Source organism: Aquarana catesbeiana, linkage group LG07, assembly GCF_042186555.1.
Source record: "Aquarana catesbeiana isolate 2022-GZ linkage group LG07, ASM4218655v1, whole genome shotgun sequence".
Taxonomy (NCBI): Eukaryota; Metazoa; Chordata; class Amphibia; order Anura; family Ranidae; genus Aquarana; species Aquarana catesbeiana.
This window is the reverse complement of record NC_133330.1, coordinates 265,661,122-265,733,210: the sequence shown is the minus strand read 5'-3', so window position 1 is coordinate 265,733,210 and position 72,089 is coordinate 265,661,122. Positions and strand designations below refer to the sequence as shown.

Below are 72,089 nucleotides of genomic sequence, written 5' to 3'. Positions count from 1 at the left end.
AAGTAGGTGCGTAAATTGGGGACAGGCTGCTAGGGGCCCCAGTGCATTATTTTGCCCAGGGGCCCATGATGCTGTTAAGACAGACCTGGCAGGAGCATGCCATTTGTACTAAGATAATTAAACAACTCTGGTAGTACAATTATATTTTGTAGTTATTCCGCTATACATTCATTGTTCCACAATGCTTTATGTGTGCCACGCTATACTTTCACAAGTCTATAACTTTACTTCATATGCTATGCTGTATTTTTCCTATTCTACACCACCTCATTTCGTATGCCATGCTGTATGATCCCTGTTCCTAAACAGCTTGTTCTATAAATGCCACGCTGTACATTCCCTGATCTGCACCACCTCCCTCCTTGTGTCATAGTGTACACTTCTGTTCCGCAATGCCTCATTCCATATGCCAAGCTGTACATTTCATGTTCTGTGCTGCCTCACTTTGTATCTCATGCTTTATATTCCCTATTCGACACTGCCTCATTCTTTACACCTTGTTGTACATTATATTCACACCACCCCATTAAGTACACTATGCTGTACAATACATTTTAATTCTGTACCCTGTGCTATGCCTTTTATATATGTGCTGACCCATTCTGTATACCGGGCTGTACATTCTTTATTCCCCACCATTCTTTTGTAGGCACTGTGCTATACATTTTATACGCCACATGGCCCATTTCTATGCCCCGTGCTATTCTGTAAGCTGCGCTGTTCATTTTATATTTCTCATCACCTCATTCCTTACAGTGTACTGTACTTCTCTATTCCACACAGACTCTTTCTATATATTGTGCTGTACATTTTATGCTCGGCTCTAAACACTGTGCTGTACAAAAAATGCCCCCTCTTGTATTGGTGTCAGTAGAACTCTCAATCACACCATTTAAACTTTATTTCTTAGTGTCCCTGACACTAATGAAAGAAGGGGATTTGTTCTTAGGAAAAAGACCCCCCTAAGAATAAGGTCTGTCAAAAAAAATTACTTTTTTGGCAGGCCTAAAACTTTGCTGTATTGAAGATCATTGGCTGCCACTAGTACCTGACATTTCTGGTGGTTCACCTGACGTTTCATCACCGCCATTAGTAGTATAAAAAAAAAAATAATAAAAATTACAGTGTATATACACTTATTGGGATTTTTTTTTTACCAAAGACATGTAGCAAAATACATTTTGGCCTAAATTTATGAAGAGATTTGATTATTATTTTTTTTTTTTTTTAATATGTTTTATAGCAGAAAGCAAAAATTGGCGTTTTTGTTTTTTTTTTTTCAAAATCTTTGGGGTTTTTTTTTTTTATATAATAAAAAATAAAAAAATCCAGTAGTGATCAAATACCACCAAAAAAAGCTATGCTTGTGTGTAAACAATTGTATACATTTTGTTTGGGTACAGCATTGCATGACTATGCAATTAGCAGTTAAAGTAGCACAGAGCTAAATAGCAAAATATGGCCTGGTCATGAAGATGGAAAAAACACCTAGGGCTGAGGTGGATATAAAGCCTCCTAGATACTGCTCTGTTTTGTTTGGCAAGTCTCACAACGATGATCAAATATCATAATGTATCAGTTTCACTTGGCTATGAAGGCGTGTGTAAAAGTATATTTTGCTTTGTAAGGCAAATCTATTCATTTGTGTGGGGAACATACTGTATATATGAGACAGACCAGCGGCTTACATTTTTGATCTGTGACCATCATTATATATTTTAAGAATTAATGAAAATAGAGGTGAGTAATATTCATAGTAATATGTTAGATGGCCTTTATAGCCCTAGAGCCAAATACTTACAAGCAGGGCTTTTTTTCTCGGAGAATAGGTGCAGGAACTCCCCCCGTCTGATTCATCCCTTGTCTCTGCCCCCTACCCAGCTCTGACCACCGTCCCTTGATTCCACCCCCTACCCACCTACCAGTACTGCCCCTTTTAGAGAATAATGAACCAAGTATCATTTTTGTGGTGCTAAATCATTTGTATGGAACATGTTAATGATAAAAAGAAAAGCAGTAAAATAGATCCCCTGCAGTCAGCAACAATAGAATCCCAGCAATAGATCCACACACAACAATAGATTCCCCCAGCAACAATGGACTCCACCCCAACAACAATAGATTCCCTGCAGTAACAGTAAACCACCCAAAACAAAATATCACACCCAGTTACAAAATATCCACCCAAGCAACATTAGATGCCCCCCAGCAGCAACAACAGATCTCCCAGCAGCCAGCATCAATGGATCCTCCAGCAGCCAGTAAAAATAGACCTCTCCCTCAATAGTAGATCCCTTTCAGCAACAATAGATTCCCCATCTGCAACAATAGACCCTCACACAAAATCAGATCCCCACCAATGACAATAGATCCCCCAGCAGCCAATATCAATAGACCCCCAAGCACACCCCACACCCCATGCTATTACATACATTTAGTGCTGGGGGTGCCGGAACTGCGTTCCCCCGCGTTCCCGCTGAAAAAAAGCCCTGCTTACAAGAATTTCACCCAGAGGCATTTCCTAACTGTTTCAGCCATCATACCTTTGGCTATTGGCTACACATACTGTAATACAATTGTGTTACCAAAATGATATAGCCAAATTTTTACTTGTAAACTAGAAACATAAAGGTGATATCGGGGCAATATTTACAGTTCCTTGAAAAAGTATTCATACCCTTGAAATTTTCCACATTTTGTCATGTTATAATCAAAAACATAAATGTATTTTATTGAGATTTTATGCAATAGACCAACACAAAGTGGCGCATACTTGTGAAGTGGAAGGAAATGATATATGGTTTTTGATTTTTTTTTTACAAATAAATGTCTGAAAAGTGTGGAGTGCGTTTGCATTCAGCCCCCCGAGTCAATACTTTGTAGAACCACCTTTCACTGCAATTACAGCTGCAAGTCTTTTTCGGTATGTCTCTACCAGCTTTGCACATCTGGAAAGTGACATTTTTCCCCTTTTCTCTTTGCAAAATAGCTCAAGCTCTGTCAGATGGATGGAGAATGTCTGTGAACAGCAATTTTCAAGTCTTGCCACAGATTCTCAATTGGATTTAGGTCTGGACTTTGACTGGGCCATTCTAACACATGAATATGCTTTGATCGGAACCATTCCATTGTAGCTCTGGCTGTATGTTTAGGGTCGTTGCCCTGCTGGAAGGTGAACCTCTGCCCCAGTCTCAAGTCTTTTGCAGACTCTAACAAGTTTTTTTCTAAGATTTTTTTTTTTTTTTTGTATTTGGCTCCATCCATCTTGCCATCAACGCTGACCAGCTTTCCTGTCTCTGCTGAAGAAAAGCATCCCTACAACATGATTCTGCCACCACCATGTTTCACGGTGGGGATGATGTGTTCAGGGTGATGTGCAGTATTAGTTTTCCCCCACACAAATCATTTTGCTTTTAGGCCAAAAAGTTACATTTTGGTCTCATCTGACCAGAGCACCTTCTTCCACATGTTTGCTGTGTCCCCCACATGGCTTCTCACAAACTGCAAACGGGACTTCCTATGACTTTCTTTCAACAATGGCTTTCTTCTTGCCACTCTTCTATAAAGGCCAGATTTGTGGAGTGCACAACTAATAGTTGTCCTGTGATTCTCCCACCTGAGCTGTGGATCTCTGCAGCTCCTCCAGAGTTACCATGGCCCTCTTGGCTGCTTCTCTCATTAATGCTTTCCATGCCCAGCCTGTTCGTTTAGGTGGCCGGCCATGCTTTGGTAGGTTTTCAGTTGTGCCATACTCTTTCCATTTTCGGATGATGGATTGAACAGTGCTCCGTGAGATGTTCAAAGCTTGGGGTATTTTTTATAACCTAACCCTACTTTAAACTTCATTCCTGACCTCTCTGGTGTGTTCTTTGGCCTTCGTGATGCTGTTTGTTTACTAAAGTTCTCTAACAAACCTCTGAGGGCTTTACAGAACAGTTCTATTTTGTCACTGTGCCTACCGTGCCAAGGTAGCATTGAACCCATAACCTTCTGTTTGCTGCTCCTGTTGCCTTACCTCTGAGCCACACCGCAGTTCTCTATTCAGCCTGCTTTCCAGCTATGCCCAGTTCTGCTTGAAGTACTCAGGGCGATACTCTGATTGTATCTGTCACTCCTGGTTCAGCTAAGGCAGTTTATCCAATCAACTGGGTATAAAACACTGCCTCACTCTGAGGGCTTTGTCAGTTCATTGTCTCTTATTTTGCCAAAGGTTCTTGTGTTCTTGTGTTCCTGTGTTCCAAGACTGACCCCGGCTTCTGACCCTGGCTCTGTTTATCATTTATTCTGACTTCTGGAATCCCTGACTATGGATTTACCTCAACTATCCTTTGGCAAATTCCTGTCAAGCCCCCGTGCACAGATTCACACCCCAGGTAGCTTCTTACCTTGTTACCGTGGGCTGTGTGTATTTGCAAGGGTGAGCATACATCTCTGCACTATGGACTCCAACCAAGGTAAGCCCTTACATATTGAACTGACCAACATAGAGTCCGCAGAGATGTGCAAGATGCTCACATCCCTTGCTCTGCAAGTCCCTAGCTTGGGCCAGACCGTTTTGGCGCTGCAGCAAGAAGTTCAGTTATTTAAAGGCACAGTACGCCCAGCCCCGGAACCAGCATGTTCTGAGCCATTTGTGGTGATGCCAGTGAGGTTTGAGGGTAGCATCATTGTTGTACTTTAAGATGGATTGTGAGTTGTTGTTTGCTCTTAAGCCTAGGACCTATGCCACCGACTATATAAAGTAGGGTTGTCCAGATACCACTTTTTAGGACCGAGTACAAGTACCAATACTTTTTTTCAAGTACTCGCCGATACCGATTACCGATACTTTTTTTTTAAATGTCACGTGACAGTGTTTTTTTTTTTTTTTTTTAACAATGCTTCCTTTTTTTCGGGGGGGGGGGGGGGGTGGGAACGGTGTCTGTGTGTTTTTTTTTTTTTCATTTTATTTTCAATTTTTATTTTTTACAGTAATATTTTTTTTATTCTTTATTGCAATATGTGTTTTTTTTTGTTTTTTTTTAATCAGCCTTGTTGGGGGGCTTTGGTGAGATATCAGGGGTCTTAACCTCTGATATCTCCCCCTTGAGACAGAGAAAGAGACAGAGGATAGAGATTCCCCAGTCCCTTTCTCTGCAGCCTCAGCTGCACTGAGAATGAATGGAGAGAAGACAGCAGCTCCTCTACATTCATAAACTGACACATCATAATCACAGGAGATTACAATGTTTCATTTATGTGAATGGACAGAGTCAGCTGACTCTGTCCATTCACAAAGGAAGGAGGAGGAGGACAGCAGAATAGAGGGGGACAGCAGAACGGAGGGGACAGCGGAGGGGGACAGCAGAATGGAGGGGACAGCGGAGAGGCACAGCAGAATGAAGGGGACAGCGGAGAGGCACAGCAGAACGGAGGGGACAGCGGAGAGGCACAGCTGAACGGAGGGGACAGCGGAGAGGCACAGCTGAACGGAGGGGACAGCGGAGAGGCACAGCAGAACGGAGGGGACAGCGGAGAGGCACAGCAGAACGGAGGGGACAGCGGAGAGGCACAGCAGAACGGAGGGGACAGCGGCGAGGCACAGCAGAACGGAGGGGACAGCGGAGAGGCACAGCAGAACGGAGGGGACAGCGGAGAGGCACAGCAGAACGGAGGGGACAGAGAAGGAGAGGGGACAGCGGAACGGCGGAACGGAGGGGACAGCAGAGAGGCACAGCAGAATGGAGGGGACAGAGAAGGAGAGGGGAACGGCAGAACGGAGGGGGACAGAGGAACGGAGGGGGCATGAAGGAGGATGCAGTGACAGTCAGCGGTGATCGCGTGTGGGGGAGTTACAAGCACCAATCACCGCTGTATGTCACTAAGCAGCTGAAAGCCGCGGGAGGAGAAGCTTGTAACTCCCCCACGCGCCGATCACTGCTGACAGTCCAGGTATCGGGGGAAGCATTGGGAGCATTTGCCCGAGTACAAGTACTTGGGCAAATGCTCGGTATCGGTGCCGATACTAGTATCGGGACAACCCTAATATAAAGGTTTGCGCTTCCATCAACCTGCTCACTGGACAATGCAAAACATAGGCTCATCAGCTTTTACAGGAAAGGAGTCCAGTCTTGGACAGCTGGGAAGCATTCATGTTTGCTCTGGACTCTCACATTCCTGTTTTAAAGAAAACCAGTGTTCCCAAGTCTGCTCTTAGTTCACGTGGCCTACGGGTACCCAGGGACAGGAATACCCTGTACAGATATGACTCCAAGTCATCCCAGTATATGCAAAGCTATGAAGCTCTAACCCCACTAAGCCTAGACTCTCCTGAGGATACACACACACACCTTCCCTGGAAGATGTGGAACCCATGGAGATCGGGGCCATCCGGTCCAAGCTATCTAAATGTGAAAGAGAGCGGAGGAGAGACTATGGCCTTTGTTACTATTGTGGAGTAAGAGGGCACTTTTCTCTCTCTGCCCAACTCGCCCACCTCGGCCAAAGGTTCTTCAAGTGGGTTCTATTAGGATCCATCCTGCTACCCCTGAATCTCTGCCTGCTATCCAGCTTGAAGTTCCTGTGCCCCAGTCTGATGTCTCAGTGCCTGCTACCCAGTCCGATGTTCGGGTACCTGCTGCCCGGTCTGATGTCCCTGTGCCCATGTTCCAGCTTGAAGTTCCGGTGCCTGTGTCCCCAATTGAAGTTTCGGTACCTGTGTCCCCGCCTGTAGTTCCGGTGCCTGTGTCCCCACTTGAAGTTCCGGTGCCTGTGTCCCCACTTGAAGTTCCTGTGCCTGTGTCCCCGCTCGAAGTTCCTGTGCCAGTGTCCCCGCTTGAAGTTCCGGTGCCGGTGTTCCCGCCTGTAGTTCTGGTGCCTGTTTCCCCACTTGAAGTTCTACCACCATTGTCTTTTGTTTTGCCAAAGGTTCCTGTGTTCCTGTGTTCCAAGACAGACCCCGGCTTATGATCCTGGCTCTGTTTATCGTTTATTCTGACTTCTGGAATCCCTGACTATGGCTTTACCTCGACTATATATTGGCAAATTCCTGTCAAGCCCTCGTGCACAGATTCACAGCCCAGGTAGCTTCTTACCTTGTTACCGTGGGCTGTGTGTATTTGCAAGGGTGAGCATACATCTCTGCACTATGGACTCCAACCAAGGTAAGCCCTTACATATTTATACTGAGATTAAATTACACACAGGTGGACTCTATTTACTAATTAGGTGACTTCTGAAGGCAATTGGTTCCACTAGATTTTAGTTAGGGGTATCAGAGTAAAGGGAGCTGAATACAAATGCATGCCACACTTTTCAGATATTTATTTGTAAAAAATTTTGAAAACCATTTATCATTTTCCTTCCACTTCACAATTATGCATCACTTTGTGTTAGTCTATCACATAAAATCCCAATAAAATATATTTATGTTTTTGGTTGTACCATGACAAAATGTGGAAAATTTCAAGGGGTATGAATACTTTTTCAAGGCACTGTGTATAAATGATGTATTACATAGTTTGTACACCAATAGGAGATCTCGTTGAAGCCACCCACATGGCTAGCTGGGTGGGGAGGTGACAAGACTGATTTCTCTCTCGGTCGGAAACCTGACACATGTTCCTTCTGCCACTGCTTTCACGGATGGTTGTATAAATAGGTCCCTTTTTCTTTTATGGTTTTGTGCCTGTTTTGTTGTAAGCCTCTTTTTCAGGGTGGCTTATACTGTATTTTAGATTTTGAATCTTCTTTTTCTTTTTTTTTTTACTCACTTGTAAACTTTTCTAAAAAATGTTTTCATTTTGACAAATAAAGATTGCAAAAAAAAAAAAATTAAAAAAATAGTTTGTACACCAGAAACCGAATTTCATAAAGAAGTATATATGTTTTTTTTTTTGTTTAAAATATTTTTTATTAGTATATAATTTTATTATTTTGTCTATTTAAACAAATTAAAATAAAAAAATATTGCAATCACAGTTCTGTCTAAATTGTGTATAGTATAACATTATTCATAATTACTGTTTAAAAACATTTGAAACTTAGATATTGACTGTATTACAGACCACTTTTGATAACAAAAAGAAACAAATGTAAGAATAGATCAGCTCTCAGACTGATAAAAAAAGAGGTGAAATAAGGGGACAGCAGGCAAGGGTCAACACTTTGTTGTTGGTAGGGGAAAGAGGGAGGTTGAAGGGGGTAAAATAAGAAAGCGGGGGTTGTTATCCCCCCCCCCTATTGCCAGGACCATGTTTTAAGTGAGGTAGCAAAAGTATTTGGATAGAGCATCTTGGAACTCCTGGGAATTTCTAAACACTGTCCACGTGGCTCAAGTAAATGTAAATGGTTCTAAGCAGTTAGATGCACGATAGTGTCTATTTCAACCACCCACTTGGCAATTATTGAGATTACCAATGTCAGAGAATAGCAAATCTACCCACTTAAGGAGGTGACATAACATCTTTTTTATTGGATTTAATAGTACTCCAAAAGCAATTTGGGGAGTATTTAGCACCTTTGTACTGTCACCCTGTTATAGAGTGACAAGATGATGTTTCAAAATCTCTTACTTAGACAACATTCTCAACAGATGCTTGCTATATTACCTGTATGGGCTTGGCTTCTCTTATGCCCCGTACACACGGTCGGATTTTCCGATGGAAAATGTCCGATCGGAGCGTGTTGTCGGAAATTCCGACCGTGTGTGCGCTCCATCGGACATTTTCCATCGGATTTTCCGACACACAAAGTTTGAGAGCAGGATATAAAATTTTCGGACAACAAAATCCGTTGTCGGAAATTCCGATCGTGTGTACACAAATCCGACGAACAAAGTGCCACGCATGCTCAGAATAAATAAAGAGATGAAAGCTATTGGCCACTGACCCATTTATAGTCCTGACGTACGTGTTTTACGTCACCGCGTTTAGAACCATCGGATTTTCCGACAACTTTGTGTGACCGTGTGTATGCAAGACAAGTTTGAGCCAACATCCGTTGGAAAAAATCCTAGGATTTTGTTGTCGGAATGTCCGAACAAAGTCCGACCGTGTGTACGGGGCATAACAATGGCTAAGAAGAGGGTGTGAAAAAAAGTTGAAGCGTGTCTGGGCATCTGTTCCAACATTTGCAAATTTTTGCATTTTTCTCTTGTATTTTATTTGCTATCAACACTCTAATGAGAATAAAAGCCCTTTAGCACCCGTTCATACCGGTGTGACAGGTCCAAAACGCATGACAAGTCGCACACTATTGTCAGCAATGGAACTGTTAAAATTAGTGCGATGCTGACTTTTTGGTGCCGTACTGATTTGAAAAAGTAGTTCCTGCCCTACTTTTAGTGATTTCAGGTGTGACTTGATTAGACATATGCACATGAAGTTGCTCAGATGTCAGCCAAGTCGCACCTAAAGTCGCACTGACATGCAGCTTTGAAATCAAGTGAAGCCACACAAATTGGTGTGAACCAGGGCTTACCATTTCTCTGCATCCATAGGGCCCCCCAAATCCTTTGCCCATCGTTCTGTGTATTTGTTTAGGTTAGGGTGAGGGAATGTAAGCAGATGTTATAAATTTGGGATATGGTGTAGACTGAAGGGAAGTTCTGTACAAGCAGGCCTTCAAGGGGGTAGGGATGTCAGTCGGACTCTATTGGGAATGGATAAGATTTTCTGAAATAGAGGCTGGTAAGAGAGAATAGCAACCAGAAGGTCAGAAGGAATGAGTATCCTCAAATATTTCAAGAAGCTGTTACAGATTTTAAATGTAAAGTTATTTTGGAGCGTCACTTTCTGATGGAAGGTGGAGGATACAAAACAAATCATTTTAATGAATAATGATGAATGAATAATGTTGCAATTATGGTAATTCAACTCTATAGCAAGAGTTAACACAATTGTTTGTTTGTGTTATTGGTAATGGTCTTTTAAGGTTTGCAGATACTTATAAAAAGGAGATAAATCTAAGCATATTTAAAGCTGAATTCCAGTCAAACTTTTAAAGTATAACTAAAGGCAACATTGTTTTTCTTTTGGTTTTGCATAGGGTGGGGAAGGATTAGATTGCCTGTCCGGTTTTTATTGCTGTCTATGCCCCCTTTAGGGAGAGTTATCCTTTCTATTTGTCCCATTTACCATTATCACCAAAAGTAGAAGTTACATTTAAAGAAAATCTAAAATTTTGGGATGTCACCAGAACAGGAATAGAGGTGATAACCGGCACTTCCCTAAGCCTAGCACACACAGGCCAAATGTCGGCCAGTTCAATAGAAACTGGCCAACATTCGGCCCGTATGTACAGCAGCTGGTCCGACAGACCCCAAAACTGCCAACCACCTCCCGTTCAATGCTCTCAGCCATTGGCTAAGAGCTAAGAGCGTGTTCTGGTGGGGTGGGGGGGGAGGTGTGTACCTCTGTCACAACATAACAGCTCAACAGGGAAGCTCGCTGTACTAACATTGGATTGTTAGTAAAGCGGCTCCAACCTGATCTGTCAGGTTTTTTTTTTTTTTGTTTAACCTGCTGGGTTAAACAAAAAACCTAGTAGTGTGTATGAGGTTTTACTTTAGTGGGGTTGCCTCTCACTTTCTGTTTGGCTTTAGGACAGGAAGTGAAGTCGTGTCTCTTTAATGGGACACAGCTGGCAAAAAAAATAAACTGACAGGAATTATAAACCCCCCCCTTTACTCTATATAAAATCAAATAAAATGTTTGCCCTTTCTTCTACTTTAAATGCACAGATTGAATATTACAGTAGTTTTACTTGCCAAAGGTTTTGTATTTCTGTCCATCCATTTCTAAGACTTACACAGCTGTGCAACAAAGTCCTGCAAAGCCCTGCCTGGAAGGACAGGGGGGTGGATAATCCTCTTCTGCAGGTGAGTATTATTCACAAGTTTCCCATTGCCCCGATCTTGTGAGTGGACAGTGAAAGGAGATTCAGCAGACCCACCGCCACCACCTTTATTGAATATGTGATTGCACTAACTTGTGTCTTTTATAGCTACTTAAAAGGGCTCTATTAGAATACCTGTTCATTGCAAAACAAAACGAAAAAAAAAAAAAATACTAAGCAAAATTCTAAATACATTCAGCCTAAACTAAAGACTAAAAAAAAGAAATATGGCACAAATGGATCCATGTGTTATCTAGAGGCCTCGAATAAACTGCATATGGAACAAAAATCTTAAGGAAAAAGGGTGCACTAAAATAGCCACGTCCAAAATATTCTAGAGACAAAAAAAGGAAGTACTAAATATTACCAAAAGGGTGGACTTTATAGGCTAAGAAAACAATGGAGAGGAAGAATAGTATAAATAATCAAGTTTATTAGAATTTACATAACATAGAATGATCAAAAAAGATAAAAAACGTAGCATATATGCATCTGTGTTTATGTGCAGTGAGCCCTTGTACGTCTACGCGTTTCTATAAAGTCCTCCCTTTTGCTAATATTTGGAACAAAAATCTTATCTTACTATAATGTATAGGCCCTCAAGCTAAAGGCACTTTCATTTATAACCTAGTTCATATCTCAGTTTGGGAACTACTGCATACAATTATAGACTGGCATGGTCAGGAAAAAGTACTCTATAGGAAAGACTTAATGATTCCCAGAACATTAGCTTCCTACATCAATATGATTTCCCAGATTAATACATAGATCAAATCAGCTTTGTCTTTGGACAAATCATTAACATTTTCTCCCAAGCTAATAACTAAATTTATCAAGAAGTCCACAATACTGGCAATAACTACACCTCAAATTTTTGGAACAATTTCTAAAATACATTAAAGTCTATAGCTAAATCACACCTGCCTAGAGTACACACCATGGATGCCTTCTCTTCTATATATCCTGAGCACAGACCCACGTGTATCACTAGTTCATCATTCATCATCTATCAAACGTCAGATACCTAACGAGCAAAATAGTAGTTTAGAAAAAGGAAAGTGTTGTACTGCCATTAATCAATATTTAAAGTGCATATAGTGATAAATAATCCATTAACGACACATAATCTAATAGAAAAATCAATTAATGTGACAATTCATAATATCAGTGCGATCATGCATGAAAAGATAAAGTGCCAAAAGACACAGGACAGTCCAATGTATGATCCTTAAGGTGATATTAAAAGCGTGCAATTAAAAATCCTTCATGCTGCAAGTGATCACCACGAAGTGCTCACCTCCAAGATGAGCAAAATCCACATCTTACTAGAAGAACTAGACCCTATTTAGGTCTGTAATCCCCGTAGTGAGCTCACCCCTCACTCTGGGTATGAATTATCTTTGCTTTTCCAGCTGTCCTCTGATGTTATTGTTTAGAGGTAAAATTTTAACTCCTCATTATGGATACTCAAACTGGCTAACATGGAGCATGGCAACAAAAAGAAGAAACACTCATTGCTCATTTCCTCAGTGGGCAGGGGAAATAGCAGTGATGTCAGCATGCCGCCGGGGAGTAGGATGATTGTATACTAAATGCCTGTATAAGCCTGTGGATCTGTGAGTAGAATTTTAAATAAAACATTTTTCTCCTACTTGGATGTTGCACAATGAGCTTCTTGCCATGCTCCATGTTACCAGGTTTGAGTATCCATAATGAGGAGTTTGAATGTTACCTCTAAACAATAACATCAGAGGACGGCTGGAAAAGCAAAGATATTTTATACCGAAAGTGAGGGGTGAGCTCACTACGGCGATTAGAGACCTGAATAGGGTCTAGTATTTCTGGTAAGAAGCTAATTTTGCTAATCTTGGAGGGGAGCACTTAGTGGTGGTCACTTGCCCGTTGAGGATTTTCAAATGCACACTTTGAATATCAAATTAAGGATCATACTTTGGACTGTCTTATGTCTTTTGACACTTTATCTTTTCGTGCATAATGGCACTGATATTATGAATTGTCATGTTAATTAATTTTTTATGAGATCATGGGGGTTATTTACGAAAGGCAAATCCACTTTGCACAGCAAGTGCAAACTACAAGTGCACTTGAAATTTCACTGAAAGTGCACTTGGACGTGCAGTCGCTGTAAATGTGGGGGGTAGATCTGAAATGAGGATAAGCTCTGCTGATTTTATCATCCAATCATGTGCAAGCTAAAATGCTGTTTTTTATTTTCCTTGCATATCCCCTTCGGATCAACAGCGACTGCACTTTCAGTGCAATTTCAAGTGCACTTTGCACTTGTAGTTTGCACTTGCAGTGCAAAGTGGATTTGCCTTTCGTAAATAACCCCCTATGTGTCATTAATGAATTATTTATCACTATATGCACTTTAATATATGATTAATGACAGTGAAACACTTTCCTTTTTCTAATTTACTATTTAATATTGGTGTGTGCAATATTGTGAGTGCAGCTGTCAAGGTGCAGGGTGTTTTATAATTTGGTTTTGCACCGAGCACAGATATTTCTTCTTTCTCAAAGCAAAATAATAGTGCTTCAAAGTTTTGGTGCTTGAAAAACACTATAATTTAATTTGGGTTACAGTAATATGGTTTTTCAGATGATCGTGTTGCTAATGTATATATTCCTATACACAGCTACATAGGATTACAGTATTGTAATTAGCCCAAGTTTGTTTGGAAGCTGAACCATATACAGCACATATAAAATTATATAAAAAGTGGTTTCACAACTGCATTTACGTGTCCATTGCTGAAATGTTTGTATTACACTGCAAATCTTTCCATCTGATCTATTAAGCCATACAACAGACTGACACGGAGAACACTGCCTTCAGAGCCACATAATTGCCACAGCCAGGATCATCACAAATAGGAAGGAAACCTAGGAGAAAAATGAATACCATCAAAGAAGTTCTGATACCTCATAAGATAATTTTTATTTATGCATCTTATGGAGACTTATGTAAAAATATATGAATTTCAGTTGTATATTTAGCTGTTTCGTGAACCTCTTCTGAAGACGTAAGCTGGCCATAGAAATTAAATAATTGCCATCCAATTTGCTCAGTTTATTTTAGGAAATTGAGATGACAATCCTTACCTCTGTGCACACCAGCAGACTAAAAGGCCAACCACTGTCCTTTGGACAGGAAGTGAGGGGAAACCTCTCCAACAGGGACACAAATCTCAATAAAAACATCAAAAAATGCTAACACTTACTCTACTAAAAAAAATGTTTATTGCTGTTTACCCGACAGGGGAATTTTCCCGTCACTTGGCAATGGTCACTTAGGTACCATGACAGGGAAATCTTCACAGTGATGGAATTACAGAATTCTATAAGAACAATTTGTAAGAAAACTCAGATGCAGGGAATGTTTTAAGCACTTCAGCCCCGGAAGATTTGGCTGCTCAATGACCAGAGCACTTTTCACAATTTGGCATTGCGCTGCTTTAACTCGAAGGCCATAAAATGCCAAGATAGCAAGCCCCCCCCCCCCCCCAAATGACCCCATTTTGGAAAGTAGACACCACAAGCTATTTGCTGAGAGGCAGGTTAAGTCCATGGAATATTTTATATTTTGCCACAAGTTGTGGGAAAACTACAAACCTTTTTTTTGCACAAAGTTTACACTAAATTATATATTGCTCAAACTTGCCATGGGCATATGTGAAATTGCACCCAAAAATAGATGGCTGCTGCTCATGAGTACGGGGATACCACATGTGCGAGACTTTTTGGGAGCCTAGCAGCGTACAGAAACCACCGCCTTCAGACTTTCTAAGGGCGTAAAATGGTGATGTCACTTCCTCACTACCTATCACAGTTTCGGAGGCCATGAAATGTCAAGATAGCACAACCCCCCCCAAATGACCCCATTTTGGAAAGAAGACACTTCAAGTTATTTGCTGAGAGGGATGTTGAGTCCAGGGAATACTTTACATTTTGCCACAAGTTTCGGGAAAATTATTTTTTTTGTTTGAGCAATATATAATTTAGTGACAACTTTGTGCAAAAAAAAAAAAGTTTGTCATTTTCCCAAAACTTGTGGCAAAATATAAAATATTCCATGGACTCAACATGCCCATCATCAAATAGCTTGGGGTGTCTAATTTTCAAAAAGGGGTAATTTGGGGAGGGGGGGGTTGAACTGTTCTGGTATTTTATGCACAACATTTAGAAGCTTATGTCACACATCACCCACTCTTCTAACCACTTGAAGACAAAGCCCTTTCTGCCATTTTTTGTTTACATGAAAAAAATTTTTTTTTTGCTAGAAATTACTTTGAACCCCCAAACATTATATATATTTTTAAAGCAAAGGCCCTACAGATTAAAATGGTGGGTGTTGCATTTTTTTTTTACACAGGGGGGGGGGAACGGGGGTGCTTTTTTAAATTTTATTTTATATATTATTTATTTTTATTTTTTTATTATATTTTTAAACTGTTCCTTTCATTTTTTTTTAGTTATTTTTGTTGTTATCTCAGGGAATGTAAATATCCCCATGATAGCAATAGGTAGTGACAGGTACTCTTTTTTGAAAAAATTGGAGTCTATTAGACCCTAGATCTCTCCTCTGCCCTCAAAGCATCTGACCACACCAAAATCGGTGTGATAAAATGCTTTCCCAATCTCCCAATGGCGCTGTTTATATCTGGCGAAACCTAAGTCATAAAATGCTTGTAGCCTCCGGTTTCTTAGGCCATAGAAATGATTGGAGCCATTTTGGTCTCCGATCAGTTCTATGGTCAGCTGGCAGAACCACCGGCTGCATTCTTGGGTTCCCTGTGACAGGAGAGCCCGAGAAAACCATGGAAGATGGTGGGAGGGGGGACGTTCCCTCCCACTGCTTGTAAAAGCAATCTAGAGGCTAATTAGCCTCTAGGATTGCTTTTACATGAAAGTCAACCGCTGGCTGAAAAGAATGCTACCAAGATAATACCTAAACCTGCAGGTATCATTCTGGTATAACCACTCAAAGTCCAGCAACATACCAGTACGTTGCTGGTCCTTGTTGGGCATATATAGCAATGTTAGTTTTTACATGCAGCCAGTGGTTTGCATGAAAAAAAGAGATTGATCGATGGGTATGCCCACCATTAGAACACCGCCCTTCATCCACCCACTTCTAATGATGGGCATACATGCACCATTTTTTTTTTAACTGTGGTGGTGAAATCACCTCCTCCTTTTAATATCGTGAGAGCAAACGCTGTTGCTGTCAAGATACATAAATTAGTGCTGCAGCTGAATGGTGTACCTGAAAAGCAAACAATGGTAACGATAAAACATTAACTCAATAAATAAACTTGATTTTTTAACGCAATCTGTGCCTAAAATATACATGCCGAAGCATGGTGGCAATCCGCCCCTAATGTTAGGGGCAAATCGCTCCTCCACCTCTGCCCCCATATATGCTCTTTTTTTTAAAGAGCATATATGCTCTTTTTTTTAACTGTGGTGGTGAAATCGCCTCCTACAGCACTGGAGTCACGGCTTTATATGTCGTGGGAGCAAATGCTGTTGCTGTCAGAATAAATAAACCCGTGCTGCAGCTGAATGGCATACCTGCTAAGCAAATGATGGTTAACAATAAAACAAAGTAACATTACACTGTAAACCATAAGACATACCATACCTGCAAAGCAAATACAATAAAACATTACAGTTCTAAAATACAGTAACAATAGAGAAAGAACAATAGATATAGAACAATGGGGAGCGAACAGTAGAGCGGACAATAGAGAGCAAACATAAGAGAGAGAACAATAGAGAGAGAAGAAAAATAAAACCACAACTATTTTTGGCTTTTTAATTTTGAATTTTTTTGTGTTTTTGTGGGGTTTTTTTTGCACTTTTATATAAACTGTAAACGTTCCAGATTAGGGTCTCTCAAAATGTGATGGTCATCTCATCTTTCGAGACCCTGTGTAGGTGTGCCCTAGGACTGTGCAATGCTGCACCCTACGCTAATATTCCACTAGTGTGTGGTAGCGTTCTAAACATTCATCAATGCAAAAACCAGGTTGGTCAGGACAGGAGGGACAATAAAAGCGGGTGCCACGCCTATACCACGTTTTCTGTAGACACGGCATCTTCTTTGGGGATTTCTTTGGGTAGGGGTACCAGGGAGGACATACGAAAAATGCCTCTCATTCAACTGGCTCACTGCATTTGGATTGGGAAGTTGGGCCACGGCACAGTCTGGAAACAAAAGGGCTGTGATCATATCTTCCTGGAATTTAAGGAAGGATCCAGTTCATCCTGAAGCTTTGTATAGCACATAAGCATTCAGCAGAGCCAATTGGAATAAATATACAGACACTTTTTTATACCAGCGTCTGGCCTTACAGGCAATTAGGTACGGCGCCAACAATTGGTCGTTGAGGTCCACCCCTCCCATGTTAAGGTTGTATTCGTGGACACAGAGGGGTTTCTCCACAACACCAGTCACCATTTGAATTTGGACCGTCGTGTCTGCGTGAAGGGAGGGCAGAATGAAAACATTCTTATTATCCCTCTACTTCACAGCGAGCAAATTATTACATCTCAAGCAGGCTCTCTCCTCCAGCCTAAGAAGGGAATCTACAAGCCGCTGGGGTAAGCCCCAGCAATTAGATCGCACGGTGCCACATGCGCCAATTCCATGATCAAACAAGTGACTAAAAAGTGGCACGCTTGTGTAATAATTGTCCACATACAAGGGGTACCCCTTTCCGAATAAGGGTGACACCAAGTCCCACACATTCTTACCAGCACTCCCTATGTAGTCTGGGCAGGCTCTACGTAACTATCTCTTCCCTCATAAACCATAAAACTATATGTATAGCCTGTTGCCCTGTCACAGAGCTTATACATCTTGACCCCATATCTGGCACGCTTGCTGGGAAGATACTGTTTGAATGACAAGCGGCAAGAAAACTTAATCAGGGACTCATCAACACAGACAACTTGATTGGGAGTAAACAAGGCTGCAAACTGCTGGTTGAAGTGGTTTACGAGGGGCCGAATTTTGTAGAGCCGATCAAATTCAGGGTCACCCCGAGGACGACAGAGTTCATTGTCATTGAAATGCATGAAGCACAAGAACTGTTCGTATCGTGTCCTGGTCATGGAAGCAGAGAACAAGGGCATATGGTGAATTGGGTCAGTGGATCAATATGACCTCAACTCACTTTTTTTAGTTATGCCCATGAGGAGGGATAGGCCCAGGAAGGTCTTAAATTCAGAGACTGTAATAGGTCTCCAATCTCTGGCATACAAATTGCTTTGGTCCACAATAGATCTATAAAGATCTTCCGTGAAAAACAGCAAATAACAATCAAGTGACGTAAAATCTACTGTTTTCTACTGTACTAGGCCGCTGGTGCTTGCCGGTTCACCAGAAGGATGAGCGGCACTAGTACTGGCTCTCTGCCCCATACGAGAGCCCTGCAGTTCTTGCACCTCAACAACAGCAGAAGAATAGGGTCGGGTACGCCTGACCTTGGCAGGGACCACTACTCCGTCGTCAGAGCTATCTGTCAGGGTGCCGCTGCTGTCTACAGGTTCATATTCTGAGCCTTAATCTGACAGATGGGTGAGTTCCTCTTCACTCTAATCTGTCATGCTCAGAAACGTGTAGGCCTCTTCACTAGTGTACCTTAGATTGGGCATTTTGGCCTCTAAATTTACTGGTACAATTAGTGAGACTCACAGGAAAAAAGAGCACCTGACTGTCAGCGACTGCTTCAAACGCTACCAAAAAAACTGTTAGCGTTTGCAGGGATCAGGCCGGACTCTGCGAATGCTGCAGTTATGTGTTTATTGTTTTGTAAGTGACAGTGATCGATTGATACTGCACTTGGGTGGGCTGGGCTGGGTGGAGGGGCTAAATGCAGGTGCTAGCAGGTATCTGGGCTGATCCCGCTGCATTTTTGGGAACCCTAAACTATTGGGGACACTAATATAGTTCTCATCAGATCAAAGATATTGATCCATTCAGACACTATACTACTAAGGGAGGTGTATGGTGCGTGCGTGGGTGTTAGCACTACTGGCACTAATCTGACGCTGCCTGGGGCGACGCAGACCCTAACTGATGCTAAAACCTAACCGATATCACCCGCCGGGTGATCAGGGGGTTAAACCTTTTATTAGGTAATGTACGGCGGGTGCTCTGACGCTATAAAATAATGACTAACTAACCAGCGTCACCCGTAACACTAACATGGTGATCACTGGTGACGGGGTGATCATGGGGTTAAACCCTTATTAGGGAGGTTTAGGGGGGTCCCTAGACCTATCTGGGCCCATTACTAAGTACCCTAATGCTGATTAGTGTCACCCGTACAGTGGTCAATTACAAATATGAAAATTCACTGGGTGACAGTGACAGGGAGTGAAGGGGTTAACCGGGGGGCAATCGGGGGTGTGATCGGGGGATGAAATGTGTGCCTACGTTTACTGTGTCAGTGTAGTGTTGATGCAACTCACTCTTGGATGTCCTCTCTTCTCTCTCTGGAACGGAAAAGAATTCCAGAGAGGGAGATGACATCACTTCCCCTGCCTGTGTTCACACTTACAGGCAGGGGAAGCATTTCATTCGTCAGAACCGATCAGCAGGTCCAGGCCAGAAATCATTGGCCTGGGCCTGGAGAATGATCGGTTATGAAAACGAATCCAAGCGTTGTGGCCGACGTAAGGTAACTTCGTTTCGCCCACCCGTGCCATTCTGCCGCAGTAAAACTGGTCGGGAACCGGTTAATGGCCAAGATCCTAATTTTGAATATCAGGCAATTTTTTTACTTTTATTTTTTTCCATTTTAAAAATAGCGGGTAATGTCTGAAACCTTGAAGAGGTCTTTGTTCTTTTTGTGTGTGTCTATGATAGGGACATTTCCTCTCACTTCCTGTCCCAGCAATAATGCTCCAGTTTTGGTTGGAGTTGCACTTAAACCTTTTGAACATGTAATCTCCCTACATTTGCGTCCGCATAAAAAGTGTCCTACAAAGCAAACAGTCAATATATGCCAGAACATATCTTTTCTGCTAGTAAGGGAATTTGTTATACAAATTCAAATAACAACAAGAAGAAAAGCCATGTAAAGCTTCAAAGGTATTTAAAAGACAATATTTTAGAGTCAACTGATTGTGATTGAATTTTTTAATGACAGATATTTGATGGTACTTACTGATATTCTGAAAGAATTATTTGAAGCACTAGTGCAACTTGTACCAGATGCACTTGTTGATGTGGAGTTGTAGGTAATCGTGCAACTTGCAACATTAGTCCAAAAGACCTTCTCTGTCTGCACCACAGTTGCCCTTAAAAAGGAAGAACAGTTGCTTTATTTATAAAAAACACACACACACATATTTATATATATGCAGTTGTGCTCAAAAGTTTGCATACCCTGGCAGAAATTGTGAAATTTTGTCATTAATATTGAAAATATGTCTAATTTTGCCAAAAAACTGTCTTTTATTTAACCACTGTTGTTTACAAGTTAAAATCATTTTTTTTTTTTTGCTAGAAAACTACTTAGAACCCCCAAACATTATATTTTCTTTTTCTAACACCCTAGACAATAAAATGGCGGTCATTGCAGTACTTTTGTCACTTGTTATTTGCGCAGCGATCTTACAAGCGTACTTTTTTTGGAAAAAATACACTTTTTTTAATCAAAAAATAAAACAAGAGTAAAGTTAGCCTATTTTTTTTTTTTTTATATTGTGAAAGATGATGTTACGCCGAATAAATTTATACCCAACATTATATATAGTTTTTCTATAAGTATTTATTTATACCCAACATGTCACGCTTCAAAACTGCGCCTGCTCGTGGAATGGCGACAAACTTTTACCCTTAAAAATCTCCATAGGAGACGTTTAAAAAATTCTACATGTTTTGAGTTACAGAGGAGGTCCAGAGCTAGAATTATTGCTCTTGCTCTAACGATCGCGGTGATATCTCACATGTGTGGTTTGAAAACTGTTTTCATATGCGGGCGCTACTCACGCATGCGTTCGCTTCTGCGCGCGAGCTCGGCGTGAAGGGGTGCATTAAAAAATTTTATTTTTTTTATTATTAATTTTACCTTTTCTTTTTTCTTTTTACACTGTTTTTTTTTTTTTTTAAATGTAAACATTTCTTGTAATAGAAAAAAGCATGACAGGGCCTCTTAAATATGAGATCTGGGGTAAAAAAGACCGGAGAACTCATATTTACACTAAAATGCGAAAAAAAAAATGTCATTTGAAATAAAAAAAAAAAAAACGTTCCTTTATGAGCTATGGGCAGAAGTGACGTTTTGTCGTCGCTTCCGTCCTGCAATGGTATGGAGCTGGGTGGGTGCCATCTCCCCCTCATTCATCTCCATACCTGAATGAGGATCCTTTTTAAATCATAATGATAACAGAAATCACCCAAATGGCCCTCATAAAAAGTTTACATACCCTGGAATGTTTGGCCTTGGTACAGACACAGAAGGTGGCACACACAGGTTAAAATGGCAATTAAAGGTTAGTTTCCCACATTTGTGGCTTTTTAAATCACAATTAGTGTCTCTGTATAAATAATCAATGAGTTTGCTAGCTCTCACATGGATGCACTAAGCAGGCTAGACACTGACCCATGAGTAGGTAAAAAAGAACAGTCAAAAGACCTGCGTAACAAGGTAATGAAACTTTGCAAAGATGGAAAAGGCTATACAAAAGATATCCAAAGCCTTGAATATGCCAGTCAGTACTGTTCAATCACTTATTAAGTGGAAAATTAGGGGCTCTTTTGAAACCAAGCCAAGGTCAGGTAGACCAAGAAAGATTGCAGCCACAACTGGCAGAAGAATTGCTCAGGATACAAAGAAAACCCCACAAGTAACCTCAGAAGAAATACAGGCTGCTCTCCAAAAAGACGGTGTGGTTGTTTTTAAGGAGCACAATTCAACAATACTTGAACAAAAAAGAGCTGCATGGTTGAGCTGCCAGAAGGAAGCCTTTACTGCACCAATGCCACAAAAAAAGCCAATGAGGCATGTCAAGGTGTTGTTAAGCATATTGTAACCAGGCTTTTTTGTGGAACTTGTACAGTAAAGGCTTCTTTCTGGCAACTTGACCATGCAGCTCTTTTTTGTTCACGTATCATTGTATTGTGCTCCTTAAAAACAACCACACCATCTTTTTCCAGAGCAACCTGTATTTCTCTTGAGGTTACCTGGGGTTTTTTTTGTGTCCAGAACAGTTTCTGTGGCAGTTGTGGCTGCAATCTTTTATCTACCTGACCTTGGCTTGGTATCAAGAGATCCCCAAATTTTCCACCTGTTATTAAGTGATTGAACAGTACTGACTGGCAAATTCAAGGCTTTGGATACCTTTTTATATCCATTTCCATTTTTGTAAAGTTTCATTACCTTGTAACGCAGCTCTTTTGACTGTTCTTTTCTACCTCCTCATGGCTCAGTGTCTAGCCTGCTTAGTGCATCCATGTGAGGGCTAACAAACTCATTGATCATTTATACACAGACACTAATTGTGATTTAAAAAGCCACAAATGTGGAAAATTAACCTTTAATTGCCATTTTAACCTGTGTGTGCCACCTTCTGTGTCTGTACCAAGGCCAAAAATTCCAGGGTATGTAAACTTTTTATCAGGGCCATTTGGGTGATTTATCATTATGTTTTTAAAAGGATCCAAAAAACTATGTGATAATATATGGCTTTGTGTGATTGCTATCCTTAAATAAAAGACAGTTTTTTTGCATGATTAGTTATATTTTCAATATTAATGCCAAAATTTCACAATTACAGCCAAAGTATTCAAACTTTTAGCACATCTGTATATAATACACACACGGCCAAGTGAATTCCAGGCATAATATACTGTAAAACACCTATATTAAAAGAAGAACCCCAACACACATAGCAGTGTAGTGATTTTTTATTATCCCCAAAGCCTTCCTAAAAAGGAATTATCTTTGTATCCCTTAATGGACTTCATTGCAGCCATGCCCTGGCCCACAAACCAGTAGTGTTGGGCGAACGACTCAGCATTCGGGAACACCTGAATGCGCGCTGCACAGTACATTATGCGTCCTGACTGGGCAAAGCTTTGCCCAATTAGGCACAGTAAAAGCTGGTTGTTAAGGAGAGGGGCTGGGAAGCCGGCCGCGGCGTCCCTAAAAACCGATGAGTCATCATCTGTCAATGGACTTCCCTGGACAGCTGAGTAAAAAAAAAAAACAAACGGGGGCAGGAGGTGGAGCCTAGCAGAGCAGACATGCATTGTTAGAGCTCCACACCGCTGAGGAGAGAAGAGAAGGACAAAGCGGAGCCTGCAGGCTCAAAAGGTATCCATTTGAACCTTTTTGCCCCAGGGAACAAACTGTGAAAGTTTGGGCAGGAAATATGGTACTGGGAGGAAACCGTGGCAGAAATAAAAATCACCTCACAAAGAGCTCACAGGCACTCACTACAGCTGAAGCAGCTCCAGTCACCTCACAAGATACAGCATCAGGGCGCTCTCACAGACAGAAAATGTCACAGCAAGACTCTCCATTTGAGTCAGATACAGAACAAATCCTCTCACAAACTTCTCCACAAGCCTTCTCAGCATCCCCAGTAATATTATTACAATTTGAAAAGATGCTTCATAAGGCTTTAAAACAAACCTCAGACCAAATAACAAAAAGCCTAACCAAAGAAATAAGAGAGCTGGGAAACCGCACCGCAGCCTTAGAAATAAAAATGGATGAAATTGAAATTACAACCCAAGAAAATATAACAGAATTGGAACAATTAAAAAAAGAGAATTTAATACTTCAAACTAAGCTCGAAGATTACGAAAATAGAGCCAGACGTTCAAACTTGCGCATAAGGGGAATACCTGAAACTGTGACAGACCTGCAATCTACTATTACTGCTCTATTACAAGAACTAAAGCCAGATATACCTATTGAACGTTTAGAACTGGACAGAGTACACAGAGCCCTCACAGCCAAAAAGAAAGATGGACCCCCACGTGATATAATCACAAAATTTCATTATTACAGAACGAAAGAACAAATACTAATTGCTGCAAGAGAAAAAAGGAACTTAATTTTCAAGGACACAATTATCAAATTTTTGCTGACCTATCCCAACTTACTATTACTAAAAGATGATCCATGAAACCCCAACTAATGGAACTGCAACGCCACAACATTATTTATCAATGGGGCTTCCCCTTTTCAGTCAGATTTAACTACCAAGGTACAATTTACAGAAGCAGATCAGCAGTTGAACTACAACAAACCCTTTTAAAATTAAATCTGACAGAACCCACAAGCAGCAACACTCCCACACGCAGAAGAATGGCATCATCTTCACCTTCAGGCAGCACCCAGAAAATTTCAGAACAAAATGGGAATCATCATTCTCACAAAAGAGGCCGTTATGCCACATCATCCATGGACCAAGAAGATTCAATGGACTGACATCCTAATTCCTGATATCTCTTCATTTAATATACTAAGAGATGGTTCTCTATAAAAAACCTGTATTTATAACTGAATGTAACTGCATTCTGATAGTCACACACTGTGTGGGATCATGTTACATTCCAGTTATATTTCTTATTACTTCTGATTCATATAGCCTTAGAATATATAAGTGAAATAAGGAAATTCTTGTTCAGTTATATATTATCAGGTAATAACAATAGATTTATTACTTTTTAGGACAAATATGTTCAATAATCCAGAAGTAATGGAAGCTTTTTCTTTCTTTTCTTAAAACAAATATATTATTACCTAACTAGTTCCTAGAATTATGTTTTTGTTTATTCTAATCTGAAGCAATACAACCTCAATTTTATGAGTTAACATATCTAAACAGTTACATATGAATAAAATATGTAATTGTTTACTCTAAAAGGGTTAAAATCCCAAAATAATTCAAACTATCTTCATCAATACCAAAGTTATTAACAGTACCTTTCTAACTGAATTATTTAGCCTAGGGCAAGACTAACCATATACAACCACCCTGGAATAAGTAATTTCAACAAAAACTATATTCTGCACTCCAATTAATGAAACATCATTTTGATGTCTTTTGACATAGCACTTCTCTCCTGTAAGCGGAAGATCCGTGTACCCCCATTAGCCCTCCTCATTCTCCCAACCATATTATGTGGGAGTGTGACGAAGGCACTTATTCCCCTGAGAGAGATATTTATTCTCTTTCACGGGTAAATTGTGATTACTTGCAAAAAATAATTTATACAATGTATCATCTAATCTCATATGTTTTTTGTTTACTCTTTACTCCAGAATTCACTGGTTTCTTTTCTATCTATTCATCTCTTCAGTCCACACAGGTTGATCTGCGCAGTCAGCTCTGCATAACAAAAAGTAAGTCAAAACTATTTGATCTATTGCCATGGCACCACTGAATATACTTTCCCTGAATGTTCAGGGAATAAATGTCCCTCAAAAAAGGACCAAAGCCTTCCGTACTTTCCATAACAAAAAGGCTCACATAGTATGCCTCCAAGAAACACACTTCACCAAAGATTCTACTCCAAAATATATTTCTCCTTTTTATCAACAAATTTACATGGCTTCTGCCTGTACCAAGCAAAGGGGAACTCTAATTGCATTTCACCGATCCACACCATTCACCTTATCATCAGAAATTAAAGACCCAGAAGGTAGATACCTGATACTCATGGGTTATATAATGGATACAGCAATCACGGTGATTTCCTACTACGCTCCTAACAAACAACCTACACCATTCCTCTCACATATATTACAAGTGATTAATACACACAAAATAGGAACAGTGATAATGTGTGGGGATTCGAACCAGGTCCTCCTCCCATTTCTAGATAAATCACCTTTTACACCATCCAAAATAACCTCTAGATTACCTTTTTCTCAACTTCTTTCCAAATACAATCTGGTAGATTCGTGGAGAGAAAGTAACCCAATGAAAAAGAAATTCACTTATTTCTCGCACCCTCATCAAACCTTCACCAGAATAGATCATATTTTTCTAACAATAGGAATGATACCAGAAATTATTGCATCAGATATAATTCCAATTCCGTGGTCTGACCATAATGCAGTATACACTACTATAGCCTCAGCCATACCAAAAGCGCATGACCCAACGTGGTACTTACCGGACATAATGCTCAAACACCCACTACATCAGATGGCCATTGAACAAGCTTTAAAGGAATACATATCAATTAATAATACAACAGACATCTCCCAATAACACTGTGGGAAGCTCATAAGCCTGTCTTGCGTGGTACAATACAAAGACAAATGGCACTATTTAAACGGGAACGCAAAAATTTAGCAAAAAAACTAGAACTCAATTTTAATGCAGCCTACATATCATTTCAAGATAATCCATCTCAGAGTACAAAATCTCATCTGGAAAAATCTAGATTGGAATACGATCTATTTCTCACTGAGTCAGTTGATAAATCCCTCAAATGCTCCAAACACAATTTCTACATGAATACAAACAAACCAGGTACATATTTGGCTCGGGCATTAAATTCAACTAACAAATCTTTCAAACCAATACGTTTGAAATTATCAAAAAATGTTTACACTTGTAATCCAGTTAAAATAGTCCATAAATTTCACTCACATCTCGCAACTTTATACAAGACAAACAATGAATTTAATCCTACAGAGGCTGAATCCTTCTTCTCAAAAATAACCTTACCTGAGTTATCTCAGAATCAAAAAAGCAGTTTGGATGAGCCTATAACTATAGATGAAGTTGCTAACGCCATAAAAGACCTAAAACTTAACAAAAGACCAGGCCCAGATGGCTACTTGGCTTTATACTATAAAACATTCTCAGAAATACTCTCTCACATTCTCACTGAAACTTTTAACAAACTTCTAGATGGACATTCTTTTCGGCAAGAAACACTAATGGCAATTGTTTGTATGATCCCAAAACCCCTTTCTGATGATACTTCCTGTGTGAATTATCGGCCTATCTCTCTGTTAAACCTCGATATTAAATTATTAGCAAAAATAATAGCAAAACGCCTCAATAGCATTATAGGAAAATTAATACATAGAGATCAAGTAGGCTTCATGCCAAATAGACAGGCAGGCGATAATATACGCAGGGCAGTGTTATTGGCACATATTGCTAAAAAACGGAAAATCCCTTTATGTTTTCTATCTCTCGATATTAAGAGGGCATTTAACACAGTATCCTGGCAATATATGCAATATTCATTACAAAAATGGGGTTTTGGATCCCACTTTTTAACATGGATCAAAGCATTATATAATAAACCCAAAGCCTATATAAAATATGCTGGATACAAATCTGAAGCCTTTAATATCGAAAGAGGTACCCGACAGGGTTGCCCATTATCTCCCTTATTATTTGCCCTTAAACTCGAACCCATGGCCCAATACATCAGAACAAACCAAACTATAACTGGCATTGAAGTAGGAGGTATTACACACAAATTATGTATATTTGCAGACGATATATTACTTTTTCTATCATCACCACAGGTCTCTGGTCCTAACTTAATACCAGCTCTTGATGGATTTTCAGCCCTATCCGGCCTTATGATTAATCCTAAGAAATTCCAAGTGCTTAATATTTCACTCACAAACATGGAATTGATCCCGGCTAGGGCTGCACTCCCATTCACATGGGCAGAAAAATCAATCCCATATCTTGGAATTCATTTAACAGCATCTCATTCTGACTTATTCTCAACCAATTATCCTCCTGTATTAAGACAGATCACAAATCTAATAAAACAATGGTGGCAACTTCCTTTATCCTGGATAGGGAAGATTAATACAATCAAAATGACTATTCTACCCAAATTGCTTTATCTATTCAGAGTCCTCCCTATTCCAATTCCTTCCTATTTTTTGAGAATAGTACAAAAAAGAGCAACTTCGTTTATATGGGGCTCTTCTAAACCACGTATACCTATACACACACTACATCTTCCCAGAAATAAAGGAGGCCTGGGATACCCTAATTTTACTAACTACTACAGAGCAGCACATTTGGCCAGTCTGTCCAAATACCATGCAAAACAGGAAATCCCATTATGGGTATTTATAGAGGCTTCAGAAAATGACCCTCTATTAATATCAAACTTATTATGGATTGATCCTAAAGACTGCTTTAAAATTCATAATCCCATAACTAAACACTTCTTATCTCTCTGGGATAAACTAAAAACCAAATATCAGTTACAATCTCCACACAATCCTCTCCTTTCTTTTATCAGAAATCCGGCCTTTTATCCGGCATGGATCTACCCAAATTCTTTTAAAGCTTGGACAACATCAGGCATTCAGACACTAAATGACTTCATAGCATCTAAATCATTCCTTTCATTCCCATCGCTTAGAGAAAAATATGAACTACCAAACTCTGAGATATTTAGATATCTCCAAATCAAAAATTTCTATACACCATTCCTAAAGGGGGATACACCATTATCCCAATTATATATTTTTGAATCAATCTGTACAAAAGATCCATTTGCTAAAGGTACAATTTCATCACTTTATAATCAATTATATGGAGTAGCAAATCTTAATAGACCCTCTTACGTTCAGAGGTGGGAGGAGGACCTGGGACGAACTTTAGAAGACACGGACTGGTCTAACATATGGCTCACATCTAAGTCATCTTCACCCAACATCTTAGCACTGGAGACAAATTATAAAGTCCTAACTCGCTGGTACCTTGTACCCGCTAGAGTGGCAAAATATTCACCTAATACCTCAGCTCTTTGTTTTCGAGGATGCCCAGAAATAGGCACATATTTACACATATGGTGGACGTGCCCAGTAATCCAAACCTTCTGGAAGGAAGTCTTCGTGATTGCATCTAAAATATTTAAAAAAATAATACAACCAGATCCATATTTAACTTTACTTAATCTAAAACCGGAATGGTTAACACTCTCTCAATTCAAACTCATGATCCAACTAATAACGGCTGCAAAACAAACAGTGGCCAAGGCATGGAAATCTCCTACATTGGTACTAGCAGAAACAATTCACAGAATGAATAATACAATGTCCCACGCTAAGATGGTAGCCATCGATCAAAATCAAATTCCAAAATTTGAAAAACTTTGGCATCCTTGGATAAAACAACAGTTCCTGTCAAACTTCAATGACTCTGTCCTGTTGCCATGGTAACAGATTAAATGACTTACAGAGACACCCATTCTAAGGCTTCAAAGAGAACTAAAAAGAATAATAAACTGACGTGCGGGACAACCTTGTGGACCATACCTCTAACTTTCAACCCTTTTTCTTCTTTCTCTTTCCTTTTCTCCACCTTACGATTAAAGCTCATTATCAGAATTTATTTGACCTATATACACTCTACTTGTAAACAATATGTATAGTAGGTATAAATCATTTAAATACCTACAAAAGTAACTAAAGAAATGATATATATCTTTAATTTAGGTTTACGTGAACCCAATGTTTAATATTTGAAATTTCATGATATTTACCTATATAAACCCTACTGTAAAACAATGAGCTTACTTTATAGATCCTTGTAAACTTACTTTATGTATCTTTATAACATTGTATACTCAATAAACTTCTTTTGACAAGGAAAAAAAAACTAACATTTGCTGGTAAAAAGAACAGTAAAAAAAAAAACTGCGCGGGGTCCCCCCCAGTCCATACCAGACCAGCATGCACTGGTCTATGACATCACAAGGGAGGGTGGTGCCAACAGGTGACTTCACCAGCTGTCCCCGCCCTTACCTATATAAGAACCGTCAAACAGCGGAGGAGGCATTCAACGGTTGGCCGTCAATGAAGGCAGAGCGTTTTTTTTTTGTTCTTTTTCAGGTGTGGCGGGCGGTGTGATTGATGATGGATTTACATTGGGGTACACTGTTTGTTTTTTTATTTTTTAATAAAGGATTTGTCAAAAACTGTCTGTGTTTTTATTACTTTTTGACACTTATTACTTTTTTTTGGTGAATGGGTAGGGGTACATAGCCAATACTCCATACTCATTTACATAGGGGGGAGGGCTGGGATCTGGGGGCCGTGCCAGCAGACCCCCACAACCACAGCCCAGACCCGAAGGGAGGTGTTCAGCCTATCTCTACAAACACATCTTCAGCCTGCCTAGAACCACTGAATCAGTCTGCAGATCACCTTCTGCCAGCATTACTGGGTAAAGCTTTACCAAATTGAAACTCCGATACATCTTCAGTGCAGCAATAGAGAACAGTACGTGTACAAGGTGGTAGCCATATTGGGTTTGCCATGCCTATTCTCTTATTTCACTGCAACTCTTCATCTATATTCTCTAATAACATGAAACTCCCATCATGCTCTTAGTAGCTGAAAAATATGTGATCTTTATCTACATTTCAAGCTAGGCAGTTTAGATGCAGTGTTTTTATTTGTGACATAAAAGAGGCAATTTCGCTAACCATAATCAACAAAAGCTCCACTTTTCCAAGTGCAGTCCTCCACTTTAAGCCAGCAGCCTACTGTTTTTAAAACTTCCATGATTAAAAAAGAGGGGTACCTGCTCAAAAGATAAAAGACCAGCAGGTAAACTTGTGCTACTATAACTGGAGCATCAAGTGTTTACCAGACCCCTCTGTACTGATACCAGCTTATATGCGTTTCTGTTCAGTGTATTAGAATGAGAGCCCTAATGTGTCAGAGGAGTTCCTTGAATAGATTGGCTATAGGGCGTTCCAGTGTGCGCCGGTTCGCTCCGGTCCGCGCCGCTGTGCGGGCACGCACGGGGCTTGGCGCCAGCCGCCCTATTTAGTCTGCTGGAATCTTCTGCTCTGTGCTGTCCGATCTGCAGCTCCCAGTTCCTGACTTCCTGTTTGCTTCCTGTTTGATCGCCTAAGTGACCCTGGCCTGCCTTTGGACTTCTCTTGTTATCCGCCTGCACCTGACCATGGCTTTCCTTGACTACGACTCTGCCTACTCCTTTGTACCACGCTGCCCGGCTGCTGTCAACCCTGCCTGTGACCCGGACTTTGAGCCTGCCTGCTCCTCTGTACCTCGCTTACCGTTTGTTGCCAACTCTGCCTGTGACCGGACCAGCCCACTTTACTCCTGCTCTGGACCAGCTGCCTAGTCCCTTACTTTCTAGGACTTCCAGACCATACGCATCAGGATCCTGGGCCTTACCTCCGCAAGTCACCTGCCAGGCTCTCTTACCACTCTGCGCTCCTGTGCCTTCTGTTTACACTACCAGGGGCCAGGAACCAGATACGTACAGGAGGCCTCCCCTGCTATACCGGGTTCGTCAGTCAGGTACGTGTAAGTCTGACAGTATCGGACAGCCATGTCCGAGCCCGAGCAGGGATCCTCTCCCATGGAGGAGCTATGCAGACACCTGGCAGGTCTCACGCAAGCTGTAAAGAGCCTTCAGGAAGGCTACACTAGGCTGGAAGAAAGATTTCAGGTGCTCTCCTCACCTGCTAGCCCTCTAGCTGCTTCTGCTACCGGACCCTCATCTCATCCCTCCGTGGTCATTCTTCCTCCTGAGCCAAGGGTTCCTACACCCGACAGATTTTCCGGTGATCGTAGCAAATATCGATCCTTCCGCAATGCCTGCGAATTATACTTTGCTCTGTTACCACAAACCTTCTCCTTGGAAGCAACGAAGGTGGGCTTTGGAATTTCTCTCCTATCCGGCGAACCACAGACCTGGGCCCACCGTCTCCTGGAACAGAAATCAGCATCTCTAGACAACCTGGATGCATTCTTTGCTGCCATGTCCCAATTGTATGAGGACCCCCAGTTGAAAGCCACCGCTGAGTCCGCTTTGCACGCTCTACAACAAGGGCGTAGACCCGCGGAAGATTATGTCCTGGAATTCAGGCGTTGGAGTTCAGACACGGATTGGAACAACGCGGCTCTGCGTTACCAATTTCGCATGGGTCTTTCTGATCCACTTAAAGATGAGTTGGCGCGGGTTGGAGTACCACAAACATTGGAGGACCTTATCAACCTGTCCGTTCAGATAGACCGGCGTCTCAGAGAGCGCCGCTCCGAAAGAACCACCAGTCAGTTCCGTCCTACCTGGGTCCTCCCAAAGGTCCCTAGTGCCACCAGCTCTGTCGGCCCAAGCCCTCGTGTACCGCCTACTTCAGTCCTTAATGCCCCTGAGCCAATGCAGCTTGGCCTTCTCCAACCATCCCTCACGCCTGAAGAGCGACAGCGCTGACGGGTCAACAACCTATGCATGTACTGCGGAGAGTCAGGTCACTACGTGAGATCTTGCCATAACAAGATATGTAAGTCTTTTTCAGCCTCTACTAAGTGTGCTCCTGTCACGCGTAATCCTGCTAATCATTTTGCTCTCCCCATTGTTCTACAGCTTCCAGGACAGAATCTTACAGTCTCGGTCATAATTGACTCTGGAGCTTGTAGCTGTTTTATAGACCTAACCTTTGCCGCTAACCACCGCATTCCTCTCCAAGCAAAATCACAGGGACTTGCGGTCCATCTCGCTGATGGTTCCACTCTCAGCTCTGGTCCCGTCACCCAGGAGACTATTCCTCTGTTGGCCATCATGGGTACTCACCATCGAGAATTCCTTCGTTTTGATGCGATTGCTTCTCCACTTTTTCCAATTATTTTGGGAATGCCGTGGCTACAAGCCCATAACCCTAGTATTGATTGGGTGTCCGGGGAAATTAAGTTCTGCTCCCACTATTGTCAGCAATACTGTTTGCCCAGCACTCCTACTGATTCTTCTCAACTCATGTGTCTGGACGTGGACACCGAATCGCAGCAAGCTATTCCCACTCCGTATCGGGATTTTCTTGATGTCTTCAGTAAAAAGGGGGCGGAAACCCTTCCTCCTTACAGACCTTATGATTGCCCGATAGAACTTTTGCCTGGGTCTGAAGTTCCTTTTGGATGAATTTTCCCGTTAACAGAGCAGGAGCTGGGTACTCTCAAGACCTATATTGACGAGAACTTAAGGCGAGGATTCATCCGTCCTTCTACGTCACTGGCCGGGGCCGGCATTTTCTTTGTGGAAAAGAAGGACCACTCCCTTCGGCCTTGTATCGACTATAGAGAGTTAAACAAAATTACTATCAAGAATCGCTATCCCTTACCTCTGGTACCTGAACTCTTCCAAAGACTGGGTTCAGCAACAATCTTCACTAAACTCGATCTCCGTGGGGCCTATAACCTAATCCGCATCAGAGAGGGAGATGAATGGAAAACTGCCTTCCGTACCCGGTTCGGGCACTTTGAATATCTTGTTATGCCCTTTGGTCTGTGCAACGCACCTGCAATGTTTCAGCACTTCATTAATGATATTTTCCGTGACCTCCTGGACTTATACGTTATAGTATATCTAGATGATATTTTGATCTTCTCCTCCTCAGTCATTGAACATCGCAGGCATGTCTGAAATGTACTAACCCGGCTCAGGCAGCATGAACTTTATGCCAAATTAGATAAGTGCGAATTTGAACGCCAATGCATCCAGTTCCTCGGCCTAATCTTTTCTAGTGACGGCATTAAAATGGATCCGCAAAAAGTGGCAGCTATCCTCGACTGGCCCGCTCCCTCCGATAAAAAGGTATCCAACGCTTCATTGGCTTCGCCAACTTTTATCGCAAATTTATTAAAGGCTTCTCTGCAATTATTACACCAATTACCGAAATAACCAAGCAAGGAAACCATTTCTGTTGGTCTACCGAGGCGTAATCTGCCTTTGACAAACTTAAAAAGTTGTTCATCTCCGCCTCCATCCTGAAGCATCCAAATCCTGCCTTACCTTTCGTCCTTGAAGTGGACGCTTCAGAGGTTGCAGTGGGGGCAGTACTCTCTCAGTGGCAAGGTGCCAAGTCTCTGCTTTATCCAGTGGCTTTTTTTTCTCGGAAACTCTCCACTGCGGAAAAGGAACTACGACGTTGGAGACAAAGAGCTTCTAGCTATTAAGGCCGCATTGGAAGAGTGGCGTTATCTCCTAGAGGGTGCTGCACATCCCATTTTGGTCTATACCGACCATAAGAACCTTGAATACTTGAGAACAGCCAAGAGACTGAGACCTCGGCAGGCAAGGTGGGCTCTGTTCTTCTCTAGGTTCCAGTTTCACATCACGTACAGACCTGGCTCCAAGAACACTAAGTCGGACGCATTATCCCGCATGTTCCAGGATCCCGAGGAACCTTTACCTTCTGACACCATCCTTCCTGCTGGAAATTTTCTGTTGCTACAGGGGGATATCATATCCCAAATTAAACAGGCCTCCAGGAATCTGTCCCCACCTAGGGAAGTCGACGTAAGCTTGCAAAATGGGTTGTTCCGGTACAAAGACAAGATCTTGGTCCCAGAGAGTCTAAGAGTGGCAGTACTGGAACTTTGCCATGATCATAAGTTAGCGGGGCATTTTGGCATACTGAAGACGACAGAGCTGGTGCAACGTACATTTTGGTGGCCCCAACTGGTAAAGGATTGTAAAAGTTATGTGGAGTCCTGCACCACCTGTGCTCGGAGCAAGAATAGTCGGACAAAGGCTTGGGGTCTACTAAAACCTCTACCCGTTCCAGAAAGACCCTGGAAAATGATTGCGATGGACTTCATCGTAGAACTCCCCCTGGCAGAGGGTTTTTCCACCATTTTTGTCATAGATAGACTGTCTAAGATGGCTCATTTTTTACCCATGAAAGGTACACCTTCTGCCGTGGAAACTGCAAAAATTTTTGTCAGAGAAATCGTAAGATTACATGGAGTACCATCAAGTATAGTCTCCGATAGAGGTGTGCAGTTCACTTCCAGGTTCTGGAAGGCTCTCTGTGGGTCACTTGAAATTGAGTTGGCATTCTCATCTGCCTATCACCCCCAGACAAACGGGCAGACAGAGAGAACTAACCAAACCCTGGAGCAATACCTCCGATGCTTTTCCACCTTCTCACAGAACGATTGGGCCTCTCTTCTGCCTATTGCTGAGTTCGCATACAACAACTCTGTGCACTCAGCTATTAAACAGACACCATTCTTCGCCAATTATGGCTTTCACCCGTCATTCCTGCCTGAAACCTTACCCGAGTGCTCTATTCCTGCAGCTTCTGAAACAATGGACTTTTTATTGTCACCAATAATAAATTACTACGCGAAACCATGGCTAAAACCCAAGAATATAATAAAAGGATGTTCAATAGGAAGAAGCGTGGAGAACTCATTCTGGAACCTGGCAACCAGGTTTGGTTGTCCACCCTCAACTTAAAGTTGGCCTGTCCCTCAAAGAAGTTGGGTCCCAAATTCATGGGTCCCTTTCCAATCAAAAGGAAAATTAATGATGTGACCTATGAACTGGATCTACCCAATACATTAAAAGTTCACCCAGTCTTCCACGTATCCTTGCTGAAACCTGCTATTCCCAATTCCTTTTCGGGTCGTAATACCGGCCCACCTGAACCTGTAATTGTGGACAACGAGACTGAGTTTGAGGTGGAAGCAATCCTGGACTGCAGGAAGAGACATGATCAAGTCCAATATAAGAAAAGTTAGTTAGGGGTGGGTGGCGCTACCTTTAACAGGGTACCTTAAACAATGTTAAATGTGAGTTCCAAAAATCTAAAATACTCTTAACTGCAAGACTTCATTCACTCAAAAATACATAGGAGAATGGGTGTGAGTGTGCACCTCCTAAGTAGTGGACCTTGCTAACATGCCAGTCATATATCATGCATAAGAGTGTATAACGTGTAGTTTACCAACACAAAATGACAACTTAATAGTAAATAATAAATGACATTAACTCAATTCAATAAGCACCACAGTCTGTGACATGGAAGGGAATCAGTCCAATAGGAATACCCCCTATTTTTTAAAAACCAGTGCGTGATCCACTTTCCAATTGGCATTAATTAGCATATACAGCTGGTATTATCCCATGCCTAAATCCTAAATTGTTTCACAAGTGTGTCCTAAATTACATAGGTGAAAAATATATTTTTTATATTGCTTATTGAATTGAGTTAATGTCATTTATTTACTATTAAGTTGTCATTTTGTGTTGGTAAACTACACGTTATACACTCTTATGCATGATATATGACTGGCATGTTAGCAAGGTCCACTACTTAGGAGGTGCACACTCACACCCATTCTCCTATGTATTTTTGAGTGAATGAGGTCTTGCAGTTAAGAATATTTTAGATTTTTGGAACTCACATTTAACATCGTTTAAGGTACCCTGTTAAAGGTAGAACCACCCACCCCTAACTAACTTTTCTTATATCAATAAACTTGCCCCTTTATGGGGTAAGTGTAAGGGGAGGCTGCAAACCTTCTGGTCCGTGAGCGCGGAAACCCGCCCCTCATGATCAAGTCCAATATTTGATCAAAAGAGGGGGTATGGACCAGAAGATAACTCCTGGGAACCAGAAGGCAATCTGCACGCTAAGGACCTTTTAAGAGACTTCTGGAATGCTCACACTGATAGACTGGCCCAGAGGGGCGTCCGGAGGCCGCCCTTTAGGAGGGGGCACTGTCATAGGAGTTCCTTGAATAGATTGGCTATTGGGCGCTCCAGTGTGCGCCGGTTCGCGCCGGTCCGCGCCGCTGTGCAGCTCCCAGTTCCTGACTTCCTGTTTCCTGTTTGCTTCCTGTTTGCTTCCTGTTTGCCTGTTTGATCGTCTAAGTGACCCCGGCCTGCCTTTGGACTTCTCTTGTTTTCCGCCTGCACCTGACCACGGCTTTCCTTGACTACGACTCTGCCTACTCCTTTGTACCACGCTGCCCGGCTGCTGCCAACCCTGCCTGTGACCCGGACTTTGAGCCTGCCTGCCTGCTCCTCTGTACCTCGCTTACCGTTTGTTGCCAACTCTGCCTGTGACCGGACCAGCCCACTTTACTCCTGCTCTGCACCAGCTGCCTAGTCCCTTACTTTCTAGGACTTCCAGACCATACGCATCAGGATCCTGGGCCTTACCTCCGCAAGTCACCTGCCAGGCTCTCTTACCACTCTGCGCTCCTGTGCCTTCTGTTTACACTACCAGGGGCCAGGAACCAGATACGTACGGGAGGCCTCCCCTGCTATACCGGGTTCGTCAGTCAGGTACGTGTAAGTCTGACATAATGGTTCTTTATAACTACTAATGCTGATGGGTGCCAGACTCTTTACTAATATCAATTGGTCAGAAGGCAGCGCTAAATTTGGGGTAGGTCATGCACAATTTACAAGCCTCCCATACTGTCCCTTTCCTGATTAACATGGAAAAGTACTTTTAGATCTCTTTGTGCTGCCTCCAGCAGTTATGTGGGCAATGCAATTGCATTTATATACTGTACTTTATATCCTATGTTATTTCAGTAGTTAATTGTTTATGGTTATTCTGCTACCCCGTGGTCACTGTTTTAATTATGTGTAATTTTCTGTAATTCCTCCCTTTTGCATGGTGTAGTTTACCCCTTCCTTATTTGCAAGTTTCTGTATTGTTCCTACAAGATGCTCATGTTCATTTTGACCATTTTGAACACTGCAATGCCAATATCTAATGCATGATATTGTTTGCCTCATCCTTTCTGCATGCAATAAAGATATTTGTGGATGTCAAGTGTTTGGTAAGTTCAGCTATCTGATGTAAATTGTCTGGAATGATTGTGTCTGCTATATTCAGGCTAGGCATAGAGGTCTCAGCAAGGGATAAGTCACTATTACAACAAGGGGAGTCATTATACTCTTACTTGTTATGCCGCGTACACACGAGCAGACTTTTCGACCGGACTGGTCCGACGGACTATCCGACGGACTTACGACGGACTTCCAACGGACTTTCCGAATGAACTGACTTGCCTACACACAATCACACCAAAGTCCGATGGATTCGTACGTGATGACGTATGACCGGACTAAAATAAGTAAGTTGATAGCCAGTAGCCAATAGCTGCCCTAGCGTCGGTTTTTGTCTGTTGGACTAGCATACAGACGAGTGGGCTTTTCGATGGGAACTGGGTCCGGCGGAGTTCCGATGTAAAGAGTTGAAACATGTTCCAAATCTAAAGTCCGTCAGATTTTCGACCGAAAAAGTCCGCTGCAGGTCCGATGAAGCCCACACACGGTCAAATGGTCCAAAAGTCCGCTCGTGTGTATGCGGCATAAGTCACATTGTTAGAATATAGTTATTTATCAGTGGATCCGCGCTTCAGGGTATTTCAACGACTGCTGCCCCCCTATGCAAGTAGGGCACAACTCGTGTAACCCCAAGGAAATGAAAACAGAAAATAGGGAGTGGCGCTGTGTTCTAAAGAGGGAGTATCGATATACAATTATCCTACTTTCTAAAGTGACAGGTGCATCAGTGCAATGATTCAATCCCCTCACGAGTGTAAGTTGGCAGTGTAATAATAAATTAGTAAAAAATCGATACACTAGTGTATACTATGAATATAAAGTGATAAGTGTTAATTGGTGCAGAAAATATGTTGATACGGTCATAATCCCATATGTTGAAAAAAAGAATAAAAAAAACATATAATATAAACACTGATTGCTTTGTGGTGATCCGTCATGTATAAAATCAACCCACTGTATAAGAATCCAAAGTGACAAGTGCAAAATTATGCTAAATAAATAACGTGGTGTTCAAACCACTGTGCAGTGGTGTGCAAAAATCCTAAAACATACTAAAAATATATATAATATATTCTTGTGATAAATCCTCAGCTGACTATATATCAAGAAAAAGTCCCATATGATGTGCAACAGAAAATGTTCATAAGATGATACAACGTGTCTTCAAACAGAATTCCTTCTTTGTAATAGAAAAAATGTGCAGTAATTCCTAACACTCTCCCCCTGATGTGATTGCACTCACCGGAGCGCTCTGCCCCTGCAGGGGTATGAGCATGAGATGTTACTTCCCAGGTACCGATGTCCTTCCGATTCCTCAGGTGCCGATGTCCTTCCGATTCCAAATAGCCCAATCTAGGTCATCCACTCGCAGGAGGGAGGGAGGTGAGGGGAAGGACTCGCTATCCCCTATTTCAATCCAGTTCCCGGCCGGACATCCACTTGATGGAATGATCCTAACCAAGTCCAACCTCCTTCATTGATTGGTCAGCCTGTCAGTCCCCCAGATGAGGATTATTTCCCCCTTTAGTTAGGCAGTGTCCTATTCAGACCTCCTGTCAGCGCAGACTTGCAGCCACAGACAGCTCAGTGCAGTCACATGCACGTTTTTTCTATTACAAAGAAGGAATTTTGTTTGAAGACACGTTATATCATCTTATGAACATTTTCTGTTGCACATCATATGGGACTTTTTCTTGATATATAGTCAGCTGAGGATTTATCACAAGAATATATTATATATATTTTTAGTCTGTTTTAGGATTTTTGCACACCACTGCACAGTGGTTTGAACACCACGTTATTTATTTAGCATAATTTTGCACTTGTCACTTTGGATTCTTATACAGTGGGTTGATTTTATATATGACGGATCACCACAAAGCAATCAGTGTTTATATTATATGTTTTTTTTCTTCTTTTTTTCAATATATGGGATTATGACCGTATCAACATATTTTCTGCACCAATTAACACTTATCACTATATATTCATAGTATACACTAGTGTATCAATTTTTTACTAATTTATTATTACACTGCCAACTTACACTCGTGAGGGGATTGAATCATTGCACTGATGCACCTGTCACTTTAGAAAGTAGGATAATTGTATATCGATACTCCCTCTTTAGAACACAGCACCACTCCCTATTTTCTGTTTTCATTGTTGGAATATAACGTGTATAAAAATCATTTCAGACTGTGATAATTTTTTTACAAGTGTTGTAGAAGAGTGGAAATTAAAGTACTTATGGGGGAGTATGATTTGGGGGCAAAAATCTCCTGGTCATTCTCATTCATTTGATTTATCTGTTCCATGGCAGGGTTCATCTTTATTCAAACACCCAGTCTAAAGTAACAATTCCCTTTTAAATGAATGAATAAATTGAATCTATCCGAGCGTAAGAGCTGGGGCCCAAAATTCAATGGGCCAATTATGCAGCGGGTTCTCAGTGAGTATTATTTGTGAAATGGAAATTCAATTGTATGAATATAGAGAAAAAAATATCCTTAATTACAGGAAGGATACATATTCTATTTAAAGGATTATTAATGTAAATATTGTGTGCACCATCCTATCTTGACCACTGAGGAGATAAAGAAGTGCCTAACCTGACTGTATTATTTTAAAGTCGTTGTAACACTCAAATAATTAAAAAATAACAAAGTGTATACTTCCTTACTGTGTACGTGCCTTGATCCAAAGCATCAAGTGTGATTTCTGTCTGCTTTCTCATTTCTCTGCTATCTGCATGAGTCACTTCTGCCAGTCTAAGCTAACATCAGACAATCTTGCTCTGCCCCCCTCCAGCACACAGCAGGTGATTGACAGCCTCAGAAGTGCATGTTTCCCTATGAGACTGGGTAGAGGGGGAGGGTGTCCATTCCCTCAACTCAGGTCTCAGATTACACTCAGATCTCTGGTCTATGTTGTGCAGTGCGTGACATCAGATCCCCATCCCTTGCCTCCTGAAGCTCAGAAATGCTGCATAAAAAGTGTGATTTGGAGGCTGTAGAGAAGAGAAGGCTGGAGATAAAAAGTTACAACCTATGTAGGAGGATTTGTTTAATTTCTGTGTTTCACCTAAGTCTAGTCACTTTACTGGGTATACAGCATGCAAGGACTTACAGCCACTTTAATGGAGAGGATCAAGTTGCATTCTATTCAAAACAGTAAAAAGCCCTTACAAAAAAAATTACCTAATTTGTATGTCTGAGTTGCCGCTTGATGGAGCCATCCATTTCAACTGCACATTTGATTTTAAGGCAGAAGATGTTTGGCTCACTGCACTCTGCAAAATAAAATTAATAAAATAAAAGTTGTATTTTTTTGGTAAACTTTTACTTAATGTGTATGTCAGCAAAACAAATTAAAATACATGCAGAATACCTCTGCAATACATACATGTACATTCCCCCGTGTCTATCCTTCTAATGATGCTGCAAATACAAAAAAAATAAACATTCTGGCAGATCATGAACCCCTCATTTTCTGTTGTGGGCTGACACCTCTGTGCAACGGTTACTCTGAAATTACAAAGACTGTTGTCCACTCTTTCCTGTCCCTCCTTCTCGATGCTCTTCAGAGCATTATAACATACTGTATGTGGTCAGCCTTGGACATATGAAAACAGCTGAATATTAAACCTAGAAACACACAAATACCAGGGTTGAAAAAACACTGGTCCTAGCGCTCAAAATAGAAAAAAGAAAAAGTATAAAAAATCTACCTATTACATAATTCTAGCAGCTGTTATAAAGGAAACAAAGATGAAAAACAAAAAATACTCTCTTATAGAAGATAATAGCGCTTGATAAAATTAAACATAAATGGACACAATAGCTCATATGCTGCTAAAATAATCTGTCAAACTAAAGGCATGTAATACCATTTATCTCTCGAATGTTAAACTCTAATAAAAAAAGAAAAACATTCAGTGCAGTGAAAAGAGATCAAATGTCCCAAGTCAATCAATTAAACAAATACCAGCAGTGGCATTCCTTTCTCCCATGGATCAGCTCCTCCGCTGCCATAGTACCTCAGTCCTCCTCAGTCTGGGTAATTCAGTCTCATGATATTATCATGTAGGAAATAGAAGGGGAGGCTCTCTATAGTGTAAAAATGTTTATTGTAAAAAAAAACAAAGCTCCCCTTATACATATATGCTTACACAGTAAAAAATACAAAACAGCATGACAGGTTCAGTGTCGGCTCACCGCTGGTCAGCGCTCCGAACGGTCCACCCATCGCAATGAGTCCTGGGATGACGCTGCCTGTCTCAAGCTGGTAGGTCGCGCCCTGACGCGTTTTGTAATTACGTCTTCAGAAGGCGTGGCCACGCAACATGACTCTACATTTAAATAGCATGGGAGGCGGGTACCTTCAACAACGTCACCCCGAGCGTCATCGGGTTCGTTCCCGCCCCTTTACGGAAGGTAAACAGCTGGCATACGGCGTCCCATCCACTCATAATAGATCACTCCATACTAGGCTAATCCTACCCATGCATATCAAGTTCACAATGTATTAAATAAAATCATTAACATGTAAATTAAATACAATAAAAAATAAATTAAAAACAAAATCAACCCTTATATTAAAACTTTAATCATGACATCCAATCATTAATGCGTTTTATATAAAGGAGAATAGATTCAACAGGAACTACTAAAGTACCCAGATGAAGCATAGCTATTTAGTAATAGCTGAAACTATACATAATAGCTATGATTCATCTGGGTACTTTAGTAGTTTCTGTTGAATATGTTCTCCTTTATATAAAACAGATTAATGATTGGATGTCATGATTAAAGTTTTAATAAAAGGGTTGATTTTGTTTTTAATTTGTTTTGTATTGTATTTAATTTAAATGTTAATGATTTTATTTAATACATTGTGAACTTGATATGCATGGGTAGGATTAGCCTAGTATGGAGTGATCTATTATGAGTGGATGGGACGCTGCATGCCAGCTGTTTACCTTCCGTAAAGGGGCGGGAATGAACCCGATGGTGCTTGGGGTGACGTTGTTGAAGGTACCCGCCTCCCATGCTATTTAATTGTAGAGTCGTGTTGCGTGGCCACGCCTTCTGAAGACGGAATCACAAAACGCGTCAGGGCGCAACCTACCAGCTTGAGACAGGCAGCGCCATCCTGGGACTCATTGCGGTGGGTGGACCGTTCGGAGCTCTGACCAGCGGTGAGCCGATACTGAACCTGTCATGCTGTTTTGTATTTTTTACTGTGTAAGCATATATGTATAAGGGGGGCTTTGGGGGTTTCTTTACAATAAAAGTTTTTACGCTATGGAGAGCCTCCCCTTCTATTTCCTACATGATAATACCATGAGATTGAATTACCCAGACTGAGGAGGACTGAGGTACTTTGGCAGCGGAGGAGCTGATCCATGGGAGAAAGGATATGACAGGCTTGTCTATTTCTTACCTCTGGTAAGCTTACACTCAAAGGGGGCTGTTCACGTGGTGATGTGGTGAAGGTGTAGTGACCCTTGGATGTGTGCACTCCAGAGGGAATAGAATCCCTTTTCTTCCTTTTTACTGATGTCCGCTGCTTGCAATGAAGTATGCATAGGAAGCCTCTGAGTCCGTGCAGTGGTTGCAATTGATTTATATGCCACTGCTGGTATTTGTTTGAATGACTGACTTGGGACATTTGATCTCTTTTCACTGCACTGAATGTTTTTCTTTTTTTATTAGATTTTAACATTCGAGAGATAAATGGTATTACATGCCTTTAGTTTGTCAGATTATTTTAGCAGCTTATGAAGGTATTACATGTCTTCAGTTTGTCAGATTACTTTAGCAGCATATGAGCTATTGTGAATATTAAACCTGTTAAAGTGTAATCAAAGCTAAAACATCAGTTTTAGAGGGAGTTAGCATTTATTGCGAAAGCTAGACCAAAATATTTAAAGCACAATTCTGTTAAAAAAATGAACCCCCTCTAACTCCTCCATTAAACCCAGCTCTCTCTGATCACCGTGTAAAAAAAAACAATCTCTTTGAGTCCCTCTTTTCACATACCTGACATAATCACCCAGCCCCAGGTCATTCTCTCTGTTTACCTCCTACTAGGCTCCCTCTTCCAGGTGTCCTCGTCACTGTGACATGGACAATTCCCATTGACCTGCCAGCAATGGGGTCATCTTAGGATTCTGCAGAGATCAGATGTTGGTGGGTGTCAAGGGTTAACAAACAATGCTAGATTAGTGATCCACGAGGAACCTGGATGGGGAGCGGGGCTCTAGTGAGTATAAATGATTTCACAAAGTAAGGAGCATTTAGGAACTGGTATTATGGGTTGGAGATTGGTGGGAGAGAGGGATGGAGAAAGTATGAATTTTGCCTTGAGTTGGGTTTTAAACTAGGCTCTGTCCAGTAGTGACATAGGGGGTGGCAGGTAAAACCATAGAGCACAATAGGAGGCATGGTATCCAACAGTAAGGGTAAATGGCATCCACAGTAGGGAGCATGACCGAAACTTTGGATACAGTAAGGATTGAAGATTGGAGCGCCACCTGCCAGAATTAATTTATTCATCTTTTTCTCAGGCTGCCTGCAGTTTAATGTTTTTACTCTGGTAAGAGGGTTGGATGAACTTCTTCAGCATTTACATTTTCATAGTTTACAAAATTTTTCATACTTTCATACTTTAAACTTACTTTAGCAGAGGTACATGTGAGGGTCTGTGCACTGTTGTCTGCCACCTCAAAGGAGCCCAGAGGGGTTGCTGAGCTGCCCGAGCGGGCTTGAATAAGGAAACCTTCAAATTTGGAATTTCCATTTAGAGAGACTGCAAAGTGAGTAAAACATACATCATGTTCAGGTTACAAAATGTAACATAGGAACAGTAATATACAATCCATATTAGTAATTAGTAATAATAAAATAATAGCAAGGTGTGCTCAAACATTATTTTTCAAATGCTCTGTGATCTAAGAAACCAGTTTGTTTTTACTAACTTGGTATGAGGTTCAGAAAGAAAATGCTAAGGGCATGGCCTGAACCCAAATGTGAGTGGATGTGCCTATGCACTATGCTTTAACACTGATCCTCATGGGTGTAGCATAAGGAGTCACCATTGCAACCCAGTATTTAGCTCCATTGGGCCTGTGGCTCCCTGCTGTCATCTTACATGCTGCATTTTTCTCCCACAAAATCCTGGAGACAGAGTCCAGGTCCGATCCACCTTGTGGTCTCCCAGGGCTCCAGCCGAGCTCTGTAATCCAGTCCCAAGCTTCCAGTTTGCCTTCTCTCCAGACTCCAGTCCACACCCTTCCTTGCCCATTGGCTGGAGAGAAGCCATGTGTGCCTGAGTTTCCCAGAGGATCGTTACGGAGCAGCCTGGGACAGGGAAGTGTGGTGCTCACTGCTGGCAATTCCTAAAATTTGTACTTGATATTGAGAGAGATACTTGAGAGAGAGAGAAAAAAGAGGGGAAAGGGGAATGGGGGAATGGTGGGACTTTATATGAAGCACAACACCAGAACCAAATGAATCAATTAGTAGATACTATTTTATGGTGCACATGGATGCATGTGGGGCAGTAAATAACATGTAATAAATAACATAATAAATACATAGAAATGTGTGTGTGTGTATATATATAGATATATATATATATATATATATATATATATATATATATGTGTCAAGCGTATGGATGCTCTTCTGTCCCGGAGACAACTCGGTGGAGGTGGTCCTCCGAGATGCATTCTGGGCGAGGGTATTTATGGGACAGACGCCATATTAGGTGGTTCGTTTTACAGCCACCTGCTGGCCCTCCTGGCCAACAGGTATGTGTTAGAGAGCAATCTCGTGGTCCTCCGTTCCGGAGGCCCACGCCGCTGCGGCGCAGGGGTGGACCCAGAAGCTTGTCTGGGGTCTACCACAGCAGCCGAGGAATGGTCCTGAGCTGTCTATCCAGAGTGAAGAAGCTGGACAACCGAGGAGATCCCAGGGGAGGACCCGTCATGTAAGGATCACGCAGCGTGCTGGTCTGGAGAGGGGCCTGGTGACTCGGTTGGAGGACGTATCCTAAAAGTAACTATACAGCATAGTGTTGCCGGGTTGGCTTAAAGGTTCAAGCACTGTGACTGACATTCATTGCAGAAAGACCAATACATCCTGTGGCAGAGGATCGTACAGGTTTATCCCAAACAAGTCTGTGGCAGAGACTTTTGTTCGTGCTACGTACTGGTTGCTAGGCAAGTGAGAGAGGCCTATCCAGGCGAGCAAAGAGTGTGTCCCACGAGGGGAGCGCATTCTATTGTAATATCCAAATTCTACCAGGACATTCGCCAAGAATCTTACAAGAAGATATTTGAGTTTCTTCTGCAGTTTCCCTTCTGCCTCTTTCCTGCTATTTCCTTAGTAAATCGTTTAATAATGCATTGAAAACGTACTCAAGTGTTGGTGCGTGTATCGTCCAGAGGTAAACTCAACGGAACCCTAGACCCGGTGCCTGTGAAACAGAGGGAAGGAGCGTGAAGGTAACAAGCCCGCTTAAACCAGCAGCTCCACCGAGAGTTATTGCTACATATATATATATATATATATATATATATATATATATATATATATATATATATGTGTATTTTTGCATTTCTGTACGATATTTTAAATTAATTGGGCAATAAAAAGATTAAAATTATTTTTTTATATGGTTTTGTACTCGTACTCGTACTTGTCTGGCCAATATAGTCTGATCTTTTTTCTTCCTTTGTTGTATACATAACCACAGATGATGGCCTTGTATTTCATTTTTAATCTATAGTCTAGATAAAGGAACACGGGGGACCAGCAGACAGCAGTCAGGGTGTGTGTGGGGCCCTGGCCAATGTACTAGCAGGTTTAAATACATTAACAATTTGAAGCCGAACTCCAGTCCACACTTCATAATCAGTTACAGAAAACAATGTTTTTTTTTTCTTTTGGAATAAGAGTTTTACATAAATTAATAAATGTTGATCATTGTAAGCACCCCTGTCAGTGTTAAATGGTTTGTCTCATCCCTGTAAACTGATACATTTGGAAGAGAGCTTGTTCTTTTAAAAGACCACAGACTTAATGGCTTGTTTACAAGATGAAAATAAAAGAACAAAGGCCAAAACAGGCAATTATTGTAGCCATCACATCTAAAAAAACTGTTTTATTATTACTTGTCCAGGGGTGGTAAGTCAAATACGGAACTACTTTACTCATAATTTCACATTACCTGTGATTTGTTCTCCGGCACTGTAAGTGGTTTTAGAAACAGTCAAACTGTAGGGGCCAATGGAGGTCTGAGCGGAAGCTCCATGTTCAGGAATCATTGTAGAGCATGCTGCCTCAACTTTTCCATCTGGATAGGCATTAATGGAGCCATAAAGACAGAAAATAAGCAGGATGGTGATACCACGAGCTGAAGCTGAAATATCCATCTGCATGAAATCTGAAACCGAAATATAGAACATATACATATTTACAGAAATATATTTGTGTTTATTTAATATGGCAGATTTTTTTTATTATTAAGATGTAAATGCAAAGAGTTTATTTAGCAAATTCGCTGTTTTGAACACATAAATGGCATGTGTGTCTTAACCTGACCTTGTCAACAACTAAAGCAAATTGCAAGTAAAATCATAGAAAAATCAAGTGTTTGATTCAATGCTTATTTGCATTGTCTTTCCTTAAAAAAAATGATTATTTTATTCATAGCAATGTGCCTATGAACATCTAGAAAATATGGCCATTCCAGGAAAAGTCAGTTTTCTAGTTCAGTCCCCTCCTTCCTGGCGCGTCATAGCGCTCTCTGCTTCCAGAAGTGTCTAATTACCATCTGTGCTGGCCCATCTCCTCCTTCCCTACCCTCACCCCACTTCATAAGCGAAGAGGAATACTGCAGAGTGACAATTGAGCAACAGCTCTGTGTCTGCTGGGGCTGCTTACCTTACTTCCAGGATCTTTTGCGTGTCTATGCAAGGGGGGCTTTTACAGGTAAATAACATGCATTAAATCCTGTATATTAAATGTACATATAATCTTATGAGAAAATTGCTGTTAAAATGAAAGGTCTGGTGACCAGTGTTAATTTTGACGTCAAATTTCGATTTAGTTTTAGTCATAGTCTTTTGACTAAAATGCCATTTTAGTTTTAGTTGTATTATAGTCATCTGAATTGCTTTAGTTTTAGTCGTATTTTAGTAGACTAAAATAGTATTAATTTTCTAGATGGAAATATTTACGTCAACAAAATTAACACTGCTGGTAACATGGTCTTTTTAATCAAAGCACTTTTTTAATAATAACGATAAACCCAAGCACAACTGAATATGTACCATTATTTTTCCGAGTTTTTCTATGTGGTTAATCGCTTGCGGACCAGCTGCTGCAGTTTTATTGCGGCAGGCTGGCTCCGCTGCACGAAATCACGTTATACTATGTGATCTTGCGGGGCTTGCATAGCAGGCGCGCGCCCGCCGCGGGCTCCGTGGGTTGGATCGCAGGTCCCAAGGACTAGATGGACTCGATGATAACCGCGATCATCTCACGGAGAGGAAGAACGGGGAGATGCTAATGTAAACAAGCATTTCCCCGTTCTGCCTAGTGACACTGTCACTGATCACAGCTCCCTGTAATCAGGAGCATGATCAGTGATGTGTCACACACAGCCCCTCCTCCCCACAGTTAGAATCACTCCCTAGGACACACTTAACCCCTACAGCGCCACCTAGTGTTAACCCCTTCACTGCCAGTCACATTTACACAGTAATCAATGCAATTTTAATCACACTGATCCCTATATAAATGTGAATGGTCCCAAAAATGTGTCAAAATTGTCCGATCTGTCCACCATAATGTCGCATTCATGATAAAAATCGCTGATCGCCGCCATTACTAGTAAAAAGAAAATTAATAATAAAAATGCCATAAAACTATCCCCTATTTTGTAGAAGCTATAACTTTTGCGCAAACCAATTAATAAACGCTTATTGTGATTTTTTTTTCCAAAAATATGTAGAAGAATACATATCGGCCTAAACTGAGGAAAAAAAATGTTTTTTTATATATTTTTTGGGGATGTTTATTATAGCAAAAAGTACAAAATAATGTGTTTTTTTCACAATTGTCGCTCTTTTTTTGTTTATCGTGCAAAAAATAAAAACCGCAGAGGTGATCAAATATCACCAAAAGAAAGCTCTATTTGTGGGAAAAAAAGGACATCAATTTTGTTTGGGAGCCACGTCGCACAACCGTGCAATTGTCAATTAAAGCGGCGCAGTGCCGAATCACAAAAAGTGCTCTGGTCTTTGGCCAGCCAAATCCTCCGGGGCTGAAGTGGTTAAAAGGCAGCCTCGACTGCAAATCTAACTTTTCCGCAAGTAACTGTTAAATAACTGGCTGATTTTGACAACGCTTAACCCATGATTAAGCTCCAAGGGGCAGAGAGAAATACATTGGGGGCGTGGTCTGGCTTCATTTGACACTTATGCCCTGTACACACGGTCGGACTTTGTTCGGACATTCCGACAACAAAATCCTAGGATTTTTTCCGACGGATGTTGGCTCAAGCTTGTCTTGCATACACACGGTCACACAATGTTGTTGGAAAATCCGATCATTCTGAACGCAGTGACGTAAAACACGTACATCGGGACTATAAACGGGGCAGTGGCCAATAGCTTTCATCTCTTTATTTATTCTGAGCATGCATGGCACTTTGTCCGTCGGATTTGTGTACACACGATCGGAATTTCCGACAACAGATTTTGTTGTCGGAAAATTTTATAGCCTGCTCTCAAACTTTGTGTGTCGGAAAATCCGATGGAAAATGTGTGATGGAGCCTACACACGGTCGGAATTTCCGACAACAAGGTCCTATCACACATTTTCCGTCTGAAAATCCGACCGTGTGTACGGGGCATTATACTGTTGGTATTACGATTTAGGGATTTAGTATTTGCAACAACAGAGAACAACAGGACACATTTAAGGTGTTCTCCCATCCTAAATCTCAGGCACTGCTTTGCTCTATCCAACAATGATTGAGTTGTCCAGAAAATCAGGCAAATTGGCAAGTTTAGAATTCTTAGATTTTCCTGAATGTGTGCAGATTTGTCCTGCATGCAGAGAATCATACAATTCATAAATATTTCCTAAATGATAAAATTATATGCAGGTTAGGCAGATCCACATGAACATATTCAGAGGAATAGGATAGCGCTGAATTGGCAGTTCTCCTGGTTCGATTATGCTGAACACTGTGGTTTAGATTGGAGTGATATGCCATTGTAACCCAAAAGGGTAGGCCCATCGTAATGTTGTACTGTGCACAGTTTTATGCAAAAAATAGGTCAACATTTTTTGGGACAAATTTTTATTTATCCAAGTGTTTCTTTAACCACTTGCCCTACGTGTATTTTTGCTAGAAAATTACTCAGAACCCCCTAAACATTATATATGTTTTTTTTAGCAGAGACCCTACGAAATAAACTGGAGGTCATTGTAACTTTTTATGTCACATGGTATTTGCTCAGCAATTTTTTAAACACATTTTTTTTCAAAAGTTTAATGAATCAAAACAAAACAAAACACTAAAGTTAGCCCAATTTTTTCGTATAATGTGAAAGATGATGTCACGCAGAGTAAATAGTAACCTAACATGTGAGACTTTAAAATTGCACATACTCGTGGAATGCGCCAAACTTTGGTACTTAAAAATCTCCATAGGCAATGCTTCGATTTTTTTACAGGTTACCTGTTTAGAGTTACAGAGGAGGTCTTGGGCTAGAATTGTTGCTCTCGCTCTAACGTTTGCGGCAATACATCACATGTGTGGATTGAATGCCGTTTACATATGTGGGCGCGGCGTACGAATGCGAGACGGGGGGCACTTTAAAAAAAAATGTTTATTTTATTTTTATTTTTTTTATTTTTACACTTTCCCTTTAAAAAAAATTTTTTTTTGATCACTTTTATTCCTATTACAAGGAAAGTAAACATCCCTTGTAATAGAAATAGAGCATGACAGATCCTCTTTATGGACAGATGGACATCTCTCCTCCAGACTGGAAAGCTTGAGATAAAAAAAAAAACAAAAACAAAATGATCTCGGCTTTCCAGTTGAGTATACGGCAGTGGCCGGGCCTCCGAGAGTCATAGAGACTGCCGGGGGACCATCTGGTCACCTGTATTCTCTATGGTGAACTTCCACCAGCGGATTCCTTTTAAGGTGTTCCGCCAAAATCGGCAACCCGTCAGATTAGGTAACAGAAGTGACGGCTATCTTGCTACACCCCACACTTGGCCAAAGTAAGCCTGCAGTCAGAAGCCGGCAGCGGACATCTTTTACACCCACCCAAGTCTTGCATTTCACACTTATTTTTACCAGTAAACAGAGCTTACATAGTGAAATACAGTATTTTGAAATCCGTCAGACTGTTTTGATGTTGAATTTTAAAAGCAGCGGTGTTCTATCAGATTAGCAAACCTGTTAGATGAGCAGCCTTGCTGCTGCTTTTAAAATTCAACATCAAAACAGTGTCACGGATTTCAAAATACTCTATTTCACTATATAAGCTCAGTTTACTAATAAAAATCAGTGTGAAATCACTTGGGTGGGTGTAAAAAGATGTCTGCTGCCACCTTCTGACTGCAGGCTTACTGCAGACGAGTGCGGGGTGTAGCAAGATGGCTGTTGCAGTGTTGTGATGGAACATCACTTCCGATACCTATTCTGATGGGTTGCTGATTCTGATTCTGCCAATCTCATGGACGAGCCAGTAGAAGCACCGGAGGACCGCAGCAGGGGGGGACACCTCCCCTCCCACCGTCTGCAAGAACAATTATGTGGCCACTATGATTGTTTTTAAGGTGCAGGGAATCGCCGGTTAAAAAGATCAATATTGGGTTGATGCCTGTAGGCGCAGGCATCCATCCGGTATAACCACTGAAATGGGAGGATGTCCATTTACGCCCTCCCTGTGGGAAGTGGTTAAATACCCTAAAATGTAGGCCTGATTCCTATATAAAAAGAGTGGGATTTTTAAGTGGTCATAAAACAAAAACAAAAGGATACCTTTTGGGCAGATGTGTAGATGTGCACAATGAACCTTTACACTGCATGCCAAACAGACAATGTATATAAAACATCCGTTGAAGCAGTTATGGATTTATTAAAAATGCTTAATGCTACTAGTATACATACCTGATACCTACCTTGGTATCCACCTCTTGCAGTCCATGTATATCCGCATTCAGATTGGGAGGCAAATGGTCAGCTTCTTTAAGTGCCAGCCCAGCATGTTGATAAAAAACAAGTTGACAGGAGGAGAGAGCACAGTGATGACTCATTTTTCTGTAGCTGCTCCTTCACTGTCTAGTTACAGACTGGGTGCAAGAAGGTCACTAGATTGTAACTGCAGCAGACAGAAGTCATGTCACTTACCCCCACACTGTTTTTTTCTCAAAGAGACAGTATATTTTTTTGTAAACCATTCGTAATGACCCTTTAAGAAGCAAAAAAAAAAACTTGTCTCCTACCCTCAAAATCCATGCCAGAGCCGTATCCAGGTATGCAGCCTAGCTGTCACCCAGGATTCATGCTGGGTTACAATTTAAAACAAGCTGGTAGTTCTCTATAAGTTTATTAGTGGTGGTAGTGATACCACCAGTAAATGAAAGAGTTCTGGCTGCGAAAGCTGGAGGTTGAGGCGGGTGGGCAGATTGTTGACCCATATGCCAAACTGAGAAACCCAAAGATCATCCCTACTACTAACCACCAATGCTGGGGGAGGGGGTACTATTGAGGGTACTGCAACCAATGCATGGGATCATAATTGTGGCTGCTGTCACCAATTCTGAAGGTTACGTTGCATCCACTGACAGCAATGCTGGGGGTTACTATGGCAGCCATTGTGGCTACTTACACCTAAGTTGAAGGTTATTATTGTATCCACTGAGACTAATTCTGGGGGTTATTTTTGCAACCACTGACACCAGGGCTGAAGTTTATTATTGCATCCACTGACACTAAAATGGGGGGGGTTATTATTTTGGCCACTCACAAATGCAGGGGGTCATTATTAAAAGTGTGAAAAGGCCTTCGGGATCCGTTGTGTAGTTAGTTGTTAGTTGGTGGCTGAAGTGGTAACTACACAACGGATCCCTGTCCATTACATGCTGATTTTTCAAGTTATGAAGGTGAGGGCTCTGTGAGCTCATTTTTGGATTTATACCTCTCCGTGCCCACTGTTTTTACCGGACCTTTTTTGCGTGATTTTTCTGCACAGACACCTGTTACTAACGCATTTTATATATATATTTTTTGAAGATCTTTTTAAGAGACGATTATTACTCTTCATGCCTTTGGGTTGATTTGTTTATTTGTTTATTTAATTTTAAATTCTTACACTTTAAGAGAAAAATTATTATTGTTCACTTTTAGACACTGCAGGGTCAATCATAGGTTTAAATTTGTTTGTGGTTTTGCTGTAGCGCGGGATCACTTTAAGCTTTTACTTTGACTTTTGAGGGGGTCATTATTGCTCTAACTGACATCACTGCTGGGGGTATTATTACCAACACCAACAATGGGGCTTACTTTACTCCCACTTTTTTCAGTGTACCCCCAGGCCCTATTTTGTCTAAAAAAAATCAGGGGGAACCGTGCGATTATACAACCCATATGCCATCAAGCAGCTTCCACTTTATTGACTATGCCAGTGATGGCGAACCTTGGCACCCCAGATGTTTTGGAACTACATTTCCCATGATGCTCAAATACACTGCAGAGTGCATGAGAATCATGGGAAATGTAGTTCCAAAACATCTGGGGTGCCAATGTTCGCCACCACTGGACTATGCTTTTTGGCCATGCCCACAAGTGCTCAGTGGTAGTTGCACTATATGCGCATATTATTCTTCTCAATATCTTCAAGGTGTCCTTCCTAAGTATTTTCAAATACTGGCAACTATGATGAAGGATCCCATCATACAGCCATTTCTGTGTTTCCTGTCTGGAAAAGTGGAAAAAGCATGCTGCAAGCATCTGTCTGCTAGCTTATCATGGGGAAAAAGAAAAAACATGAATATACAAAGTGTCTGATTGCTTCTACCCATGACACACCTAGGCAATGGTTTCTGTTGATGCCACAAAGACATTAGGTCATCATCTAATCTCTATAGGCACCTGAAATACAAGCATACAGTATACTCCTGTATAAAGCTTTAGAAATGCTTAGCTTGGATGTCATTCAGTTTCATTCAGTCTTAACAAGCAGAGGAAGCAATTGTTCACATTAAATCTCTAGGTAAGGCAATTACACCTGCTTTGTCATCTGTGGGATGAATCATACGAGACAAAAGTGAAATGTGCTAAATCTGTTAAGCCCGGGTTCACATCTATGCGAATTAGATGTGCGTTTCCGCACATCTAATTCGCATAGCAGGAGAATGTGACTGGCTCCCTATGGAGCCGGTTCACATATCTCCGGGGCGGCTGCGGTGCGCACTGCACAAAAACGCTGTGCGTCTTTGGCTGCGTTTCAGGGCCGAATTCAGGCATAGAATCGGCCCTGATTCGTCCCTGAAACGGTGAACAGGGACGCACAGCGCTCCTGTGCGGTCCGCAGCAAATTATGGTGTGAACCCGGGCTTATAGCGTGAAGAACCTAAAAACTATTTTTATTATATAGCTACAATAACTCCTTGCCCGGTTTGGAGCACAGTCATGGAAGCCCTGAGTAAATCTCACTAATCACTGTAGCTGTAAGTTACCTTAAAATATTCTGTATTTGTGAAGCCCTGTATATAGAGTACACATACACACACTATATAAACAGCATGTACTTATACGTTTCCATAAATGCTTGTTGCCACAGTATACAGACTAACGTAGCAACAGTGGGTTTTAATTCCACAGAGTAAATGCTTTCTTCGTGTGCTGAGCTTCAAACATGTTAACAATGCATAATGGAATTACCGTACAGGAATGATAACTTCAGAGTACACATAGGTCTATATGTAGCTGTACCTCTAATAAGCTGAAAATTTGTAAAAAAAAAAGAGTCCACACATGTCCACTCATCTACGCATCATGGTTAAATATGAAAATAAGAAAAGAAAAAGGTAAAAAAAAAGTGTCAGTACAAGTAAAAGGGCCGCTGATGGGTGGTAATTGAATGTATTCAAAATACAGTCACTGTGCATATCCTGATAACGGCAGCACAAATGATGATGATGATCAGGGTTCTTTTCATGATTATGCAGAGGCTACCAGTACTCACCCAATAGTAACTCCATGTACACTGACCCAGTAACCAGCCTGGAGGATGTTCTTTTTAGATTTTAATTCTGAATAAACTTGAAACTGGGGAAGGGTATAGGACATTGGATAACACGATTAATGATACCTCCAAAGAAAAGGAAATTGACTTCACTGTCCTGAAAAGAGCACTTTCTGACCAGAGAATGGAAGGAATGGGCAAATAAGGGCCACTGTGGGAGTTGTACCCTGTAAAAGCTGTACATATATATTGGAAAGCGGAGTTAAATTTCACTTGCTACACCCAGGCCTGATTACTGCCAGACCTGTTGAATCAAGAAACCCCATAAATAGAAGCTGTCTGACAAAAGTGAAGCACGCTAACAGATCACAAAAAGCCACACATCATGCCACAATTTAAAAAAATTCAAGAACAGATTAGAAATAAAGTAATGTACATGTATCGGTCTAGGAAGGGTTTCAAAGCCGTTTCTAAGGGAGAGCCATTATCCACAAATGGAGATAACTTGGAACAGTGGTAAACCTTCCCAGGAGTGGCCGGCCTACAAAAATTACTCCAAGAGCATGACAACCACTCATCCAGGAGGTCATAAAAGAACCCAGAACAACGTCTAAAGAATTGCAGGCCTCACTTGCCTCAGGTAAGATCAGTGTTCATGGTTCAACAGTAAGAAAGAGACTGGGAAAAAATGGCATCCATGGGAGAGTTCCAAGGCCAAAGCCACTGCTAACCAAAAAGAACACAAAGGCTCATCTCACATTTACCAAAAAACATCTTGATTATCCCCAAGACTTTTAGGCAAATGTCCTGTGGACTGATGAGACAAAAATGTAACTTTCTGGAAGGTGTGCATCCCATTACATCTGGCATAAAACGAATACAGCATTTCATAACAAGAACATCATACCAACAGATAGACATGGTGGTGGTAGCGTGATGGTCTGGGGCTGCTTTGCAGCTGCAGGACCTGGACGACTTACCATAATTGATGGAACCATGAATTCTGACCTCTACCTGAAAATCCTAAAGGAGAATGTCCGGTCATTACCTTTTGACCTCAAGCTCTAGTGCTCTTGGGTTATGCAGCAGGACAATGATCCGAAACACAACAGCAAGTCCACCTCCAAATGGTTCAAACAAAGCAAAATGTAGGTTTTGGAGTGGCCTAGTCAAAGCCAGACTTAAATCCAATTGAGATGCTGTATCATGACCTAACACAGGCCATGCTGGAAAACCCTCCAATGGGGCTGAATTAAAACAATTCTGCAAAGAATAGTGGGCCAAAATTGCACCACAGCAATGTGAAAGACTCTTTGCCAGTTATTGCTAACACTTGATTACAGTTGTTGCCGCCAAGGGTGGCACAACCAGTTATTAGGTTTAGGGCGCAATTACTTTTTCACATAAAGCCAGGCAGCTTTTGACAGCTTTTTTGCCTAAATAAATGAAACCATCATTTAAAAACTGCATTTTGTTTTTACTCGTGTTATCTTTGTATAATAATAAAATTTGTTTGATGATCTGAGTCATTTAAGTGTGACAAATATGCAAAAAAAAATCAGAATATATATTAGAATATATATATATATATATATATATATATATATATATATATATATATACACACACACATATATACACAGTGGGTAAAATAAGTATTGAACACGTCACCATTTTTCTAGCTAAATACAGTATCTCACAAAAGTGAGCACACCCCTCACAATTTTGTAAATATTTTATTATATCTTTTCATGTGACAACACTGAAGAAATGACATTTGCTACAATTTAAAGTAGTGAGTGTACAGCTTGTATAACAGTGTAAAGTGGCTGTCCCCTCAAGATAACACAACACACAGCCATTAATGTCTAAACCACTGGCAACAAAAGTGAGTACACCCCTAAGTGAAAATGTCCAAAATGTTAGGGATGTACTCACTTTTGTGAGATACTGTATATTTTTAAAGGCATTGATGACATATTATGTTCACCACATGTCGGTAATGACCCATGCAATCCATATTTACAAAGAAACCAAAACAAATACATTCAGAAATTAATCTATGTGTAATAAAATGGGATAACACAGGGAAAAAGTATTGAACACATGAAGAAATGGAGGTGCATAAAGGGTGCATAAAGGCATGGAAAGCCAAGACGCCAGCTGAAATCTATCAGTAATTAGAAAGCAATCCAGCCCCTTGTCAGTGCAAATTAATATCAGCTGGTTCAGTCTCACCTGATGGCCTATAAAAAGTGTTTACTTTTATACAGGGCAATCTTAGAAGAAAAACTGTTATGCCCCGTACACACGGTCGGACTTTGTTCGGACATTCCGACAACAAAATCCTAGGATTTTTTCCGACGGATGTTGGCTCAAACTTGTTTTGCTTACACGCGGTCGCACAAAGTTGTCGGAATTTCCGATCGACAACCACGCGGTCACGTACACCACGTACGACGAGACTAGAAAAGGCCAGTTCAGAACCAAGCGCGGCACCCTTTGGACTCCTTTTGCTAATCTCGTGTTAGTAAAAGTTTGGTGAGAGACAATTCGCGCTTTTTCAGACTCGTGGTTTTCAGATCGTTTTCTGCTGTTCAGTTTGTGCTTGTGGGTTTGTATCTGCTCTTCAGTGCGTGCAGTCAGTTCGTATCAGAGTTTTCTGTGTGATCTTGCCTGCTCGTTGCTGTTTTTCAGGTCGCTCTTCACAGGCCTTGCTGTTCCTCAGTGCGTTCTGTTACTTCGTTCTGAGCAGCCGACCGTTTTCTAGCCATGTTTCGTATGCGTACTCCTCGTACAGTTCGTGCTGTGTGGGGGCTTGGTGTTGGGGTCCTGACCTTGACACAAGTCCAGTCCATGAACAGGGTGGGGAGGAGTTCATGGACCAAGAATTGGTTGCTTCAGCGTCACCAGTTCTCTCATATGCTTTTGCTCCGTGAGATCCGTGAGAATAATCCTGATGATTTCAGGAACTTTCTCAGGATGACGGACCCCGTGTTTCACCGTTTGTTGGCTTTGCTGACCCCTTATATTAGTAGGCAGGATACCTGCATGAGGCAAGCCATCACTCCGGAGCAGAGGTTGGTCGCTACCCTGCGGTATTTGGCCACAGGGAGAAGTCTGCAGGACTTCAAGTTCTCGACAGGCATCTCCCCCCAGGCTCTTCTTTGTGGACATTTACTGCTTGTGTTTGTTTGAGCTGACCCTGACAGAAATGTGTGGAGTGCAGAAAATGTTGTGATTGTGTAACCTTATACAAAGCACTGTTGGCTGTTATTTACTAAATGCAAAGACACTTTTCACTACAAGTGCACTTGCAACTGCACTGAAACTGCACTTGTAGTGCAAAGTGGATTTCCCCTTAGGAAATAACCCCCATTTTCTCATAAAACAACAATTACATCACCCCAAAAGTGTTGTAGCGTGAGACAATAATCCACACATTCTTGATGAACAATCTTTTTAATACCTGCACAATCACATGTGCATTTACCAAAGGTTTTTCTGACAAACCAACATGTTTGTTGTATACCAATTTTTGTGGTGTCATTATCCAAAATCACCCCCAAAACGCGTCCATTGATCTCACGTGATGGCAGATAGCACATGTTGACACACTGTGTGCATCCTCCAAATTTGGCTTTGGGAAAAATCACAAAAACATTTCGCACATTGTAGCACACAAAAGAAGAAAGTGATTTGGAGGGGCTTTAAACTCGCCCCAAAACATCAATGGTGTTTTTATATTTTGGAATAACATCATTGATGTTTTGCTTGATGTTTTCCAATTGTAAATTACACCCCATGATCTCCCCTATCAGGATCTGGGCACTTTCTGATGTGAAAGGATCTTCATCCACAACCTCACGATCACCTAAAAAGAGAGGAAACCCAAAATAAATTAGGTTTCAAAAAAATGCCGCAATCCATCTCTTATCGGAGCCTGTGGTCGCAGACACTCACCTGTTGTGGTAACTACTTCCACCACGTCTTCATCCTCCTGCTCATCTTGTGTTGGGGGGATTTCCCCTTCTTCCAGAGGGGGGGGGGCTCTGGTCTCCTCGGATGATTGGTGTCTTCCGAGTCTTTTCTCCCCTATGTAAAACAAAAATGGTATAATTAGCACACAGATATTTGATGGCAGAACTATAAAGATGAAACATTGCTTGGAAGTGGGGTACAATTATCTATTTTAGCAGAGTTCCAAGATGTAGCTTTTTTAGTGTCCTTTGTCAAGCTGCAATACTTTACCTGTTTGGTAAAAGCTTCACAGATGTAGCCCCCCCTATAGTATACACTGAAGCACCTGTGTGGCCCCCCCTAATAAAAATGGTGTTCTTGTGTCCCACACTAGTGCTCCAGTGTCCTCTCCTTACACAGAATCTAGTTTGCATTTCATTCTAGTAACAAAGCCATCTACACAACCCAGTTCTTTGAAGACAAGTATAGGGCGTCAAAATGGTGGCCAAATGCATATGGCCTAAACAATGGTATTTTATCGTCCGAAATAACAATGTGTGATCCGAACGAATAATGTGCCCATGAACATGAAAGTTGCCATTTTAAACTGTACAACAGTTCCTAAAAGCACATGGAGCAGCACGAACGTAATAAACATAAAGAATAGGAACACAGCACAACTACTTACTTTTTTGCAGCACTCTCCGGATCTTTCTGTACTGCTCATGTTCTCGTAATTTCAGGTCCGACCACCTCTTTCTGAGCTGATCTTTCGATCGTCGTACCCCGAATTTCCGGTGCAGACTCCTGACCACTTTCGCCATGATCTTGGCCTTTCGGACATTGGGGTTGGGGTAAGGCCCATACTTTCCATCATAGTCGGCCTTCTTCAGGATGTCCACCATCTCCAACATCTCCCCAAAGGACATATTTGAGTCCTTTAATCTCCTTCTGGATCGGGACGTTTCAGGCTCTGGCCTTTCCTCCTCCTCCTCCTCCTCGTTGCTACAATTAGCATGATCCTGCTGTCTATCCGCCATGTGCTCTTCCCCCACTGCGCCAAACGAAAAGGGGCGGGGAATAGACTAGAAAGAACGTCAGGGGCGGGCGGAGTTATACGCATGCGCAGTGTGTATAAATCGTAACGCGCGCGTCTTAGGTACGATCTGTGAGCGGAGGAAGGAGCATCGGAGACGCCGATCGTGCTAACGAAGGTAGGATCTAAACTTGGGCCTATACTGCTTGGAAGCCTATATTGTAACAAGATTAGGGGAGTTTGGCCTGACATTAGGCTTTGTCTTGTGTTGTGTCTTACAGAGAAAATGGATGGGTTCAACGACCACAATTTCCTGCCCCTGTTCATAGACAAGTACAGGGAGCTGCCCTGTCTGTGGCAAGTGAGACACCCCCACTATAATCACAAACAGAAGAGGCAGGCAGCACTGGAGAAACTGCTGGAGTTGGTGAAGCCGGTGGTCCCCACAGCAACCATCCCTTATTTGAAAGCTAAAATTGGTGGCCTGAGGAGCACTTATCTTAGGGAACGCAAGAAGGTCACAGATTCCCAGAGGTCCAGAGCTGCAGCAGATGACATTTTTTGTCCCCAGGCTGTGGTACTATGAGAGACTGCGATTTCTGTCAGACCACACTGAAGTCAGGGAATCCCTCTCCACTCTTCCTTCCACGCTTCCTTCCATCCCAGCTGAGGCTTCCGATGTCCAACCTGGGCCTTCCAGCCAGGAAGAAGTGGAGGAGCCCAGCTGGAGTCAGGTATAGCATTCTTCTACAGATTTCTGGTCAATAAATAAATTATGTTTATTAGATGTTATTATTGATCACTAATTGCTGATTAAAAAAAGTGCTTTACATATCAATAGACAGTAGTGGGCACCCAAAATTGGGAAAAGAATGAAAACTGCTGGGCTCAGAAGGATAGTCTGTTATATTTGTTAACATTCAATTTGCAGCAGTCAGGAGGTGAAAATTGTGTGTGATTGATGAATAAAAAACTAAAAACTATGTCCCTTTTTCATACACAGGAACACCTCAGCCAGGAGGAGGTTGTGGAATGTGGCAGTCAGGAGGAGGCGGGGATTAGTGGCAGCCAGGAGGAGGCGGGGCTAAGTGTCAGCCAAGAGAAGCCAGGGACAAGTCGCAGCCTGACTGAGTCTCAGGTCCCTCCCCTCCGCCTGCCATATAAACGAGCCAGGAAGGCCATTCCGAGTCCCGTGCAGGATTCAGCGTACAGGCTGATCCAGGAGGCTTCGGCGTCCCTCCGAGCCTTCCCCAGTCCTGAAGAGGCCTTTGCCTGCATGGCTGCCACAAAATTGCAGGACATGCAGGAGGGTCAACGCAAGATCTCTGAGGACCTGATTTATAAAGTCCTTCGTAAGGGGGAGAGTGGGGAACTGACACACAAGACGGATGTCATTGAGATCGACGATCCTCCTCCTCCTCCTCCTCCTGCTGCCACAACTCCACCACCACAGCCAAAGGCTGGAAGGAAGCGTGGAAAGAAGACCTGAGAGTGATTGCCCTGGGTTCAGTCTGGTCTGCAGTCTCTCGTATGACCACAGCCTGGGGACACAGATGTCATCTGCTGCTTTCCGGATCTCTGGGACTTCTGGACCAGACTGCCCTCCCTTATGATATGGACTCCTCAGGCCACCAATTTTGCTTTTAAATAGTTGATGTCTGCCCCGGGGGTCCAAGGCTTCACCCACTTCTGCAGTTTCTCCAGCGTTGCCTCCCTCTTTGTTTAGTTGTGAGCCCTTAATAAAATTTTTTTGGGTAAATTCTACTCTCCTGTGTGTGTTTTCATCCAAAAAGGACAGTTTGTTGGTGACGATTCAGGTACATTTCTAAAGTACAATGTGAAATTAACAAGGGACAACAACACCAAACAATCTCCTACAGATTAAATAGAACAACATATTAGTGGTGTTGTGGGAACTTGTCACAAAAAACACACAAACATTTTCGGGAATACAAATCAAAATCACCAAAAAAAAAAAAAAAAATAAAAAAGAGAAACACAAAAAAAGAATCTACATTAAAGTCCAAAAAAAAAAAAAAATGTTGTTGTCAGATGTGAGAAATCAAAATATATTGAGGGAATCCCGATAAATAGTAACGAAATAAGTTTGTGAGAAGTGTGTGTGAATATGAGCAGCAAAACTACTTAATTCTTGTCACATTATAAAGAAGAAGAGAGTGCGCTGTATTAAACCATTTTGAACATTGCAGCGTGACGAAAGTGCTGTATCCATTCCGAACGCTACGTTTACCAGAACGAGCTGTCCCGTGTCGGAATTTCTTCTGAGCATGCGTGGCACTTTGTGCGTCGGAACAGGCCACACACGGTCGGAATTGACGCGATCGGATTTTGTTGTCGGAAAATTTTATCCCCTGCTGTCCAACTTTGTGTGTCGGAAAATCCGATGGAAAATGTCCGATGGCGCCCACACACGGTCGGAATTTCCGACAACACGCTCCGATCGGACATTGTCCATTGGAAAATCCAACCGTGTGTACGGGGCATTAGAGTCTGCAAAAGACTTGAGATTGGGGCGAAGGTTCCCCATCCAGCAGGACAACGACCCTAAACATACAGGCAGAGATACAGTGGAATGGCTTAGATCAAAGCATATTGATGTGTTAAAATGGCCGAAACAAAGTCCAGACCTAAATCCAATTGAGAATCTGTGGCAAGACTGGAAAATTGCTGTTCACAGATGCCAATCCAGTCTGACAGAGCTTGAGCTATTTTGCAAAGAAGAATGGGCAAAAATGTCACTCTCTAGATGTGTATAGCTGGTAGAGACATCCCCAAAAAGACTTGTAGCTGTAATTGGGGGGCTGAATACAAATGCACGCTACACTTTTCACATATTTATTTGTAAAATATTTTGAAAACCATTTATCATTTTCCTTCCACTTCACAACTATGTGCCAAAATGTCAAGGGGTATAAATAATTTTTCAAGGCACTGTATATTGGTATTAGGGAGATTATACACATGTTGTAGTTGCTTTTTAGGGCGTGGCATCCCTCTTTTTTGACCGCTTCCGGAGCAGCCACCGCAGTTTTACTGCGGCAGGTTGGCATCCCTGCGCGAAACCGCGCGTGCGCCCACTGCACAGCGGTGGTGCCAATGCTCATGGCCAACGGTCGCGATGACCGCCAACCAAGTGATCGTGAGCTGGAGACACAGAACAGGGACAGTAAACACACACTTCCCTGTTCTCTTCTGACAGGAGTGACAGATCGTGTGTTCCTATTAGCTAGGAACCACGATCTGTCACTTCCTGTAGTTAGTCCCTCCCCCTTCAGTTAGAATCACCTCCCAGGGAACACAGTTAACCCCTTCACCGCCCCCTAGTGTTAACCAGTGACATTTTTACAGTAATCAATGCATTTTCAATCGCACTGATCGCTGTATTAATGCCAATGGTTCCAAAAATATTTCAAAATTGTCCGACGTGGCCGCCATAATCTTGCAGTCATGATAAAAATCGCAGATCGCCACCATTACTAGTAAAAAAAAATAATAATAAAAAAGCTATAAATCTATCCCCTATTTTGTAGAGGCTATAACTTTTGCGCAAACCAATCAATATACGCTTATTGTGATTTTTTTTTTACCAAAAATATGTAGAAGAATACGTATCGGCCTAAACTGGGGAAAAAAATTGTTTTTTTATATATTTTTGGGCGATATTTATTATAGCAAAAAGTAAAAAATAATGCGTTTTTTTCAAAATTGACGCTCTTTTTTTGTTTATAGCGCAAAAAATAAAAACCACAGAGGCGATCAAATACCACCAAAAGAAAGCTCTATTTGTGCGAAAAAAAAGATGTCAATTTTGTTTGGGTACAACGTCGCATGACCGCGTAATTGTCAGTGCCGAATCGCAAAAAAGTGCTCTGGTCAGGAAGGGGCTAAATTCTTCCGGGGCTGAAGTGGTTAAATAAAGCAGGAAGTTCACATGCCCACATGTTCAGTTGGGGTTCTTCCACATCAATATTAACAAACAAAAATACAGAGGCACCTGGCACCCTTGTTGGTAGCATTGCTGCTCTTTTTACCAGCCACTCTGACTGTGTTGCCCAGCTCTACTGGTCCACTTGGCTCTCTTAGCCTTTATTGACAGCGCTCGGCTGCATGGCTCAATCCTGGCTTCTGGATAGGGGTTCACCCGACACCCCGAAAGGAGCCGACCTGACTCCTGGAATGAGACCTCTTGTCTCCTGGCTGTTGGCTTGGGCTCCTCTGACCCCTGGTTGAGACCTCCTGTCTCTTGGCTGAGACCCCTCTGACCCCTGAGTGAGACCTCCTGTCTCTTGACTCCTGGCTGGGGCACCTCTGACCCCTGGGTGAGACCTCCTGTCTCTTGACTCCTGGCTGGGGAACCTCTGATCCCTGGGTGAGACCTCTTGTCTCTTGGCTGCTGGCAGGGGTTCCTCTTATCCCTGGGTGAGACCTTCTATCTCCCACACTGGGAGCTGTCTCTAAACCAGTGTTTCTCAACTCCAGTCCTCAAGGCGCCCCAACAGGTCATGTTTTTAGGATTTCCCTCAGATGAAACGGCTGTGGTAATTACTAAGGCAGTGAAACTGATCAAATCACCTGTGCAAAATAATGAAATACCTGAAAACACAACCTGTTGGGGCACCTTGAGGACTGGAGTTGAGAAACATTGCTCTAAACTATGAGCTCTGAGCTATCCTGCTTGCATATATAGGACTCTGCACACCTGTGTACTTAGAGTGCAAACACCTGGTAAAATCCAGACACTGGATTAAAAGGTCCGATCAAGAAGTACAGAATCCTGAGAAAACAAAAAACACAGTCTTCTCTGCTCAGAAACAATAGTCCGGAACCTCGCATTAACCCTTAATGTGAATCCTGTGTCATATTCTCCTCCATTTTCATGGTCTTGCTCTGTCACAATATACTGTTTATATCCATAAACAAGTTATAATGCTTATATATATATATATATATACACACACACACACATCTATGGTAAATAATGCACTCTTTAAGATAAAATACACATACAAAACATTTTAGACAAAATAAGTACATTTAACAGATTTTGTAATAATGTTAATTTGTTTCATCTTACTTTACAGCTAAATGCTAAAAATGATGTTCTCTTCTATATAGATGTAAATGTAAACAATGGTAGGTCCCCAGGTCCCATAAATCATTGCAATTGTCAGTAGTTATTTGTGATTGTCTCTGCATATACTAGGCTGTAGGTAGCACACTTACCTGTGATCACAGAAGCACAGCTGTTCTAAGTACAGGTAGACTGTGTTCCTCTCCTCACAGTTCAGTGACTGTAAAGCACACACACAAGCACACACTGAGCAGACTTGTTAATAGTCGTCACAGGAAGGCACCAGGGAATATATGTTCTAGTAAGCATAGGTATATCAGCTTACGACATCCTTTCAGTCTATATAACTTACAGTTAACTGCCAATCCTGAAAAAAGAGCAATGTAAGTGGAAGCGATGAGAAAATGTACAACAAGCTAACTCACAATAACATATTGTACTTTAATACTACTTATTACTACTGCTAATAATAAACTAATAACAATAGAACAACAGGGGTAAAACAACTAAGACAACAATTAGTCAGGTTACAGGAAGTTTTTTTCAGACCCAAGAGGTAGGTTTATTTTTTATAATACAGTAAAACCTTGGATTGCAAGCATAATTCGTTTCAGAAACGTACTTGTAATCCAAAGCGCTTGTATATCAAAGCGAATTTCCGCATACAAAATAATGGAAACTCAGATGATTCATTACACAACCATTTATTCATATAAAAATGACTACAGCAATACAAAATACAGTATAAAGTGTACTGTAAAAATAAAAAAAAAACCTACACTTCAGGAGCTATGGAGTATAAAAGAGAAGAGAAGCGGTTCACACAATTGCCCCGTTGCCCCCCCCCCCTGGATCCGCCCCTGATTCAGGGAGGTCACAAAGCTCTTTGTTGGATCTGTGATCCACAGAAAAGATGTCCTGATGTCTCTCCCCAGTAGCCTCAGAAGATAAGGATCCGATTTCCCAAAAGTGGAACCTCCGCTTATCTGCTCCCCCCCCCTCGGGTGCCACATTTGGCACCTTTCAGGGGGGAGGGGGGACGGGGGAAGTGTACCCTTCCCCACTTCGGGAAGACTGCGCCATGAAGCCGCCTCTCGGAAGTTTGGCCCCCTTCCTCCGCCACCAGGCAAGTTAGAAAACTCAGCGTGCTTCGCGCATGCACAGTTGGGAGCCAACTGTGAAGCCGAAAGGCTTCACTGCCAGTTTCCCTTATCATGAATGGTGGCGGCAGCACCAGAGAGCTGATCCGAAAATCAGCTGGGGTGCCGACATGGTGATAACCCTGGACAGGTAGGTGTCCTAATATTAAAAGTCAGCAGTGCCAGACCGATCCAGCCCTCTCTTCAGCCTGCCGAAATACTATTTCTTGCTAGTCCACCAAGCGGTCCAACATGTTGTTGCCAGCCACAAAATGCAACGCTTTCGCCCCTCCATCCTGGACACCCTTCTGGAACAACAAATCACGGACATTTTCCCACCTTTGAATACACGCCTCAGCAAAACTCTGCAGACAACTTCTGTTGCATCATGGAACTCTGACCTCCATTCCCCAGATGCTGTGAACCATTTCATTACTGGATACAATTCAACCTGTCTTTTTGTCACCAGTGAATTTTGGTGTGAACAACAGTTCAAAATAATGCATCATGCTTATATTGCCTTCATATCCTCAAATCAACAAACCCCCAAACAACATCGCCCTCTGTGTGGCCAGAGACCTACATTGCTCCACAAACTCTGGCACTGTCCCCACATCACCTCCTTTTGGAACCAATTTTGCTCTAAAAGTTACGGGGCATACCCCTACAACAGATATCTTCTCTTTGCCCTTCGGGAACCTCGAAATCCCCTCCACAAATTGTGCGATGACCCATCCACGGCCCCACCACGCAACAAAGCATGGCTATCTACATGCTTTATGTCAGCCAGACATATACTCAAAAAGTGGACCTCCTCCTGCCCACCTACAGTTCCGGATGTTTAACTAGACCTTACATCTCTGCTGGACAAAGAAAAGCTAGATGCAAGCACTACCATCTACAGACCACCCTGGACACCCTCCATCTCCCTCTGCCACCAAGGGATCCCTCCCTCTACCTACAGGAATTTATTCTCCTTAAGACCACCCTATGGATCTTCCCAACTTTTGCTGGAGCCCGGTGGCACCCCCAACCTCATCCTCATCCAACAACATTTAACACGATGTGTCACCCCCACATTCTGCAACATCTCATAGCAATGGATATACCCCAAGTCACCCCTACTCCCTCTCCCTGGAACCCATCCGTATATACAGCCTCATCTCTATCCCCCCCATTCCCCGTCCCATCCCTATCCCCAGGATTGAATTACTAAGCGGTTGTTCTGTTACCCTTTCCGCCAATGTTGTATCATCCTGAACCTACTGTTTCATCCATAGTCTCAAATTTAGGGATACTACTTGACATACATAGCTGTTACACCTTTCCTTGAAGACTATGGGGGTGATTTACTAAGAAGAAGGCACTGCAGCAATTCATACATTAATTGGTGCGTCAGAAAAGTCATTAATTGAACGTGCGAACCGGCGCACATTGAAGTGCAAGTAACGATAATAAATACCCGCATATGTAAACTGCAACTGTCGCTAGGGTAACTGCGGTTTTGATAATAGCGCATGCCCAATACAATTGGTTGATTTGATCTCATTGGATGTGTCTTGTTAGGCAATTAATAGGTGTTCTCAGTTAATTAACCCTTTTGATGCTAATCTCATTTCTATCAATTCCAATAAATCTATGAAATGTGTTTTTTCTTTCAATACATTACAAAGAACAGAGAAGTGTTTCTAAACCCAATAAATTAATTTTTTCCGATCTTGATCTTTAAAGGTGACCATACACTGCAATTAGTTAGATCTTAAATAAATTAGATTCATATACAAGAGCCTGTTTGATTAAAGTGGGGTTCCACCCAAAAAAACAAACATACCTGAAAAATTCTAAAAAAAAAAACAAAAAAAATTTGGATATTTTTTTTTTTACTTGACTCTAAATGCCTGTTGCTAGGTGGTCCCTCGTAGTCTGCCTCTTCCTTTGCCTGGGCTGGTGACATCACTTCCCCTTCGGCACAGGAAGGGCTCCGCTCTGTTCCCTCCCTCCTGTCAATCATCTGGGACCCATTACAGGTCCCAGGTGATTGAGCGGCCAATCACGGCGCGCAGCGCTGCTCGCGCATGCGCAGTGGGTGCCAGGCTGTGAAGCCACAGCCCGGCGCCCACAGTTGAAATGCCGGCGCCAACGAGCGGAGGGGGGGGACGAGCGGGGCTTCGACCCCCCGCATCGCTGGACCCAGGGACAGGTAAGTGTCCAATTAAAAGTCAGCAGCTGCAGTATTTGTAGCTGCTGACTTTCAATTTTTTTTTTTTTTTTAATGGACCCCCTGGGTGGAACCCCACTTTAACTATAATTTGAAATTAATTGTTCAAGTGTGTGTCTTCCTATTACCCATTTTGCCTAAATATCGAGTTGTACAGAGATTGGCCAATCAGATTGCATAGTGCATGACCATCTTAAGTGCCCAATTTGGAACGTAGATGTGCCATGACCCACTTGTATTTTCCAAACGATATTTCTTGGGCATTATACACGGCGCATGAAAAATCACCTTTTTTTCAGGACATGCTAGAGTGATTAGCAAGTTGGAGGTCCCCCATATGAAAGTTGGAACTTTTAAGGCAACTAGATATCATAGAAAAACAATAGATTTAAAATTAAATATATTTTATTGATAAGTCAAAGATAAAAAGGTCAGTGCATAAAAATATTGCACCTGACTCGGTGATAACAACAATGATATAGAAATAAAGGGAGGTATCAAAATACAAAATCATAACAAATATAATCACTTTCAAAATACACATATCCATGTACAAACACATTTGTATAAGTTATTCCTGCGCTACCTTGGAAAACTGGTGCATATGGACAGCTGCAAACACTGAATGGGATCAGACCAAGCCCAAAAACGCATTACCCGCATACCCTTCATCTTTTATATGCAATTTTATCTATATGAGTTGCACAATGACACTTTAGCACTTTAAGGTTTATTTGCACATGTTACACTAGCACTAGGGGTGTATGAGGATTATCTATATTTGTCCCCTACACACACTGTGCCGTGTTTGTTCTTATATCAGATATAGGACAAATATTCACTTTTAACACCGTTGATTTTATCACAGGATACTGTGCATACAAACACATTACCTGTATACCCTGTATTATTATACACTTTCACACAGATACACGTTTTTGGACGAGCGCAGCACTTATTATTTATCTTTATCATGTACAAACACAGTTTTGGTTTCCTCTTGAAGAAGAGAGAAAAGGTCCGACGCGTTTCAGGAATTGATCCTTTCTTCAGGGGCTTGTTATAAGTCAAGATATGTGTACATCTATAAGAAAAATGATTCATCAGGGTTGAACAGTGTGGGGGCAGGAAATAAGAAGAGCATCGATGAGGTAAAGGAAGACAAGATAGCCACAGAGAAAAAAAAAAAAAAATAGTTGAAAGTAAAAACCTTATACAAAACCTGGACGTGTTTGCTGGTGAATATTCACTGGACGGAATGAATGGACGATCCAGGAAGAAGAGAGTTTATTTATTTGGAAGACTCCACTGTGGTGGGGCACAATGAGGTAATACTTTGATGGAGTAAGTTGTATATGGACTACGGTGTGCGATATAGCACTCAAACGTGCCCCAGCATAAGGGTTTTGAAATTTAGATATGATATACCTGTATGATCAGAAAAAGACGATTTTTTTTTTTTTATAAAGGGAACAAGGGGTATCATACATGAACTTTCCTTAAAAGAAAAGGAAATTGATTATTTAGCATGAACACGTATGTTTAGTCTAATCATTGAGGAGTAGATCTTGTGACATACAAATATATATAAAGTTATGTATTTAATCTGAAATAGACAAATACAGTTACTCAAAGAGTTCAAATTGTGATTTAAAGCGAACAAAAAAGAAATTCACTTTTATATGGATCACAATTATGAAGCCACAAAGTGTTTCTATAAGATGAATTGTTCCTTAATTGTAGTCTAACAAAAATTCTAAAGGTTTAGAGCCTGTTATTATACTATATACAGATAATAACAAGAGGGATATCAATTGCCAAAGGGTTATCATGACATGTATTATTCAGAGTACATACTCATCAGTGAGGTCAGAAAAATGTTAAAGTTGCAATCTTTCCATCACACCAGCAAGCAGCCTGCATTGTGACTGTGCTGATGTCTGGTTTATATAAGGATGAAAGAGGTTCACTGCATATGCGTAGCACAGCTGATTTGTATCAGCATATGAGCTCCGAACACAGTTGATTTCTATCAGCCTCGGAGCTCTACCAATCATGTGACGCAATGCGTCACAACAGGAGGAGAGCGTTGCTGCTATGGCAACGATCCATGTATAATACTGGTTGCGTGCGCATCGTGCTTGGCAAGTGTGCTGATCGCGCATGCGCAATGGACTATACTATACGCGCGTGCGTCAACAAGAAACCGATGCCGAACAAAAGCTATTGCATTGACCGAGGAGGGCGCAGAGGTTAGAACTGCGCCTGCGTGGTGACACCGCAACATGGATCCAGATCATCACAGGATATTTGCCTGTGTATAAAGCTATAATATGTGCATTGAAGATCGGGATTAAATTAAAATTAACTAACAAAAATTATTAATGTATGTAATGCAATAGCACCATCAGATGGAAAAAAAAAAATTATTGAAATAAAGCATGTGGTCAGGTTGTCTTCCTCCACTCAAGGGATTATTCAGTTATAGACAGGCTGACCAGGGAGCCTCACAACCAAGGCCACGTTCTGTTGAAAAACAAAGAAGGGGAAAAAAGATTGCTTAAAGTAGTCCCTGTGGAATATTGTTCAATGATGGTAATAATGAAACACAAATAGCACTTGGTAACAAATACATACATGTCACTTTGTACAGGATATAAATGCAACCTAACAAATATTTGTAATGGTCCTATATCATAACTTTCTATAGATTACAGATTCTTATCATAAATTGCGTCTATATGAATTATAACACAATTTTGTATAGGCCATAAGAAAAACATTTTGTTACGGTAATTTCAATATCAGGGAAACATGACATCCTTGTTATTACATATCTTTCTCGCAGACCCCGGAACTAAACCCTTCAAGAAATGGTCTAAAACTCAATACAGTGTTGAGGCCAGGTGCATTGGTAGCATTTAACTTCATAATCCAGCGAGATTCTTTTTGAAGGAGGAACTTATTCCAATCTCCTCCTCTCGCATTAGGGTGAATTCTATCAAGGATTATGAAGGAGACTTGTGGAAACCTGCCATTATGCTGGTCCCTAACATGTCTCCCAAGGGGTAGATCAGGGTTAGCCGTCTTCATACTTTTTATATGTCTACCTGCTCTGTTGCGAAACTCAAGTTTCGTCTTGCCAATGTAAAAACTGTGACATTGGCATTGTAGCATATAGATCACACCCGGGGTCTTACAATTAGCGAAATATTGCGGTTTGAACGTTTTTCCATTAGGTAGGATGACATGGGATCTTGTATCCATACATTGGCATGTCGTACAGCCACCGCAAGTGAATGTACCAAAGCGCTTACACGGATCTTTTCTGAATTCTCCCACGAATTCAGAGCGTACCAATTTGTCTTTCAAAGAACTAGCTTTGCGAAAAATGATGTTAGGATGTGGTGAAATATGTTGGCAGAGAATGGGATTGGTCTGCAAGATTTTCCAATGTTTTGAGAGAATATTCTTAATCTCCTGGTGTTGATTACTGTATCTAGTTATTAGTCTGGTGTATTGTGGTTTGATGGTAGTATCTTTTTGTGGTGAAGCCAATAGATCTCGTCTAGGTTTATTGCAAGCCCTTCTGTATGCCTTTTTCAGGCAGGTTTGAGAATATCCTCGTAGAAGCAGTCGATCCCTAAGAAGGGCTGCTTCTACTTCAAAGGATTGAGTTGTGGAATTATTTCTTTTAAGTCTAAGATATTGACTATAAGGGATGGATTTGATAAGAGATTATGGGTGGGCACTTGAAGCGTGAAGGATTTTGTTTCCAGCAGTGGGCTTTCTGAATAGTCCACTACTGAGGCCACCCATCTCATTCTTCTGAATTGTGACATCTAAGAAGGTGA

General features: G+C 41.5%; 1 protein-coding gene across 1 annotated transcript; it reads right to left on the bottom strand.

Annotated features, from left to right (window-relative positions):
• Positions 1–13,440: 13,440 nt before the first annotated feature.
• On the bottom strand, positions 13,441–65,142 carry LOC141102543 (putative ferric-chelate reductase 1). The gene is made up of 6 exons (XM_073591466.1): positions 65,031–65,142; positions 46,738–46,953; positions 44,183–44,313; positions 40,701–40,792; positions 20,079–20,211; positions 13,441–13,782 (listed from the first exon to the last, which is right to left on the bottom strand). Exons 2-6 carry the CDS (start codon positions 46,946–46,948, stop codon positions 13,732–13,734), a joined length of 618 nt encoding a protein of 205 aa, XP_073447567.1. The 5' UTR covers positions 46,949–46,953; positions 65,031–65,142; the 3' UTR covers positions 13,441–13,731.
• Between the last annotated feature and the right edge of the window lie 6,947 nt (positions 65,143–72,089).

What these genes read in the sequence shown, in the direction of transcription:
- LOC141102543 (XM_073591466.1), bottom strand. Translation starts at nt 46,948, where the DNA reads ATGCAGATGGATATTTCAGCTTCAGCTCGTGGTATCACCATCCTGCTT. An exon ending in TCACATGTACCTCTGCTAAA is followed by an intron (nt 40,793 to 44,182) that starts GTAAGTTTAAAG and finishes TTTATTTTGCAG; the next exon opens with AGTGCAGTGAGCCAAACATC. An exon ending in AACTCAGACATACAAATTAG is followed by an intron (nt 20,212 to 40,700) that starts GTAATTTTTTTT and finishes TTCCTTTTTAAG; the next exon opens with GGCAACTGTGGTGCAGACAG.